At 43.0% G+C, this 60,948-nt stretch overlaps 1 protein-coding gene across 1 annotated transcript; it reads right to left on the reverse strand.

Annotated features, from left to right (window-relative positions):
• Positions 1-29,031: 29,031 nt before the first annotated feature.
• Positions 29,032-58,939, reverse strand: Spata18 (spermatogenesis associated 18). Its single transcript, XM_052199698.1, has 13 exons — positions 58,853-58,939; positions 50,909-51,014; positions 50,657-50,772; positions 49,201-49,307; positions 43,638-43,733; positions 41,852-42,049; positions 40,075-40,393; positions 38,382-38,540; positions 36,106-36,281; positions 32,928-33,051; positions 31,269-31,352; positions 29,344-29,389; positions 29,032-29,039 (listed from the first exon to the last, which is right to left on the reverse strand). The coding sequence occupies exons 1-13, from the start codon at positions 58,937-58,939 to the stop codon at positions 29,032-29,034; spliced, it is 1,626 nt and encodes a 541-aa protein (XP_052055658.1).
• Between the last annotated feature and the right edge of the window lie 2,009 nt (positions 58,940-60,948).

Here is a 60,948-nt window from a genome sequence, read left to right on the forward strand (position 1 = left end):
CAGTTACGCATTGACTTCAAGCCAACCTAAGCTACATGTGACCCTGTCGCAGAAAAACAAAATTAAAGTGTTAAATTCTCAGGGAAGGCCTAATCATTTCTACATTTTAGACTATCAATTTCGATGAGAGTATACTTTGTGTCGTTGTGAAATTGATTTTGAGCTCGTTAGCTCTAATAAAGTTGAATTTTCTATTATCAAATATTGAACTTTTAAATTATCTTTAAAAAAAACACTCCAGTGTATTCCATTCATAGTTCGGATGTTAGAAATTTATCAAAAGTCCATGTATTAAAGGTTTCATCTAGCAGATGCTACTTTTGGGAAGTGTTGTGTGACTTTAGGAAAGGGAATTTGTGAAAGGTTGTTAGGTCTTAGAGACTGCCTTCAAAGTGGACTATAGAACCTCAGTCACTTCCTTTGTTCTTTTCTTTGTTTTTGTTTTTGTTGTTGTTGTTGGTTGACTGGTTGACTGGTTGACTGGTTGACTGGTTGACTGGTTGACTGGTTGACTGGTTGACTGGTTGGTTGGTTGGTTGGTTGATTGGTTGGTTGGTTGATTTGTTGGTTGGTTGGTTGGTTGGTTGGTTGATTTGTTGGTTGGTTGGTTGGTTGGTTGGTTTCCTGGCCACAACATGAGTAATTTGCTCTGCCATATTCTCCTACCATTACCACCCAGCACTTGACCAGACTCAAACCATGTGTCTGCCCCTTCTGAAGATGGAACCTCCAAAAGAGGAGCCAAAATAAACCTTTGACCTCTATAAGTTAATTATCTCAGGTATTTGGTCAAAGAGGCAGAGAGTTGACAAACAAACACACCATATATAGCAAAAAAAGTGAAAATAATATTTCATATATCAAGAAAGACTAGATCACACATTAACTTGTAAACACCAGTCAAGGTGCCAGCAGAACCCCTAAAGAGAGAGCCAGGCTAGTCAAACCTCAGAAACATGACCTATGCACCCCAAATGACAGACACACAGACTTATGATGCCCAATCCATACTTACTTTGGAACCATATTGAAGAAGAGTTGAGGGAAGAAGGATGTAAAATACCAAGAAATTATTCTCTCAAACACTGGATCAAATGTAAGTTTAATCCATGAGTATAAGCTGCATTAGAGCCAACCCACTCCCCACTGATAGGTTTGAGAAGTCCCTGGAAGCACATTCACCAGTTCTATGTCAATAGATACTTTCTTTATTCCTCTGATTAGAGAGAAGCCATTTGTGGACTTTCCAGAACTCAAAATTCTAATAAACAAAGGAGTCCACACATCCTGCTTACTTCTGTAACAGTTTCTCTTGGTGTTTCATGTAAAGTACATCTGGTTGACCTTTCTATCCCCATTGTACAAACCATAAATGAAAGGGTCTTCTGAGTCATAATGTAGGAAGTGACAAGACCAGAAGGAAGGATTTAATGTCTTTAGCTAGTTCTCTGTGCACAAAGCAAGTAAACATTACAGATCCAGATGCTTCCACCAAGAATTGCAAAGCCAACCTGTGGCAAACAATGGGTGCTGCTCTCTAGGGACACTGTCACCCCCACTCCTCCCAAGAGTAAGCCCGGAACTGAGATTGTCATCAGGCCAAGCCTGTCTGCCTCTGTGATCCACTCTCCTCTGCTAAAGCTCCAGGCCCAATTCCCCGTGCCATTTCATGCCAAGGATTCTTCAATGGCTGTTTCCTCCATCCCACAAAGTTTCCTTGTGGCTGCAGTGATGTGATTCAACTAAAATCAACTCTTAAAAAGACGCATAATGACCTGACCGGTGACAATGTTCATTGTTCTTTTTTGCTATTTACTGGAAACTCATATTCGAACCCTTATTGAAGCCAAATGGTTACTGAGCCAGCCACATTATCATCCAAAACAGCATTTGTCATTTCCCAAACTAGTTACAAGGCAAGTTCAGGTTCACAGGAAGCCCCCAAGGTCAGTCAGTGCTTCCAAGGTTCCAAGATACGAGCTGTGTTCCCTTTAAGGTGGAGTGGAAATCTAGACTTGAGATGATGGTTTCTAAACCCACTCCTCTTAGCCTGTGGGCTCCAGCTGCTCCAGTTTCATTAGGGTGACTTCTCAAAGCCTTCAGATCTTATTTCGCATCAGGCTAAGTCTGGTCTTGATTAACGTTGTGGTGAGAGCATATGGTAGTCAGAGAGGTGGAGGCTGGGTAGCAAGCCCCTGCAGGTTCATGCCAGAAAAAAGAGGCCATGAGCTGCCTGTGAGTTCTCCACATTGGACTCCTCATAAAACCCAAGCTCGTGTCCTGCCTGTGTTCATATATTCAAGTTAATTAAATTTTTAATTTATTAAAAATGAGAACAGTCAGCCAAAGGATTTACCAAAGAAAGTATTAAAGTATGAATACTATTCGGAGTCTACTGTAATCTATTTTAATAGGAAAATGAAGGTGGGGAGGGGTGCTGCGACTATTATGTTTTGCCTTTTTTACATTAGCAGAGTGGGACGCCTTCAGTGTTTGACTTCCATTGGACTAGACAAAGTATTTGTGCTCAGAAATACTCCCATTTGATGTCAAAACTGCCTGTGCAGGGAAGAAATGGAGTCTTCCTTCCTATTATCAGAGCCCCAGGCCAGAATAAATCAGAAATTATGCCAGTTACTTGTCTCATGCAGGATGGATATTCTGCAAAAATAGTCTCACTACAGAAAAAAAGAGGTGGTGCATTGAGTTTTGTACCTGGTGCTTGTGAGTTCTTCATGGCAAAAAACAAAAGTAGAGAATCCGTAACCTCATAGTTCTGAGTTCTTCCTATCTTATAACCTTGCAAAGTATTTCAAAACAGGATGATAGCATACAAAGAGATGCTCCTGGTATCTGCCCTGCTCCCAAGCTCCCTGCTGGTTGGCTGAGGGGAATGTTTGCTGTATATTTAAATATACATTATTATTTTTTGCTTGTGTGTATGCATGCATGTGCGTGTGCGTGTGTGTGTGTGTGTGTGTGTGTGTGTGTGTGTGCATGCATGCATGCATATATATCTGTGTTTATGCACCTATTCCTAGAGCTATGTAGGGAAGTCAAAAGGGGGTGTTAGATTCCGCAGGAGCTGAAGTTACACTTAGTTCTGAGCCTCACATATGAGGCTTGGGAACCAAACTCCAGTCCTCCACCAGAGCAACAAGCACTCTTAACTGCTGAGCCATCTCTCCAGCCCCTGTTTGTCTTCTTGTTAACACACAATTATCCAGTTTTATGAGTACAATGTGATGTTTTAATATTACATACATTGTATAATGGTCAACTCTACTAAGTAAGCATATTTGTTACTTCAAATACCTCTCATTCCTTTGTGGTGAAACAGCCACAATACTGTCTTTGGCAGCTTTAAGGCTGCTTCCAAAGAGTCTGCTTTCCTTTCCACTGAAACAAAACCAAGCATAAAGTCCTCGTGCACAATTCTTGTTACTTTTCAAAATAAAATCGTTTCAATGCATCTGTTAGGAAAACCTGTGTGGTCACAACCTGTACTCTCTACTTGTTCTTCCATCAGTAAGGTGAGGTCCTGACCCAAGGTTAAAATCTTGGGGTTCCTAGAATGTCCATGATGGCCAATGATCAGGAATGGCAAGCCAGAAAGATGTAGTGACTCAGAGACATGGGGGTGGAGGGCTGGGGCTGGGCAAAGTTTCTCAGGGACTCAGGGATGCAAGGTGCTCAGGATGCTCCTGGTGAGCACCACAGTTGCTTCTCTCCTCCTGTGGTTTGTGCTCTCCACACATCTCATCAGCACATTCAGTTCTTACAAGCATCCCTTTTTATTCATCAAAGAAAGATCAGTGTTCTAGTTTCCTCTTCATTTGCCATAAGACACCATGGCCGAGGCAACTTATGGAAGGAAGTGCCTCATCCGGGCTCCAGTTCCATGTGGAGTCCACGATCACCATGATATGGAAAAGAGCAAGGCAGGCATAGTGCTACAGCGAAGGGCTTCTGTCCTGATCCACAGACAGGAGAGGAGGAGGGAGGGAGGGAGGAAGGAAGGAGGGAGGGAAGAGGGAAGGAGGGAGGGAGGGAGGGAGGGAAGGAAGAAGGGAGAGAGGGAAGGGAGGGAAGGAGGGAGGAGGGAGGGAGGAGGGGGAGGGAAGAGAGGGAAAAAGGGAGGAAGGAGGGAAGGAGGGAGGGAAGGAGGGAGGGAAGGACAGAGAGAGAGAGAGAGAACTGGGAATGGCAGGGGCTTTTTGGTCCTCAAAGCTTACTCCCAGTGACATACTCCCTCCAACAAGGCCACACCTCCTAATCCTAATCCCTCCCAAACCATTGCAACAGTTGGAGACCATGTATTCAAATATATGAGTCTATAGGGGGGGGGGCCATCCTCATTCAAACCACCACAGTAAGTTTCTGGGAAGTCATTCAGTGTCCTTGACACACTTGTCTATGTCTCCTTCACAAAGGAGTCATAGACAGAGCCAGCATCAGGCATAAATCCAAGATCTGAGGAGCCCAAAGATCAAACCACCTGATACTGGTACCCAAAGGGTAAAGGTTTGTTGGTTCTCATTCAATAATGGAGTTGTATGTGGCTCCAGGAGATACGGATGGAATATGAGACCAAAGAAAGTGGACAGATTGGCTGCCATCTCAGAGGAAGAGGCCAGTGTTCACATCTTTGGTTCTACCAGTATCTGCCACTCTTCTTCATTGACATAGTTTAAATATGGTCAAAGCGTGTCTCCCAAAGGTCCACATACCAGAGCTTGGTCTGAAGCACAGTGACTCTGAGGTCTTATGACCTCTAACATGGGGACCCAGTGGAAGACCTTTGCTCATGACAGTTTGCATTGTCACAAATGGCTTAGTGTTATCTCACAGAAGTCAAACGGGTCTTGGGAGACTGAAAGTATTTCTGGTGAAAAATATAAGCTAGTGTATCCCCTGGAATCCCTTTCTGGAACATGCCATCCACTGCTGTCCCAAGTTCTCTCGTCCATGTGAGGCAATGCACCATAAGGCCCTCACCAAAATCTCCTGGATTCGGGTTTCATACTCTTGTCTTTTTTTTTTTTCAAGAAGGGGTTTCTCTGTGTAGCCCTGGCTGTCCTGGAACTCACTTTGTAGACCAGGCTGACCTGAAACTTAGAAATCTGCCTGCCTCTGCCTGCCAAGTGGTGGGATCAAAGGCGTGCACCACCACCGCCTGTCCCCATGTCATACACTTGCTGAGCCTTAAGAATTATAAATGAACAGACCTCTTTATTAGGTTATTCTAGTATCCTATCCCAAAGCTACAACGTCCACCTCTTTCTTATGGCTCTTTCTCCTCCCCATTTCAAATACATCCCTCCTACAGACTCCTTCTTAAGTCTTTTCTTTCACTCTCTCCCTTTCATTCCACAAGAGGAACTCCCACCTGCTAGTAGGAAACCTCATTAGAGTTAAAAGAGTCTTCCCCACTAGAGGAAAACACCAAAAGAGAGAAGAAATAAGAAAAATGAAAAAGAATTCAGATTGACAATATGTGTCTGCAAGATGATGCCCTAATGGGGGGTCAATGTAGGTTATTTCTGACCTTCTGTCTCTATCCTTTTGGTTCTACTATATCTACCAGGATCCTTGGTACCCCTCAGCCCCTACACAATGGGGACATGGCTCTAGGGATGAGGCCACTCCTCATTCAAGGGCATGCCTAGGAAACAATAATAGAAGCTTCTTTAGCCTGGAGATTCTGGGTCTCAGAATGAATTCACTCACCCAGCTGAGATGGAGAAAGATCCAAAAACAGAAACCTACCAACCATTGTGCAGGATTGACTGAGAACAAAATGCCACTAAATCGCTGACATCCTGGGAGGATTTGTCATCCTCTTGAAGGGATCAAGGCATCTCTTGTCTGAAGCCGGCATCCACTCCACTCAGAAGCTACTCTGGAAGGCATAGGTGGCTTCACGAATCATGGCTGGCCAGACTCTGAGCCTTCCCATTTGGACACACAAGCGTCTCTAATCAGGATACTTTACACATTCAAGGCAAAACCATTCAGAGCAGTCTCCAACTCCTGTCATGCCAGAGTCTGAGGTGGGCAGGGAGCCTGCATGCTTTCAAAGAAAGGACCAATTCCCATCTTGCTTGGGCTGCTCCTGAGAAGTGCTGGTCTAAGTCGGGAGGGAACCATCCCTGGGAACAGGCTATGTCTTCATCTCAGTGCACCCTACTCTCCCAAGTTACTTGGAAACCCATGTTCCCTGGGGAGCACAGGCAGTCTGCTTCTCTTAAAGCTCTGAACGAGGGAAAGTGATGAAGTCATACCCAGCTGTCTTCTCTCAAAAAAGCTCAGAAACTGTTCTGTTTGCCATCGCACTATCCCTGTTCCTCCCTTTGCTGGGCCTCCCGCTGGGCTCTGAGACAACAAAGTTCAAAGGTCTGGAGTCAGGCAGAGCCCTGGGGCTGAAGCTGACACTCCAGGCAAGACTGGGGGACACTGGGAACATCGTGGAACAAGCCCACTGACCCTGGTGTCTTCTGATTGTGGCTACATGTGCACATTTAAAGGGAACAAAGGAAACACAAGACACAAGGCAATTGTTTGGGGTTTCTGACAATAAGAAATGGGCCTCTCACCTATGGGGGATCTTGGAGAAAAGCCACAGAGGGTGTGAGAAGCTCAGATGGACAACTTGTTATAAAGGGTTCAGTCAACAGGCTGGATTCATGTCCTGTCTCCATGTGTGTATTTCACATCTAAAGGCTTCAGGAAAAACTAAGGTATGGCCACACACACACACACACACACACACACATACACACACACATACACACTCACACACCTATAAGTCAATCATATGCCTTTATCTAACACTTTAACACTTGGGAGGCAGAGACAGGTGAGTTTAAGGCAAGCCTAGTTTACATAATGACTTCTGAGAGAGAGAGAGAGAGAGAGAGAGAGAGAGAGAGAGAGAGAGAGAGAGAGAGGAAAGAAGGAAGAAAGGGAAGAGGAAAGGGGAGAGAGTAGGGGGAGGGAGAGGTGGAGACAGAGAGAGAGGGACAGAGAGAAGAGAGACAGAGACAGAGATAGACAGAGACAGGGAAAAGAAAAAAGAATTTGGTTCAGGTAAGCCAGGCTGGTGTACTTATGCACAGTAAAATAAAAATAGAAGTAGTTAGTAATTTTAGGGTGGGGGGAAAACATCAGAATTTTGTTGTACTTCTTCAAGCTTCTATTTTTTTTTATTGTTTTTTACTGTGCATAGGTATACCTAGTGGATACCTGGTATCTCTAGAAGCCAGAAAAAAATCATCAGACCCTCTAGAACACGAATTATAGGAAATTGTAAGCCAGGATGCTGGGAATAGAACCCAGATCCTCTGCAAGATCAGCCAGTGCTCCTAATTGCTAAGCCCTCTCTCCAGTACCTCTATTTTCAAACATTAGAAATCAAAACAGAGAGAGATCTAACAGACAGCACCAGGTATGCAGACATAGCCCAAGGCTAACATTGCTTGGGTCTCAGCCTGGTCAGGCTTTTGCCTGCACCCAGGGCCTGGGCAGCTCTGCGGGCCGTCTGAGTGCCAACCTTGTCAGGGGTCGTTTGCCCTGCAGAGTGATCACCACTTGGAAAAGGTCCACACAGCATCTGCCATCTTTGCTCCCTGACAGAGCAGACAGGCAGCACCAGGTTCACAGAGACAAACAGAGCATTTCTTGGGGAAAGACATACCAGGGCTCCAAGGGCACCCAAGAGGAGGGCAGCACATCAGCAATCTGTGCCAGGGGGAAACCCAGTCATCCAGCGGTGTGGAAATAGCCTTGCAGGCTCACAAGAGGCCCAAGCACCAGCCAGTGACAACATGACCAACTAACGCCAGAGATAACCAGATGGAAAAAGGCAAACATAGGAACCTTACTAACAGAAATCAAGGCAATATTGCAGTATCTGAACCCAATTCTCTAACAACAGCAAGTCCTGGATACCCCGACACACCAGAAAAACAAGATTTGGATTTAAAATCACTGGCCATGATGCTGCTAGAGGAACACAAAAAGGACATAAATAAATCACTTAAAGAAATACAGGGGGACATGAATAAGTTAGAAGCCCTTACAATGGAAACATAAAAATCACTTAAAGAAATTCAGGAGAATATGGGTCAACAGATAAAAGCTAATAAAGAGGAAATGCAAAAATCACTTAAAGAAATGCAGCAGAACTTGGGTCAACAGGCTGAGGTCATGAAAGAGGAAACACAAATATCTTTAAAGAATTACAGGAAAACACAAACAAACAAGTGAAGGAATAGAGCAAAACCATCCAGGATCTAAAAACAGAAGTAGAAACAATTAAGAAATCACAAAGGGAGACAACTTTGGAGATAGAAAACCTTGAGAAGAAATCAGGGGCCATAGATGCAAATATCAACAACAGAATACAAGAGATAGAAGAAAGAATCTCAGATGCCAAAGATACCATATAAACCATGGACTCAACAGTCAAAGAATATGCAAAAAGCTTGTAACCCAAAACATCCAGGAAATCCAGGACACAATGAGAAGACCTAAGGATTATAGGTATAGATGAGAGTGAAGATTTACAACTTAAAGGGCCAGCAAATATCTTCAACAAAATTATGGAAGAAAACGTCCCTAACCTAAAAAGAGAGATGCCCATGAATATACAAGAAGCCTATAGAACTCCAAACAGACTGGACCAGAACAGAAATACCTCCCATCACATAATAATCAAAACCCCAAACATACTAAACAAAGAAAGAATATTAAAGGCAGTAAGAGAAAAAGGCCAAGTAACATAAAGGAAGACCTTTCAGAATTATACTAGACTTCTCATCAGAGACCATGAAAGCTAGAAGACCCTGGGCAGATCTCATGCAGACTCTAAGAGAACACAAATGTAAGGCAAGACTACTATACCCAGTAAAACTCTCAATCACCATAGACAGAGAAACCAAGATATTCCATGACAAAACCAAATTTATACAATATCTTTCCACAAACCCAACCCTACAAAGGATAATAGGTGGAAAACTCCAATACAAGGAGGGAAACTACACCCTGGAAAAAGCAAGATAGTAACCTTCTTTCATCAAACACAAAAGAAGATAACTACTCAAATATATATAAAAAACATCAAAAATGACAGGAAGTAATAATCACTATTTCTTAACATCTCTTAACATCAATGGACTCAATTCCCCAATAAAAAGACAGAGACTAACAGACCAGATACATAAACAGGATCCTACATTATGCTGCATACAGGAAACACACCTCAGTGTCAAAGATAAACACTACCTTAGAGTAAAAGGCTGGAAGACAATTTTACAAGCAAATGGTCTCAGGAAACAAGTCGGAGTGGCCATTCTAATATCAGATAAAATTGACTTTCAACCTAAAGTTATCAAACGAGACACAGAAGGACACTTCTTGCTGGTCAAAGGAAAAATCTACCAAGAACTCTTAATTCTGAATATCTATGCTCCAAATGCAAGGCCACCCTCATTCACAAAAAATAAATAAATAAATAAATAAAAAATAAAAAAAAAAACAAAACCTCAAAGCACACATTGCACCTAACACAATAATTGTGGGTGACTTCAACACTCCACTATCCTCAATGAACCGATCAGGAAAACAGAAACTGAAAAGGGACACCGAAACTAACTGAAGTTTTAGACCAATTGGATTTAACAGATATATATAGAACATTTCATCCTAAAGCAAAAGAATATAACTTTTTCTCAGCACCTCATGCTACCTTCTCCAAAATCAACTTATAATTGGTCACAAGACAGACCTCAACAAATATAAGAAGATGGAATTAATCCTATGCCTCCTATCAGATCACTATGGAGTAAGAGTGGACTTCAATAGCAACAAAAACAGAAAGCCCACATACACATGGAGGCCGAACAATACTCTACTCAATGACACCTTGGCCAAAGAAGAAATAAAGAAAGAAATCAGAGACTTTTTAGAATTTAATGAAAATGAAGACACAACATACCCAAATCTATGGGACACTCATAGCGTGAGTGCCTCCAAAAAGAAACAGAAGAGAGCATACACTAGCAGCTTAAGGGCACACCTGAAAGCTCTGGAACAAAAAGAAGCTATTCACCCATGAGGAGTAGAAGACAGGAAATCATCAAACTCGGGGATGAAATCAATCAAGTGGAAACAAAGAGAATCATACAAAGAATCAGCAAAACCAGGAGCTGGTTTTTTGAGAAAATCAACAAGATAGATAAACCCTTAGCCAAACTAACCAAAGGGCACAGAGACAGTATCCAAATTAACAAAATTAGAAATGAAAAGGGAGATATAACAATAGGAGGAAATTTAAAAAATCATCAGATCCTACTACAAAAGCCTATACTTAACACAACTGGAGAATATGGAGAAAATAGACAATTTCCTAGACCGATACCAAATACCAAAATTAAATCAGGATCAAATAGATCATCTAAACAGTCCCATAACCCCTAAAGAAATAGAAGGGATTATAGACAGTCTTCCAACCAAAGAAAGCACAAGTTTTAGTGGGTAATTCTATCAAACCTGCAAAGAAGACCTAACACTTATACTCTTCAAACTATTCTACAAAATAGAAACAGAAGGAACACTACCCAACTCGTTCTACGAAGCCACAATTACACTGATACCAAAACCACACAAAGATCCAACAAAGAAAGAGAACTTCAGACCAATTTCCCTTATGAACTTTGATGCAAAAATACTCAATAAAATTCTTGCCAACTGAATCAAAGAACACATCAAAATGATCATTCACCATAATCAAGTAGGCTTCATCCCAGGGATGCAGGGATGGTTCAATATACAGAAATCCATCAATGCAATTCACTATATAAACAAACTCAAAGGAAAAAAAAACACATGGTCATTTCATTAGATGCTGAAAAAACATGGTCATTTCATTAGATGCTGAAAAACCATTTGACAAAATTCAGCATCCTTTCATGCTAACAGTCTCGGAAAGAACAGGAATTCAAGGCCCATACCTAAACATAGTAAAAGCAATATACAGCAAACCGGTAGCCAACATCAAACTAAATGGAGAGAAACTTGAAGCAATACCACTAAAATCAGGGACTAGACAAGGCTGCCCCCTCTCTCCATATCTTTTCAATATAGTACTTGAGGTACTACCTAGAGCAGTTAGACAACCGAAGGAGGTCAAAGGGATACAAATTGGAAAGGAAGAAGTCAAACTATCACTCTTTGTAGATGATATGATAGCATACTTAAGTGACTCAAAAAACTCCAACAGAGAACTCCTACAGTTGATAAACAACTTCAGAAAAGTGGCTGGTTATAAAATCAACTCAAGCAAATCAGTAGCCTTCCTATACTCAAAGGATAAACAGGTTGAGAAAGAAATTAGGGAAATGACACCCTTCACAATAGCCACAAACAATATAAAGTATCTTGGTGTGACTCTAACCAAACAAGTGAAAAAAGATCTGTATGACAAGAACTTCAGGTCTCTGAAGAAGTAAATTGAAGAAGACCTCTGAAAATGGAAAAATCTTCCATGCTAGTGGATTGGCGGGATTAATATAGGTAAAATGGCCATCTTGCCAAAAGAAATATACAGATTCAATCCCCATCAAAATCCCAACTCAGTTCTTCATAGAGGTAGAAAGAGCAATTCTCAAATTAATCTGGAATAACAAAAAACCCAGGATGGCTAAAACTATTCTCAAGAGTAAAAGAATTTCTGTGGGAATCAGTATCCCGGAACTCAAGCAATACTACAGAGCAATAGTATCAAAAACTGCATTGTATTGGTTCAGTGACAGGCAGGTGGATCAATGGAACAGGATTGAAGATCCAGAAATGAACCCACACACCTATGGTCACTTGATCTTCGACAAAGGAGCTGAAAACATCCAGTGAAATAAAGATAGCCTTTTCAACAAATGGTGCTGGTTCAACTGGAGGTCAGCATGCAGAAGAATGTGAATTGATCCATTCTTATCTCCTTTGCTCAACTCCTAAGTGGATCAAGGACTTCCACATAAAGCCAGACACACTGAAACTAATAGAAAAGAAACTGGGGAAGACCCTTGAGGACATGGGCACAGGGGGAAATTTCCTGACCAGAATACCAATAGCTTATGCTCTAAGATCAAGAATTGACAAATGGGACCTCATAAAATTACAAAGTTTCTGTAAGGCAAAGGACACCATCAAAAGGACAAATTGGCAACCAACAAATTGGGAAAAGATCTTCACCAACCCTACATCTGACAGAGGGCTAATATCCAATATATACAAAGAACTCAAGAAGTTAGACCCCAGAAAACCAAATAATCCTATTAAAAAATAGGGTACAGAGTTATACAAAGAATTTTCACCTGAAGAACTTCAGATGACTGAGAAGCACCTTAAGAAATGTTCAACATCATCAGTCATCAGGGAAATGCAAATCAAAACAACCCTGAGATTTCACCTCACACCAGTCAGAATGGTTAAGATTAAAAACTCAAGAGACACCAGGTGTTGGCGAGGATGTGGAAAAAGAGGAACTAATACTCCTCCACTGCTGGTGGGATTGCAAATTGGTACAACCAGTCTGGAAATCAGTCTGGTGGTTCCTCAGAAAACTGGGCACGACACTTCTGGAGGACCCTGCTATACCACTCCTGGGCATATACACAGAGGATTCCCTACCATGTGATAAGGATACATGCTCCACTATGTTCATAGCAGCCCTATTTATAATAGCCAGAAGCTGGAAAGAACCCAGATGTCCCTCAATGGAGGAATGGATACAAAAAATGTGGTATATATACACAATGAAGTACTATTCAGCCATTAGAAACAATGAATTCATGAAATTCTTAGACAAATGGATGGGAGCTGGAGAACATCATCCTAAGTGAGGTAACCCAGCCTCAAAAGAACACTCATGGTATGCACTCACAGATAGGTGGATATTAGTCTAGAAGCTTGGAATACCCAAGACACAATCCACATTTCAAATGATGTCCAAGAAGAAGGAAGGAGTGGCCCCTGGTTCTGGAAAGGCTCAGTGCAGCAGTACAGGGGAATACCAGAACAGAGAAGTGGGAAGGGGTGGATGGGTAAACAGGGAGAGGGAAGTCCCAGGGCTTCTGGGCTTTTGGGGAGGGGGGATCCAAGAAAGGGGAAATCATTTGAAATGTAAATAAAGAATATATCGAATTAAAAATAAAATCAAAACAGAAACTTGTTGGGGTGCAGTAGTTGGTATCATGCATGGATCCTACGTTTGTGGAAAGGAAAACGGAAGGCTTCTTTGGTTCCCATAGCTTTTCTGCCAGCGTTGGCATATTCAGAAATTAATTACTATATTTAAATGCATTTAATTCTCTGGGAAAGGGGATTTTAACAGAGAGGTGGCTTAGTGGAGCCTCTCCAAGCAAAATCTCAAGCTACAGAGACTGTGTGAGGTTAATTCTGCTCAAGGCAGCTCTTCAGCATAGTGAGAAAGACACACAGTTCACAACACTCAGTCAAAGAATATGCAGGAGACCTGGTCCAGCAGTTAGCCAGGCCCTACTGTTTGTTTGTATCTGTCTTTCCGACTTCCCAACACAAGATGTTCTCTTTCAATATGAACAAAGATGTTTTATTCAAATAAGAGCCTCTGGCTGCTGAGTTCCTTCAGTTTGGTTCACCATTCCCTTGATAAGCACACTATTTTTAGAACAACCAGTAATGTCAGACTGACAGTTCATCTCCGTGACCAGGGTAGGACCTGAAACGCCTCCAGGAATAAGGTGGTGCTGGGCTGGTAGGATCCGTGCCCACCCACAGCCGTGTCACCAGATTCGGAAACTGAGCTAGGCATTGTTCTTCACACACACACACACACACACACACATATATATATATACACATACACACACATGCACACACCTGCACATACATACACATACACACATACACATGCACACTTTGGTTTCACAGCAACAGAAAGAAGTTACTAATACATGTTATTTCATCTGGGATGAAAAAAAAAGTCACTTCTTGGGTTGTATTTTGTTCCCAGCAGGACTTAATGAAGAGACACAAATCACAATAAGGTGTCTACCAGACAAGCTAAGCTGTTTTGGAGACCACCTGGTAATTCAGAGCTTGGAGAATGCATTCCCATAATCCCCTAAGATGTTGACATAGCTCATCATAGATTTATTCCATTGTTTCTTGATACTGCACTAAAACATTATTACTGAGTTATTGGCATCTAAAGAAACAGCTTAAATTGCCTCATTTGAATTCAAATGCTGATCTGTTATACTTTTCCTAAAGAAGCCAAGAGAGAGAGAGAGAGGAGAGGAGAAAGGAGGAGAAGGAGGAGAAAGGAGGGAAGGAGGAAGGGAGGGAGGGAAGGAGAAAGGGAGGGGAGAGAATGAATCCTATTGAAGAATTTGGCTTAACTGGGAGAGGGAAGCACTCATGTTCTCTTCTTAGATGAGGTTTTCCAAGAACTTAGATGTCGTTTGAATCAATCTTGAAGCCTCCTCCTCTTGCCCAGGTTCACCACAGGCCACTGGGTGCCATGCACTTCCAGAGTACACTGTTCTCAGAATGGTCTGTCTCAAGCAATAACACTACTGAAGCTCTCGCAGTTTGGCTGTAGGTTCTTCTCAACAAGAACCTTCATTCCCAGTACAAATGGGAATGAAGCTGTGTCCCTAAGCAGATTGGTGAGGACCATTTTGCTTTCTCAGTTGCACTAAGACTTCTTTTTTGAAGATAATATTTTTATCAATACTTTGAGAATGTGTACAAGAAAACAATGTGTTTCGATGATACTTACCCCAGCTCGTCCACCTAACTCCTCCCAGATCTAGCCCCCATTTTCTCCACACTACACCCCAAGGTTGTGTCCTGTTTCCTCTTTAACAATCCACCAAGTCTAGTTTGTGTTGCTCATATCCTCATATACCCAGCTGTGGGGCCAATCCCCTGGACTGTAATTAATCTACCATAGCCACACCCCTGAAAATAAAAGGATTTTCCCTCCACTAGGAGCTGTCAACTGTCAATAGCTCTCCATGGTCAGCACTCGTGAGCCCTCCCTATCAACGCTGGATGATGCCTGGCTTCCTCTTGTGCTTATTTATGCAGGAAACTACAGCTGCTCTAAGCCAGCTCTACATCTGTGTGTGTAGATGTGCCTTCCTGCGCTTGTGTGCACCATGTATGTGCAGATGCCTTTAGAGGACAGAGGAGGGCATCAGATCCTCTGCAGCTGGTGCTAAGGCGGTCATTAGTCATAGAGTGAGTGCTGGGAATGCAGCCCTGGTTCTCTGCCAGACAGGAAGGGTCAAAAATGACATCCCAAGCAGTTCACTGCCTTCAACTCAGTAAGAACTCCAGGTTGATGGTGTTCGATTGGCTTTTAAAATACCAAAATAGATATAGATAGATAGATAGATAGATAGATAGATAGATAGATAGATGGATAGATGATAGGTGATGGAAAATAGATAAATGATTGATAAATAGATGATAGATGGATTGATAGATTGATAAATGATTGATTGGTGATAATATATGATTGATAGATGATAGACAAATAGATGATAGGTAATAGATAGATGAGAGGTAGATAATATATGATAGACAGACTGACAGACTGACAGACAGACAGACAAGAATTATTCCCACCCTCACCCCTTGTGCTTAAGAAAATTGTTTCTTGAGCCTTAAGAGGATAAAACACATACATCCTTTATGGGGTGCTGTGACATGGTTGTTTAGTAGATTTTCTGACACTCTATATTTTTATTCTGGCCACTCATTATCAATATAAGATGTTTTCCAAGTTTACAGTGAGTAGTTAAGCTAGTGGTGACGTTGTAGATACTATGTGAGAGAAAGGACCTAAGGAGCTGAAGGGGTTTGCAGCGCCATAGGAGGAACAAGAATATGAGTCACCAAGTGCTCCCAGAGCTTCCAGGGACAAAACCATCAACCAAAGAGTACACATGGAGTTACCCATGGCCCCACACACATCGGCAGCAGAGGATGATCTTGTTGGACACCAAATGGGAGAGACACCCTTGGTCCTGGAAAGACTTGATACAGTAGAGTAGAGAACTACCAAAACAGGGAAGTGGAAGTGGGGGTGGGGTTATTGGGGAAGGAGAGATGGCTTACGGGGATTTTCAGCGGCGGCGGGGAGAACCAGGAAAGGGGACAACAATTGAAGTGTTAATAAAGAATATACCTAATTAAAAAAAAAAAAAATAAGCTCCCTGTAGATACTATCTGAGGGCTACTTTTTTTTTTTTTCTTTGAATGTTAGAGCATGCTCCTCTCATTTCCTAAGCAATATTGCCATCTAGTGTCTGCTCTCAGACATTTCCCAGGAAAATTCTGGATCCCGGGCCTGAGTCTCCCAGGAAGTGCAGTCCCTTGGACTTCTTCCAAATGCGGTGGCAGCTACTTAAGGGAGGGGAAGGTCACACCATGAAGCATTACGACTTTGATTTCCTAAATCAATGACATTCCCTGTTACATTCTCACCACTGGATAATCAATAGAGAAAGGTTGAACTCAAACATTGAAAGGAGCTGTCACTTCCAGCTAACATTGCTTAGAGAATTAGTAACTCAGCCAAGCCTCTCAAACACTGTCTCACTCAAATGAGTGACTCTTTCTTTGGAATCTATCTTTAGCCACTATCATGCTTGGGTGGCTGCAAATTATATTGGGCTTTGAAAGAAAGTGTGTGTGTGGTGGGGGCTTCGTTGTTCATTAGGGAACAAAGCAAGTTCATTGATTACAGTCCTGGGGTCACTGATAGTTTTTCAAAGTAGAAGTCCAAACTGTTCTATTGAATGTCTGAGGGAATTCCAGTCATGGCGGGCCACCCATAGGGTCTGATGTTGAGATGTCACCGTCTCTCATTTGGGATTTTCCTCTAGAGACAATGGAGTAATAAGCCTGGGTCATCCAGGAGCTCCTGGCTCCCTTTGGTATATGACAGTGGCTATCTGGCTGTACTCATGGGGAGCCATGATCCTAGCTATGACCCCAGCTTTCAATCACACATCCTGAGCACAGATCTCTGCGATGTAAAGGAATAAAGAAATATAGTTATCTCAACAACAATACAAAATGTGTCCAACACTAAGAACAAGAAAATATTGACATATATATATGTGAAATAAAAAGAGCACTCTCCCCCAGCCTCCTGTTTTACCGACGATCTACATGTGTGGCCAATGATTTGCCATAAGTTCTAGGTACATATGCAGATAAGGATTAAACATGTTCAATTTTCAGGGGCTTACATATTTCCGGATTGAAACAAGTAGTTGAGGCAGACTGGGAGCGCACATTGCTCCAGCGGCGTGGAGCTTAGGTTCCAGTCCTGAGGCCTCTGGCAGGAGCCCTCAGATCACCACTTCGGGATCCAGTAAGAGCCTGGGCTGCAACACGACATCTCCAGGTCCTGCAAGAGGCCAGAGGGGCACCCCGAAGGCTGGCTGGGAGGAGTCAGTGTGCTCTGGTGAGTCCAGTAGGCCCCAGCAAGGGAGCCTTCAGGTGTCTGCTTAGGGATCTGAACAGCCTGGGCCACAGCACCCTGTCTCCAGGCAGTGCAGAAGGTCAGCTGTACACCAGAGGCCACCTGGGAAGAGGCAGCTTGCACTGGTGAGTCCAGCATTGACAAGACCAACTAACACCAGTGAGAACTAGATGGCAAAAGGCAAACGCAGGAACGTCACTAACAGAAATCAAGGCAATATGGCAGCATCTGAACCCAATTCTCCTTTAACAGCATGCCCTGGATACCCCATCACACCAGTAAAACAAGATTTGGATTTAAAATCACTGGTCATGATGCTGGTACAGGAACACATGAAGGACATACTTAAAGAAATTCAGGAGAAAATGAATCAAAAGTTAGAAACCCTTACAAGGGAAACACAAAAATCATTGAAAGAAATTCAGGAGAATACAAAAGTCAATAAGGAGGAAATGCAAAAATCACTTAAAGAAATACAGGAGAACTTTGGTCAACAGGCTGAGGTCATGAAAGAGGAAACACAAAAATCTCTTAAAGAATTACAGGAAAGCACAAACAAGCAAGTGAAGGAACTGAGCAAAACCATCCAGGATCTAAAATCAGAAGTAGAAACAACTAAGAAAACTCAAAGGGAGACAACTTTGGAGATAGAAAACCGTGGGAAGAAATCAGGGGACATAGATGCAAATATCAACAACAGAATACAAGAAATAGAAGAAAGAATCTCAGATGCTGAAGATAGAAACTACGGACTCAACAGTTAAAGAAAATGCAAAATGCAAAAAGCTTGTAACCCAAAATATCCAGGAAATCCAGGACACAATGAGAAGACCAAACCTAAGGATTATAGGCATAGATGAGAGTGAAGATTTACAACTTAAAGGGCCAGCAAATATCTTCAATAAAATTATGGAAGAAAACTTCCCTAACCTAAAGAGAGAGATGCCCATGAATATACAAGAAGCCTACAGAACTGCAAACAGACTGGACCAGAACAGAAATACCTCCCATCACATAATAATCAAAACACCAAATGTACTAAACAAAGAAAGAATATTAAAGGCAGTAAGAGAAAAAGGCCAAGTAACATATAAAGGAAGACCTATCAGAATCACAGCAGACTTTTCACCTGAGACTATGAAGGCTAGAAGATCCTAGGCAGATCTCATGCAGACTCTAAGAGAACACAAATGCCAGCCAAAACTACTATATCCAGCAAAACTCTCAATCACCATAGATGGAGAAACTAAGATATTCCATGACAAAACCAAGTTTACCCAATATCTATCCACAAACCCAGCCCTACAAAGGATAATAGGAGGAAAACACCAATACAAGGAGGGAAACTTCACCCTGGAAAAAGCAAGATAGTAACCTTTCATCAAACCCAAAAGAAGTTAACCAATGAAATTTTAAAAATAACATAAAAAATGACAGGAAGTAACAATCACTATTCCTTAATATCTCTTAACATCAATGGACTCAATGCCCCAATAAAAAGACATAGACTAACCAACTGGATATGTAAACAGGACCCTACATTTTGCTGCTTACAGGAAACACACCTCAGGGTCAAAGACAAACACTACCTTAGAGTAAAAGGCTGGAAGACAATTTTACAAGCAAATGGTCTCAGGAAACAAGCTGGAGTAGCCATTTTAATATCAGATAAAATTGACTTTCAACCCAAAGTCATCAAAAGAGACTCTGAGGGACACTTCTTGCTGGTCAAAGGAAAAATACAACAAGAAGAACTCTCAATCCTGAACATCTATGCTCCAAATGCAAGGGCACCCTCTTTCATAAAAGAAACTTTTAAAGCTCAAAGCACACATTGCACCTAACACAATAATTGTGGGTGACTTCAACACTGCACTTTCCTCAATGGACCGATCAGGAAAACAGAAACTAAACAGGGACACAATGAAACTAATTGAAGCTTTGGACCAATTAGATTTAACAGATATATATAGAACATTCTATCCTAAAGCAAAAGAATATACCTTTTTCTCAGCACCTCATGGTACCTTCTCCAAAATCGACCATATAATTGGTCACAAGACAGACCTCAACAAATATAAGAAGATCGAACTAATCCCATGCCTCCTATCAGATCACTATGGAGTCAAAGTGGTGTTCAATAACAACAAAAACAACAGAACACCCACATACACGTGGAAACTGAACAATATTCTACTCAATGATACCTTGGTCAAGGAATAAATAAAGAAATTAAAGACTTTTTAGAACATAATGAAAATGAAGACACAACATACCTAAATCTATGGGACACAATGAAAGCAGTGCTAAGAGGAAAACTCATAGCCCTGAGTGCCTCCAAAAAGAAAATGGAGAGAGCATACACTAACAGCTTAATGACACACCTGAAAGCCCTGGAACAAAAAGAAGCTATTTTACCCAGGAGTAGTAGAAGGCAGGAAATCATCAAACTCAGGGCCGATATCAATCAAGTAGAAACAAAGAGAAACATACAAAGAATCAACAAAACCAGGAGCTGGTTCTTTGAGAAAATCAACAATATAGATAAACCCTTAGCCAGACTAACCAAAGGGCACAGAGACAGTATCCAGATTAACAAATGTAGAAATGAAAAGGGAGATATAACAACAGAAACTGAGGAAATTCAAAAAATCATTAGATCCTACTACAAAAGCCTATACTCAACACAACTGGAGAATCTGGAGGAAATGGACACTTTCCTAGACAGATATCCGACACCAACACTAAATCAGGATCAAATAGATCATCTAAACAGTCCCATAACACCTGAAGAAATAAGAAGGGTCATAGAAAGTCTCCCAACCAAAAAAAGCACGGGACTAGATGGCTTCAGTGCAGAATTCTATCAGACCTTCAAAGAATACCTAACACCAACACTCTTCAAACTATTCCACAAAATAGAAACAGAAGGAACTCTACCCAACTCATTCTATGAAGCCACAATTACGCTGATACCAAAACCACACAAAGATCCAACAAAGAAAGAGAACTTCAGGCCAATTTCTCTTATGAATATTGATGCAAAAATACTTAATAAAATTCTTGCCAACTGAATCCAAGAACACATCAAAACAATCAACCACCATGATCAAGTAGGCTTCATCCCAGGGATGCAGGGATGGTTCAATATAAGAAAATCCATCAATGCTATCCACTACATAAGCAAACTCAAAGAAAAAAACCATATGATCATCTCATTAGATGCAGAAAAAAATCTTTGACAAAATTCAGCATCCTATCATGCTAAAAGTCTTGGAAAGAACAGGAATTCAAGGCCCATACCTAAACATAGTAAAAGCAATATACAGCAAACCGGTAGCTAACATCAAACTAAACGGAGAGAAACTTGAAGCAATCCCACTAAAATCAGGGACTAGACAAGGCTGTCCTCTCCCTCCATATCTTTTCAATATAGTACTTGAATTTCTAGCTAGAGCAATTAGACAACATAAGGAGGTCAAGGAGATACAAATTGGAAAGGAATAAGTCAAATTATCACTATTTGAAGATGACATGATAGTCTACACCTCCACCAGAGAACTCCTACAGCTGATAAACAACTTCAGCAAAGTGGCTGGTTATAAAACCAACTCAAACAAATCAGTTGCCTTCCTATACTCAAAGGATAAGCAGGCTGAGAAAGAAGTTAAGGAAATGACACCCTTCACAATAGCCACAAACAATATAAAGTATCTTGGTGTGACCCTAACCAAACAAGTGAAAGATCTATATGACAAGAACTTCAGGTCACTGAAGAAGGAAATCGAAGAAGACCTCAAAAAATGGAAAAATCCATGCTCGTGGATTGGCAGGATTAATATAGTTAAAATGGCCATCTTGCCAAAAGCGATCTACAGATTCAACGCAATCCCCATCAAAATCCCAACTCAGTTCTTCACAGAGTTAGAAAAGGCAATTCTCAAATTCATCTGGAATAACAAAAACCCCAGGATAGCTAAAATTATTCTCAACAACAAAAGAAATTCTGGGGGAATCAGTATCCCTGACCTCAAGCAATACTACAGAGCAATAGTGTTAAAAACTGCATGGTATTGACACAGTGACAGACAAGTGGACCAATGGAATAGAATTGAAGATCCAGAAATGAACCCACACACCTATGGTCACTTGATCTTCGACAAAGGAGCCAAAAACATCCAGGGGAAAAAAGATAGACTTTTCACCAAATGGTGCTGGTTCAATTGGAGGTCAGCATGCAGAAGAATGCGAATTGATCCATTCTTATCTCCATGTACTAAACTTCACTCCAAGTGGACCAAGGACCTCCATGTAAAACCAGACACACTGAAACTAATAGAAAAGAAACTGGGGAAGACCCTAGAGGACATGGGCACGGGGGAACAGTTCCTGAACAGATCACCAATAGCTTATGCTCTATGATCAAGAATTGACAAATGGGACCTCATAAAACTACAAAGTTTCTGTAAGGCAAAGGACACTGTTAAACGGCAACCATCAAATTGGGAAAGGATATTCACCAACCCTACATCTAATAGAGGGCTAATATCCAATATATACAAAGAACTCAAGAAGTTAGACCCCAGGAAACCAAATAACCCTATTAAAAAATGGGGTACAGATCTAAACAGAGAATTTTCACCTGAAGAAATTCAGATGGCCGAGAGGCACCTTAAGTGCTCAACATCATTAGTCATTAGGGAAATGCAAATCAAAACAACCCTGAGATTTCACCTTACACCAGTCAGAATGGATAAGGTCAAAAACTCAGGAGACAGCAGGTGTTGGCAAGGATGTGGAGAAAGAGGAACACTCCTCCACTGCTGGTGGGGCTGTAAGATGGTACAACCACTTTGGAAATCAGTCTGGCGGTTCCTCAGAAAACTGAACATGACACTTCTGGAGGACCCTGTATTCCTCTCCTGGGCATATACCCAAAGGATTCCCCGGCATGCAATAAAGACACATGCTCCATTATGTTCATAGCAGCCTTATTTATAATAGCCAGAAACTGGAAAGAATCCAGATGCCCCTCAAAGGAGGAATGGATACAGAAAATGTGGTATATTTACACAATGGAATACTTACTACTCAGCAATTAGAAACAATGAATTCACAAAATTTTTAGGCAAATGGTTTGATCTGGACAATATCATCCTAAGTGAGGTAACCCAGTCACAAAAGAATACACATGGAATGTAATCTCTGATAAGTGGATATTAATTAGCCCAGAAGCCCTGAATACCCAAGGCACAAATCACATAACAAATAACTCCCATGAAGAAGTATGGAGAAGGTCCTGATCCTGGAAAGGATTGATCTAGCATTGGAGGGGAATATAAGGACAGAGAAAAAAAGGAGGGAGGTGATTGGAGAAGGGATGGAGAGAAGAAGGTTTATGGGACATATGGGGAGGGGGGATCCGGGAAAGGGGAAATCATTTGGAATGTAAACAAAGAATATAGAAAATAAAAATATTTAAAAAAAAAAAAGGAAAGAAACAAGTAGTTGAGTACACTCGCAGTCTTTAGGTTACACAGCATTCACTGTAAGAAAGTTCCAGGCATTATATTAGGCCTATTGTATCCTATTTGAGGGTTAAGAAAGCCTGATCTTAGGCCAGTATTTCCAAACCTGCCTGATCGTGCTGATACAAATGCCCCAGAGACTGTCAGTAGGCTTGGCGGGAAACCCACAGGTGCATCTTCGATGTGCATACCAAGTATTTTTGTCAACAACTTGGGAACTGCTAATATTCTCATTGAATTCAATGAGCTAATAATAACCATTTGTAATACATCTATTTTTTAATTGTTGTTTTTAACAGCCTAAATATTTAAAGTTGAAGTTATTTCAACGTTCGGTTAAATGAACGCAGTATATGAATCAGGGCACGTGTGAATCTCTACGTGAAATGTCATTTGCTGCCTTCAGATCCACTCATGCTTTGCTTAAAGGTTAGATGCTTGCATGTAAGGGGAGTGCATGGGTGCCAGAGAGATGAGAATGAGTGAAACCAGGAAAAGGGAGAAATCCAATTATGCAATATTGTATATTAGAAAACAAAGATAAGGGGCTGGAGAGATGGCTCAGCAGGTAAGAGCACCGACTGCTCTTCCAAAGGTCATGAGTTCAAATCCCAGCATCCACATGGTGGCTCACAACCATCTGTAAAGAGATCTGACACCCTATTCTGGTGTCTGAAGACAGCTACAGTGTACTTACATTTAATAAATAAATATTTTTTAAAAAAGAAAAGAAAACAAAGATAAGCATGTATAAAACTCACACGAGATTCCCAATTTGGAACTTTTATTGGGTAATTAGTTGTATTAGTATATCTTTTACTACTGTAATAAAATACTAGAGGCAGATTATATATACTAAAAAAAAAAAAAAAAAAAAAAAAAAAAAAAAAAAAAGCATTATTGTAGCTTAAGGTCCTGGGTACCTGGGACACAGTGATTGTATTCTTGCCAGAGTCCACAGACAGCACAGAGCTCCACACAGCAGAAAAAACTGAAGTACATGTGTTTACAGGTCTCTCCTGCGGCCACCAGGGCTGAATCATGCCCTGCCTAAAGACACTAACACCGCCCAAAGACCTTAGTGGAACCAAGATCCACAGAGTGCCTCACAGTGGCAGTCAAATATCACTAAGCACAACCCCTTAGCTCTCACTAGGCTTGTGTTTATTAGATGACATCATTCCAATGTGTCAGTCTCTTGTCAAAATTAATATAATGGTTGCCGCTAGTCAGCCCTGTATTTAATTCTGAAACAACAAAAAAACCAACAACAATAAAAAAAAAACCCAATGCATCCTAACAACAAACATGTCCTGAAACTGGGTTTCTAAAATGCCACCCTACAAGAGCTCTGACGGAATCTCTCTATAACAACTGAAAGTCATGGACTACGCTGTGACAACAGGAAAAGCTTGAATGATAACGAAGGGAACTTGCTCTATCCTGCCTCACTCTCATGACCCACAGGGCTGGACCGATGCCGATGTCTACTGGTTTACAGCAGGGTGTTGCAACTTGTGTCCTGACCTAAAAAGACAGCGGTACCATGGGAATGTAAATCTTGGTCCCAGTGCCCCAACAGAAGCAATGGGTGACTAAAGGACCTGATTCGTAGTGTGACACCCAAGATCTTCCCACAATTGCCCAATGACCGTAGCCTTTCTAGTACATTTTACAGCGCGTTTTAACGCATCATTTCATTACTAAAATTCTAAAAGCACTATAAGTCAATTCATAATTAAATCTGCAGTGCACACACTTGTCAGTCGCCCAGTAGAAGGAAACAGATGCCCAGCTTTGATGGAGTTGACAGTGTGGAAAGTGTGTTCATGCTAGCCCCTGCTGCACAGCTTGTCAATTGTGAAGTTGTCCATTTACAGTTTGTTGGAAATGAGAAAGCTGGTTCCCACCTTACTCTCAAGGCCTCTGCTCAGTCCCGGATTAAGGCTCACCTGCCATTCTCAATAGTTTTTATTCAAGTGGTTCCTGGGCTCATAGTGCCCATGATCTAATTCAGTTTGTAAAGGCTAGCTTCTTTAAAGTTTCATAACATTGCTACCCTTAATTATATGTATGAAGCTACTCAAAGCAATACCACTAAGAAATTTTTCCACCAACTCCAGCCATACAGCATGATCTCAGCAGCGCTCAGCCCACCATGGCACAAGTATGGCATGCCTAGAAACAAATTAGAATGCTCAGCAAATGCCCCACTGTAATGTAAACACCCAGTGGGTGGAGCAACTGCGGGGCCAAGGGGCCTGTTCAAAGTGATGACCTATGAGCTGCTTCTTCCTTCTTATAATGGCTTTACTTAGCAATGTCAGGATTACAGATTCCAGCGCTGAGTTCTTGTCTCTGGTATATTTGACCACACTATTCTACCCTTCCTTTCCAGAATGCCCCCCCCCCCCGCCGTGTGTGTGTGCGCTTGAGTGAGAGAGAGAGAGAGAGAGAGAGAGAGAGAGAGAGAGATATGTGCATGTGGATGTGGGTGTGGGTGTGGGTGTGCATGCATGAGTTGAATGTGGAGGCCCGATGTCTTCTTCAATCTGTCTCCACCTTATTTTTCAAGACACTTTCCCCACCCCCATCTCCCCACCCCCGCCGACATGAGCTCACCTGTTTGTCTTAGACAGGCTGACCAGGAGCTTTTGCAATGCCCGTCTCCACCCTCCCAGCACTGGAATGAGATACAGGATGGACTGTCACGCTCAGTCTTACCAGTGCTAGGATCCGAACTCAGATCTTTACATGTGCACAGCAAGGACTTTACTGGAGGAGCTGTCTCCCAGCTGCCCCATCTTGTTTAACTGAGAGATACTTGCCTGGTGTTTTTGAATCCTTCAATTGACAGGTAGCATTTTCCTTGCTATATGACTGGGGCTTACTGTGTATTTTGCTTTCTGTTTGTTGAAACAAGGCTACCCTATGTAGCTCGGGCTGGCCACAACAAACTAGCCCAGGCTGCCTTTAAACTTTTGGCAATCCTCCTGCCACAAGCCCGGCTTTCATCAGCTTCATCTTCTGATGTGTCCATATCTTTTCTTTATGACAAGAAAGTCACCAAGGAATACAGCTAGACGGGGCATCAAAGTCCATGAAGACAGCCCTTTCTCTACATATCTATTGCATAGGGCAAAATCTGAGGAATACATGTGTTCCCTGCAAACAAGCAACTGAACACAGAACCAGTATCAATAGAAACAGAAGAAACGAGAGGGTCCTTGCTCTAAAGCAAAAGACACTGGAGTGAGACTGTAGAGCACAAGGGAACAAAGAAGTCCCTTAGATGAGAAGTGGCACACGTTCCAGTCCTAGCTATTGTGGGAGCCGCTGCAGTGATGTGGGTAATGGAAACAGTTAGGCAGGTTCCACAGGGCGCGTCCTCAACAGGTGAGAGGAGCAGGGAAGAAAAACTACAGGCAGCAGCCATGCTTCCCCGGGGAGCTGAAGCCATCCAGGTCAGCCTGCGGCAGGGTTCAGTCGGTATTCAGTTGAATGTGTGATTGTGGCCCGATTTCATGGATTAGTAAATGTTGGGGGGGGGGGAGCACCACCAAACCCGAGAATCTCGAAGAAAGAACTCTATTGTGATTTTATTATTAGATGCCAGATAATAACACAGAAACTCAAGCTGACTCAGAGTACAGAACAAGAGCTTCCCAGCTTCAGACACCCATGTGCCATGAGAACAGGCCATCCTTCACTGGGTTTAGGGATGCTTTCCAAAAGCTACTTTTAACTCTTTGGCTTTCCCTGTGTGGCTACGGTTCAAATTAGATGCTTGATGAATGGTAAGTGGCCCCATGGGATTTGGAGTTAATAACTGGACTCTTTTTCCATATTGTATGTTATTGCAGCTTTAACATGCACTCCGTTGTTCAGGAATGCTGTAGCTGTCTAAGTCAGGTGAGACTGGTTTCTACTTGAAATGTTATTAAGAATAGCCCAGCATCTCAGAAAGTTGCCTCTAAGAGCCACACGGTGGGTGCTTCCTGAGTAGCAACAGCTTGTGACTTTACATGTGGACACAGGATAAAATCCACCACCTAATGCTTTGATTTTACCTTCAAGGATGGTCCTTGTCCGTTCTTTACTAAAAAGTTTTATTAAAAATTGCTTACAGTCAGTATACTACGTCTATTGTTAAATCCATATGGCCACATAGGTTGCACGAACTTTAGTCCAGGATATCCAGAGTAAATGCTATGCTATATTAAGCAATGGGTCTGTTAAAATTAAGAGGATGCTCACTTTTATCCCTTCTGCTCTTTCTATAGTGAAACTGAGCTCAGAGAGGTTAAGGGACTTGCTTGAGGCTATACACTGAGCTATTGGCCAATGGGCATCAAAGGTTATCAGGGTACAAAGCGTTCCTTTCAGCACATGGCCTGGGATTAAAGAGATCAGGGCAACACACACACACACACACACACACACACACACACACACACACACACACGTACACACAAAGATGAAAAGCTCAAGCCTCAGAATGCACTGCTGCTCACAGTATTCCAGGAGCAGAGACTAACGGAGGCGCTCTGCCCCTGCCCTCCAGCACAGGAATAAGACGCTTAGAGAGGTTGCATTTTTGCATTTGTTTGTTCCACCCAAAAAGCATCAGTTGCTGGTTTGCACTCTGACCTTAGACTCACAAGCCTGTGGTGTGTGTGTAAGGCAGGCCTGAAAGGGAAATAAGAAAAATAAAGAAACCCTAGTTATCTGGAGAGAGGAATCGTCCATTCCTACCTTGACTGTGTGCTCCAAAGTACATCACAGTGAAGTAGTGAAATGAAATAAACTCCATTTAAAAATCGGTAAATGGAGCCCCTCTTTGGGGGTGCAGGTCCTCCAGCCAGAGGGCTTTCATGGGAGGTCTTCGATTACGACTGGATGTGTAAGTGGAGGGATGGTCCGGGCAAGCTCTATGAGTGCATTAAAACTGTGAAGCACTCCCAGTTAGAAGATAAACATCCCACAATGAACACCAGTCTCAACCTGACCTCTGACTGCAGCAGAGCTCTGTGGGGAAACTCTCTCGCATGGCCCCTGTTCTGGTGCGCCTTTTATTGTTCCACACTGATCTATCCGTAGTGTGTTGCCAGTGTGTGCGCTGTTTAGTTTGTGAATTGATTAAGCCTGTATCTTAGTTAATTAAGTTTGCTAATTGATTGTATATCTTACAAGAAAAGATGTAAAGGGGGAAATGGGGGGATTAGTTCTTAGGACCCTTGAAGCCATAGCTTTCAAATCTGAACTGATTAAATGGCACCTGTATACAGAGAGGGGGGGGAGGGGAGAGGGAGGGGGAGGGAGGGAAGGAGGGAGGGAGGGGGAGAGGATATGAAACAGAAAACTCATGAGCTTTCTCAAAGAGAGAAGCAAGCTAATTAATTCTATCCTTTTAAATTAATATTATTGTGGTCTCCATTTACCCTAAGTAAGTGGTACTGGAATAACTATGGCTGTCTTTGAACCCTTAAGAGGGGATCAGGACACCAACTAAAAGCTTCCCAGGAAGCTAAAATCTGAGTTAGCAATGGGAGTGTTAATGACTGACGTGTAAACTAAAATCTCTCGTCCTTTCTTTGGGACTCAGCTGAATAATAACTTCTATTTTTGCTCCTAGAGTTGCTATGAAAGAGCCCCCCGGTGCTTCGGGAGGGAAGTCCACACCTTTGAAATGGACTATGTTCAAATGAATATGATCCTATATACCTATATAATCGTTTTTTATGAAATTAATGGAATTTGCTCCTATAAAATAAGATAGCTGCTATGTACCTAGAGTTACAAAGGCACTGAACCACGGCACTGAATGCTCTGTGCAGAGTGATACACAGAATTGCCTTTTCATTTCATGTTAAGCGAGGTCGGAGGCAGACAAGGCAGGTGGGCGGGTGCTCTGAGGAAGCTGGTGGTTCCAACTGTGGCAGGCGAACGTGGCTGGTGGCTTCAATACCCTAGGGAGAAAAATAGACGGTTTGTTACTGTGGTCACGTTCTGTGCATTCTTCAGAGCTGCCTAACTGAAAAGAAATAACTGATCCTGGGTCATGTCAGTTAAATCTCTCCATGGAGGTCGCACTTCCTCTGACTCACGAGACTAGCCCGAGCACCGTCAATGAGAGGGCCCAGACATGAAATGAACCGGGTGAATTGGAGAGGGAAGATATTCCCCAGGAATAACCATTTTGCTCCAAAATTTAACTCGCCAGAGACGAGTTAAAAAGCAGAAAGCTTGCTCAGCCTTAACTGTCCCACTTACTTGCGAATGTACATCTTATTGGAGAAGGACTTCGACTTCGAGATACCTAGAAAGTAAAAGAGTGATGTAGATTATACAAGATCAGAGGGTGGATTACCCAGACATGGTTAATAATTAAAACTAGCCAATTTGTTGCCCTGAGAGACTGAATGACCTGAGTCTTCTCAGGCTTGTTAAGTTAATCCGTATCTAATTTGGTTTAAATTATATTGCTGATTGGAAGTTGGGTTCAATGGCTTAATATAAGAGAAGCTTTTTAACATAATCAACTAATAACTAAAATTATGACACTAAGTTCAAAGATGCCTTATAAAACTTTGTCACGTGTCCAAACCCTGCCCTACTAAGGAAGACTCTAAGCATCCAAGAAAAAATAATTTTCAAATCTCACACTGAGACTTCAAGTCTGATACCAGCTACAGTCTGTTGCCTCTTTCCTGTCCTGTCCTCTCAAACATATTAGGTAAAGAGATGCTGCCCAAGAAGGACTGTATTCTGTGGGAATCGAGGCCTTATTTAAGCCGGAAAGACAGACCGACCAAAGTATTTACATTTCATCTTGTAGGTGCCTAGCTATGAAGGGAGAGACAGCTGGGCAGAGAGAAAAGGTTGGCCCAGTTTCATCTTTGAGAATGTATTTTATATCCTCATCTACACTTGAAGCTATGTTGTTCTCCCTAAGCAAAGAACGATAAAGAGAAGGGGGTGCAGTCATGTCTCAGGACTCAGTGCAGGGAATACTCCCCTTGAATAAAACTTCTACTGAGAGTCCAGAGTTCAAGCCTCCAGGACCTAGAGCTCCATTTGGTAGCTCTAATATGTAAACTCCCCTCTCCTCTGATACACCATCTCCCCTTGGGATAGGGAGACATCCCGTCAGGATGCTCTGAAGACTCCCTTTTTATTTATGAGGTCACTAAATACATGAGCCCTTTTTTAATCTACCATATACATACTTATTCGTGAATATATGTGACTACATTCTGTAAAATCCCCAAGAGCACAAGAGGACTGTATCTGTTTTGTAGCTTCACTTCCCTAGCATTTCTGATGTAGTTTTCTCCTGCAGTGGCATCGGTGCACCCTCCAAGACCTAACTCTATGAGCCACCTCCTCAGCACCCCCAGGCCTTTGCGTGGTAGACTGTATTACACCATGTCACCCCGTGGATCTCTCTACTTGACCTGCATCAGGACCCTCTTTGAGAATGAGGCCCAACACCCATATAAATGACAACATACACTAGAAGGAATAGTGGATGGGTATTGTGGTCCAGGCCCATCTTTAACAGACACTGGCTGAATGTTATTTAGTGAGTTAAGGAACATTGACATGGCATTGGGATGTTTTTAGGGATACAAATACTGTGAGTTTTCAAAATGATTTTTATGTTATCCTTCACATTGAAATAGAAGATTAATAATCTTCCCAAGGATTAATATACAAAGAAACTAATTTTATCTTTCCTACTTTGAATCTGGGGACAAATTAATACCTTAATTGCCCTATATGAAATATTTCAGTCTGGGATCTTTGTGTAATTCCTCCAAATTCATGTATGGATTTCTAAAGGAACTAGGGACCTATTTTCCAATCTGTGACTCAAATGCCCCATGTCCACACATCCAACTGATATCTAACACGCTGCTCAAGGATGAAAAGAATAAAACTCATAGATTAGTAAAATCTATTACTCCTCGAAATATCAAAATAGGAAAAATTAAAAAAAAAAAACCCAAGCACTTCCGTTTCTTTCTAGAATGCTAAACTTCTTAGCCATAATGGTGTAAAAGCAAACAATGAAATCACATAGGTCATATCAAGGCAACAGGTTCCCTTTCTACTTATGGATTTGCAATCACCCCTTTCATAGGAAAGTATCATCGTACGAGGTTGTCTGCAGGAATGGCTACGCAGGAATGTACCGTGCTTATTCCAAAACGACTACGAGGACAAATGGGGCTTAAGCTCCTGCTACGGCATCGCATTACTGGTCGCACAGAGCTCCACTGCAAAAAAGAGAAAAGACAGAGAGAGACTCACGAGTCTGTGCGAGCAGATACGGCTTACCACAGGCTTTAATGACAGGACAGCACTTCCCCCCACCACCAGTGTGAGCAGTGCACCTGTTCTTTCCTGCAACACCCAGTATTTGCCAAGAACTGCTACAGTAAAATCCCATTATAATGAACTCAAGGCTACTTCCATTCTGGTGCTCACTAAGTGTTTCTCTGAGTAAGCTGTATAGAAATCATGCTTGGCTTTGGGCTTGGGTGGTACGTTCAGTTTAGATCTCTACCACCTCGATGCTGCACTGAGGCCATATATATTACAGAAGAAAGAAATCTCACTGAACGCAGTAAGAGGTCTCTGTTGACCAGCTATTGAGTCCATATGAAGAAGATTCTACTCCAAATTCATGTGCTGTTTTAACTGTGAATCAATAAAAAGGTCGTGTAGGTGACACACTTGACGAAAGAAGACATCAATAGACAATAACTAGCTGACTTGAGCATAAAAAGTGTGACTGAGTCCCCTCCCTTCCAAACTGCACTCCATTAGTAAAAAATTACTAACAGAGAGTTTCAAGGACAGGAATCCTGTCTTTTGAAAATATTTACTGTAGAGCACACATCAGATAGACAAGACCCAATTTTGATAGGTTCAGCTTTTGAAGCACAAAAATTTTTTAAAGAGATAGTTTTCACTACAATGGGATTTTAACTTGTAAAACAGTCACCAGTATCCTACGTTTGTTTTTAATAAAGTCCCTATCCTCTACTGTGTTCAGCCTCAAAGCAACTCCCTCTCACCCAGTTCAGAGAACAGGAACAGAATCCACTACCCTGGCTTTGTCCTGGCCAAAGGGGCTCCTCTCAGAATACATGTGACTCTGTCTAGGAAAGGCTGAGGTAAATACTATGTCCTGGTGTGTGCATATCCAAAGTTTTGTGGCCATGAATTTCAATACACCAACCTCCCCCCCCATGCTCACACATGTGTGCACAGGCATATGTAAACACGTACACATCCACATTCATACACACCACATACACTCACAGGCACACCACACACGCGCACGCACACACACTCACATCACAACACAGCACAACACAGACTCCATTTGGGAGGCTGTTCAATTTTTCAAGATGATCAAACCATTTGTAAGCAAGAGCTATAGGAAGCACCCTTCCAAAGCCAAATGGCTTTCTTCCCACCTTCTCTGTCCCATTTCTCTTCATCCTTCCCTTCCCTACACATCATACCAAGGAGAAAAAAAGACAGACTAAATGTATAATTTCCCCCAAGTGGAGAATTGGGATGTCAATCTATCTCTAAGATGGAGGAGCTAAATGAGCCACACTAGCTCCATCTTCAACAGCAGCAATGATGTCACTGCCGGGAGAATTGCAAAGAATTGTGGGACAATCCAAAAACAAGCAGCTATTTCTCCTTCTCCTTTGTATGAAATCTTATCAAACAACTCTATCGGCTTCTTTTATAGAATCTTTGGGTTTATAAATGTTCTCGAACTTGTGAAGCAAACACTCAGGATGAACTGTCACTATGCAAGGCCACCGTACAAAAGCCCCTCTCTTGGTGACAGCTTCTCCCTTCATAATGACACAGTCGTTCTCCATGAGAGCAGGCCACACGTGATAAAAGACCAAGGGAGCAGTAAAGTCCGAGTCATAGCTGCGGCGGTACCTGTGGGAACACAAAGAGACCGAAGAGAGTAAGAAACGGTTTTCCATACTAGGGATCCAGCCCAGAGCAGAGCGCATGCTAGGCGGCTATCCTGACGCTGGGCTATGGCCACCAGAGGGAAGTTAAGTGTTTTGTATAACTAGGGGAAACCCAACTGAAACGTCCATTTTTTACTACGCCTCGATCTACACAGTGATCAGATACTCATTCCTTAGTTCAGGAGTTGGCAATGCGCTCAGGCTGTTCTATTTCTCATGCTGGGCGATATTTCTCAGAACAAAGGAAATCCAAAGAAATGTTTAAATAGATAAATGGAAATGTGACTAGGCAGCCATATGCAGAAGAGGGATGACTAGCAGATCAATGAGTATCTGAATGAAGATGTTGTGATATTCCCATCTCGATTTTTGTATGTGTGTGGACATTTTGCTGCATACATGATGTCTGGGCTCTATGTCCCCGCAGTTTCTGGGGAGATCAGATCTCCGGAAGCTAGAAGAGCAGCCTGTGCTTTTAACCACCAGGTCATCTCAATAGCCCTCTCCCCAAATCTGATGGCACAAATCAACCTATTTGTCAGTGATTTGGTTAAAATATAGAAAACTTACTCAAAGGCAGGCAGGAAGAAAATAAAAAAAAAAAACCACAGGTGAAAATACCCAATAAAACAGCTCGATAGACTGGAGCAATAATCCAAGTGTAAGAAGATAATATGCAGTATGAATACACAAGGGTGTGGTGGAGGATGAAAGGTATGTTAAGTGTGCAAACAACAGAGGAAATGTAAGGTTTAGTCAAGGCACAAACTATAAACAATAATCGCAAGCTTAGTTTTGCTTGAAATGAGCCAAGGTTGTGTTCCAAGGCTAGTAAAAAAAAAAAAAAAAAAAAAGAACTTCTATAACTTAGCTAATTTCATAGCTAGGGATGAAAGAGAGTCCCTCTCCACTGCCCACTTCAACAGAGGTGCCTATATCCAATTCTTTGACCCTTCCATTAAAAAGAAAACTCAGCAGAGTGTGGTGCTCAGGCCAAGGATCAGAACAATTTGTCAAGGAGTCTCCAGCCCTTTTCACTATGGTGAAAAAACTATGGTGTCATGAAGCCAAGAAAGGGATTTCAGTCATTAAATGCTTTGGTGTATTCTGTGACTCCCTAACCCTCACTGTCCCCTTTTATCTGAAGGGGATTGCTTGTCAGGACCCAACAGACACCATGCTCCATAGATGTTTACATGACTTACATAAAATCATTTCATAGGCTGGATGCATGGTATACTCATGTAATTCTAAAACTGGAGAAGCTGAAGCAGAAGGATTCGGCTTAAAGTCAATCCAATCTAAGTAATGAGTTCCAGGATAGTTTGATCTACATAGTAAGACTGTTTATACATTTTACATACATATACATTTATATATATATACACACACACACACACATACATAATGTTGTTACATTTTCCATAACCTATGGACTTCCTCCTATATACTTTAACTCACATCTAGATTACTTACAATACCTGATACAATATAAAACAATTATTATTCTGTACTAAGGAATGACAAAGAAAAAGTTTATACATATTCATATTTTTCCCTGATATTTTTAACCCCTGGTTAGTTGAATCAACGGATAGGGACCTTTAGACACAGAAAGACAACAATAGAATCAAATTCAATTGTAGTTAGGAACTCTAACTTCAACTGCCAAGCCATCAGGCACACAAGACAGTAGGTTTCCTCTAGTTAAAGGCCTGTGGTGGAGAGGCCCAACAGTGGTCTACAAAACATGCAGATGGCACAAATCAAAACGGGTGAGCGTCTGGGTGATACCACCCATATGCTAAAGAAGAAAGAAGTCAAGATAGGAAGTATTAAGGATTTCTGTAAAGAATAGGACTCAACTTCAGGGCAACGTTCAAATCTTCAGTTCTTCCAGAGTGAGAACAAAGACCCGAAAGAAACTAGAACATATCAAGGGAATATGATATGTTCTACCAGCCAGAAAGCCCATTCCTGTTATGAGAGAAAGATGTATGGTCTCTCTCATCAACAAGCTAGCAAGGATGTTGGGCAGCTGCCTACCCTGAACGATGGAGTAAACAAAGACCCAGAGTTCGTATTTTCTAAGCACTCACTAAATGCCTGACATCATCCTAAGTCTCCATCTGAATCATCTTAGCTAGCCCTCTACAGTCTGGGGAAAGAGGCATTAGTATCCCCCACCCCACCGCCTTGAAAGAGAAGAAAACTGAAGGACAGAAAAATAAAGGACTATGTCCAAGATCACATAGCAAGCAGGTGGAGCCAGGATTTCAAGCTAGGCAGCCTGAGGCCAGAGCTGTGCGCCTTGACCGCCAGCTTGGCCTCCCTCTTGTGTAGCTGCTAATCTCCAGCTACAGCTAAGATCTTGCCAAAACTCAATGAATGCTTCAGATTATCTCAACTTTGGAATTATTAGAGGAATGTTCACCATGGGAAATTTGGTAGCCTCTAATGGTTCCAGACAATAGTTTCCCTTTGCACACACATCAGTGTGCATGAGTGTGCCTGGTGTTTGTGAACCGCAGCCTCCTGAGCCCTGAGCTAGAACCACTGCAGTAAATAGCAGAGTGTGGTGCAGATGTGTGCATTTCTAGCAAATGCCTGGACTGTACACACCACACTTTGAGAGACCTGGTCTAAATTATGCAATAAGAACTGCTCTCTCTGATCATCAACCTTTGACCTCCTTGGGAGCATCCAGCTGCACACATGTGTACACACATTATATACCACACAGAGAAAATAAAATAAAATTTTAAAACTGTGCTGAATTCACAGAATACATTTTTTTTAAAAAATAATCAACGCTCCAGCCAGGCTCCAGGCATCTCCACAGAGCTAATATGTTCAGTGAAGAATGAGCCCAAGATAAGGGTCCAGATGGTGATACAGAGAAACTCATGGCAGGGGAGTGGCCATTGATTTCTCTACCCCAGGTTCCTTCCCCTTCATCTTCCTAGGGAGCAGAGGCAACAAGCATCTTTTTAGCACCTGCCCCTGTGCCTCTTACTTGCAATCGTTAAAGACTTCTCCATCCGCCCCAAATGCAATGTCGAGGGGTGGGTCTAAGGACTGCATTGCAAAAGCAATGCAGCAAATCTCCTGGATGAATTCAGTGAGGAGGCAGAAGTCCACCTCAGGAGGGAATGAGATCTTGGGGTTGACGTTCATGGCACGGATCACATCCTGGAAAACAAAAAGATGGCATCAGTTGGCTGCACATTTGTGACGAGAAGCCCTGACATCCAGAAGACCCCATCATCAACCGGAATGGGAGGGGCGGTGGCAAAGAGTGAGTGAGTCAAGCCAGCAAAGGGGGCAGTGTGTTACTGCTGCTAATGATGTCAGTGTGTTACCGCAGGGTGTTGATGCTCCCTAGTAGGGAAAGAGGAGAGAAACACGCAGAAACGACAAGCTAACAGCTAATAGCTCTTCTGAAGGAAGAGGCTCATGGTGTTTATTAGTTCATGGGGGAGGGGCACATGTCCATATGTGCACATATGCATGTAGGCACAGGTGGGGTCCAGAGGTTGATGACGGATGTCTTGCTGGATCGCTCAAACTTACTTTTTTTAAGCCAGGGTGTCTCCTTGAACCTGACCAGCCGATGAGACCCCAAAGAGCTACCTATCTCTGACTCCTCATGCTGTGATTACGGATGTATGCCACTTTGCCCAGATTTTGTGTGTGCCTGGAATCTGAACTTGGGACCTCATGCGTTGATGGCAGGTATTTTACAAGCTGAGCTATTGCCTCTCCTTGTTTTTCTTTTGTGAGTAAATGTATGAGACACCAGCCAAAAACTCTGGCTAGTCCCTCCCTACACCGTAACATAAGCAAAATAGCTTGTTTGTTATTAAGTGTTTACTAGGCATCAAGACTTGTATTAGACAAATGGCCTGCCTCCTTCCGTTGACCCTGCCCAGTAACTCTGTGGGACAAAGATCTCTATGCTTCCTTTCAGAGATTAGAAAGCCAGAGCACTGAGGGTTTAAATGCTTGTGGAAGGTAACAAAGTAATCATGTGGCAAAATCAAGATCAAAGCGGCACTCAGAGCTCTTTCTCTTAATAACTAAGATGTTTCGGGACTGGAGAGATGGTTTGGTAATTAGGAGCACTGACTACTCTTCTCAAGGACCCAGGTTCAATTGCCAGTACCTACATGACAGCTCATAACTGCTTCAACTCCAGAACCCAGGGACTCTGACGTCCTCATACAGATATACGTGCAGGCAAAATGCCAATGTACGTAAGATAAAAATAAATAATGTTTAAAAAGAACTAAGATATTTCAACTCCCAATCTCAAAGACCCACCTAAAGGATAAGAGTATAAAGCTCAGAACATTTTTCTGAGAGATGTCTAAGTAAGAAACTAAGGGAGTGACCCAGTGGATAAAGCATCTGCTGCAGGCATGAGGACCCGTGTTCTAATCCCAACACACACATAAATTCAGGGTGGCCACGGCAACCTAACTGTCCTGGTACTAAAGAGGCAGAGACTGGAGAGTCCCCGGGAAACCTCGCTAGCTAAAGTACCCAAGTCATCAAACTCAAATCCAACCAGAGACACTTGCCTTAGTAGTTAAAATGGAGTGGATATGTATCCTATAGACTCATGTGTTTGAACGGGTCTATGGGAGCCAGGGAGTGGAATGTGATGGTTTGTATATGCTTGGCCCATGGAGTAACACTATTAGGAGGTATGATCTTGTTGAAGTAGGTGTGTCACTATGAATGGGGGCTTTAAGACCTTCATCTTAGCTGTCTGGAAGTTGGTCTTCCTCTAGCAGTATTCTGACAAAGATGTTGAACTCTCAGCTCTGCCTGCACTGTGCCTGCCTAGGTGTTGCCTTGCTTTTTTCTTGATGATAAGGAACTGAACTTCTAAACCTTTAAGCCAGACCAATTTGGCTTAATTAAATGTTGTCCTTATAAGCATTGTCTTGATCTGGTCACAGCAGTAAAACCCTAACTAAGAAAAAAAAATGGAGTGTAATCAAAGGAGACACCCAGTGTCAACATCTGGCCTCTACAGATGTGTACACACCCTCACAGACACATGCAACACACAAACACATACCACACTTGCAGATACAAGAAAAAACAAAACAAGTAAAAAACACAGCCAGTAGGGACCGTGCTTCAGGGTAAATGGAAGGAACATTTTTTTCTCTTCCACCACGTACAAGTAATATCAAATATATAGATGAATTCCTGATTTATCAGAATTCGGTATGTCCTCATCAGCTGCATGTCACTACTCACAGGAGATGGAAGACTTACATTGACACTGCTTTGAGAGTCATACAGGTCCAGATGACAAACGATATATTCGGAGACGGCAGTCTCAAAGTCACTATTTCCCACGTTCGACGGCGTTAGCATCTTCCTCACCCGGACCTTGAAGTGCCTGAATGCCATTTTTGCTACATGAAATGCCTCCTGTACAGGAGAACACAGCAAATTAATCTGGTGAGGACAGAAGATGAGAAAGTCCCCAGAAAGGACCCAGGAAGAGTTCAAAATGCCTCATCATACCAGCATCCAGATAACAAACGTGGCTTTGACCTGTGAGATAATATGACTGTCAATTTGTAAAAGTATGTAGAAACATACATGACAATCCACTAATTTTAAGGCAAGTGAGCCTTGTGTTAGAAACTCTGAGGGCCATAAGCAGGACAATGCAGACCCATGGGTGTTAGTCCTATGTAAGTCCACGGATGTAAGTCCTACATAAGTCCATGAGTGTAAGTCCTATGTAAGTCCACAGGTATAAGTCCTTTGTAAGTCCATGGATGTAAGTCCTATGTAAGTCCATGGATGTAAGTCCTATGTAAGTCCACAGATGTAAGTCCTATGTAAGTCCACGGATGTAAGTCCTATGTAAGTCCACGGATGTAAGTCCTATGTAAGTCCACGGATGTAAGTCCTATACCCTACAGCAGTGCAGTGGGACAGGCCAAGACATTAAGAGAAAACAATTCATCCCAGATTCCTGTTACAAACTCAGTAAGCCTTTATCCCATACCTGTTATGCAGTGTTTACTAGTAGGACTTGGTTTCTCAAGAAAAACATGGTCTTTAAACTCATACAGCTTTAACCACAAGTGACTCTTAGTTACATAAACCAGGCTCTGATGAAGGGCAGAATGGCAAAGGCTTTAGGCTTCACTGGCTACCATCTCTGTCACTTAATATATTTTACCACATTCCTTTAAAAGTATAAAACCATTCTTCATTCTTAGTTCTTAGGCACAGGCCAGATGTTTTAGGATTAAGCCAGATGTGGCCCATACTTGGCTGATGTTTGTCATAAATGAATAGAGCCAGGATTTCTAATACGTCTGCTCTCATATTAACACAATGTTTTGTTTTGGTTTGTTTCATGTTTATTCTTATAATGGGATATTAAGATGCCATCCTCCCATAAGACAAATGTATTCACTCTGGAAGCCAAGGATTATATTTTAAGTATCTTTTAAATTTGTGAAACTCGAATAGCTGACATTTGCCAGCTTTAGTTAACTCATAAATAACTTAAGTTGAGGAGTGAGTTAACTTATCCTCTAGTTTTCTAAAAATGGCAGAAGGCCGATAAGTAATCATCATTCAAAGCAGTAGCCCTACTGTCTGCTCATATAGACATATACTATAAAAGGCCCGGCCGGTATCCATCAGTTTAACATGGACACGTTTGAGATAGTCTTGTGTGATGAACAGGGCAATAGATGTCTGAGCAACATAAACGTTAATATATGTGATATGTATACGATATTTTTAACAATCATAAGAAACCAAATAGCTTCCAAAAATATATAGTGGAAGGATGGGAGGGAAAGAAGGGAGATATGGAACTGACAGGGTGATGGGAATCCTCTGTCCACAGTGAATTCAGAATGCACCAGCCTTTTAAGGTTGCACCATTCACTTTGTGATCTCCCACCACCTCAAGGACTGCAGATGTCGCATTTACCACTGTGGCGATGAAAATGATGCGCTGCACCGTCTCAGCCCTGTCAATGCACCGCCTCAGCAAGCACTGCGCATCTAGGCGGGCCTGGGAATAGGCGTCGCTGAATCGGGACAGGAGAGCGGCTTTGCGTGCCACGCTGGACATTTTGGCACGGTTTGGGGACGGGCTTCTGATCTTGGCCACTGTAGTGCAGGGGCTGTTGGACCTGCTATGGCTCTGGCTGTGGCTGCGGCTGCGACTGCGACTGTGGCTGTGACTGCGGCTGCGGCCGCGGCGACGGCCGCGGGTACCAGGGCTAGGAGACCGGCTCCTGCCAGACCTGTGGTTGTGGAATAACAAAAATCAAGACCGATTCACTCTTCCCTTGTTCCTGGACTTCCTGAACAAGTATTCTTCTCCGCACATATTTCACAACCGCCACCCTAGCACCATACAACCTCACACATACACAAGTAGGAGAGGGGTCTGCAAGGATCATCCCACTGGGACAGGGGAAGTCTCCAAAGGCTTCAAAGGCCCCCAGAAATCAAAAACAATACACCATATGTAGCCAGTGAATTAGAATCCACAAAGCCCTTTCATTGGGAGCACCTCAATTTATATTTTTAGTCACCCCGTGTGTCCAGCTTTGACTGCTGGTCATTTCTCAAAGGGGAAACCAAAAGCCCTCAAGGACCATCTAGGGGCAACTTGTGCTGCGAGGGCCAAAGTTAGCACTCAAGTCAGATGCTAGAGTTTCTTGAATTAACACAGCAGCGTCTAAGAACTTCCCAGGACCTTGTGATTGAACCAAGACTGCTATCAAGAGCAAAATAAACCGTTAGACTCTCAGAGCAACAGCCCCAATGCAATTGAGACCCCAAAGGAAAGTCTTAGGGGAAAGAACTATGCAAGTAGCAGGAAAAAGCAGTCAGCCAATCAGCAGACAGAGTGGAGAAAGCCGCCTCCCTTCCTGGTTTTTGCCAATTCCCTGGGGCAAATACTTCCAGAGTTGCCCCTGGCTCTCCAATACTAGTCACTATCAGTCAACACAGAGGCGAGCCTCGGAAGGATTCAAGAAGCATCTAGGTAAATGAGCCAGTGCTTCCCTAACCTCAATTAGGGGATGCTGGAGGGGTGAGGAGACTAGAGCGAGACAGGAAATGCAGAGTTAAAGGTGCCTGCTGTCACCTGACACGGATATACTCATCTGGCCCGGCTGTCGTGTTGAATGGGAGGGATTTCATGAAAACAACGGAAAAAGGCCATTGACAGAGTGAGAAAGAAGAGAGGACAAGCCAGCCATATGACTCACACCTGGAATCACGCCAATCAAGATGTTGAGGCAGGAGGATTGCAAATCAGAAAATTCTGACTATATAGTGAACTACAGGCTACAAAATGAGATTCTTCTCAAGGGAAAAAAAAATCAAGCAATAACTAAAAAAACAGACAAAAAAACAAAAAAAATGACTGTAGCGAAATAAACTCTAGTCGCCCGACACAGGACTCCTGGGCTTCTGGGGAAAAGATCCGCATCTTCTGGAACATGAACTAGCCATGGAAGAGCCGGCTCACACACGAGCCTGCTTTCAAAGCCAAGACATCCCATCCCGGTCATAGCTCTCAGCCATTTTTCCTGGATAGAGAGATGCAATCCCAAACTGGACGCCGCCCAGGCCACTGGGGTTTCATTCCACCCCCTCCTGTACTCTCTGGCCGTGCAGACTTTTACTACTAACTCAGAAAGGGGAAAAAAATCGAAAGCATTGAAAGGAACCACGAGAGTTTGTCAGACCTTCCCTGGAGACCGTTTTTTTCAGCAGACAAGACAGCTATCTCGTCCTTCAGATTTTGCAGGTGTTTCTCATAGTTGGACACCATGTCTTGGGGCCGTTGGTCTGCGGCCCGTTTGCCGGAAGCTCGGCGCGCTTCATTGCGACGATTCTCCGAGCTTTTGTGGCGGGCGTCCTCCTGGGCTTGCAGAGTTTTGAGCCTAGCGACGGAAAACAGATAGATGTGAGAGGGAAAGGAAATAAAAAAGGGGGAAGGGAATACTTTTTAAGAGGTGGGGGAGGGGAACAGAAAAGGAAGAAAGGGATGGGAAAGAGAAGGAAGCGAACAATTGTCTCCAGTCAGCATGTCATTGTCACATAGGAAAACTCTCTAGAAAAGGTCTGTGAACATATACAATAAGCAAAGAACAAACTTGCAGAGTCAGGGATCCTACCCACTTCTACGGCTTCCTGGGGGTTGGGGGGAAGCTTCCTGAAAAAAGGTTATTCATGTGGGTCCCCTGAGAACAGAAGAGTGTTTCACAAAGAAACTTATCTCTATTGAACAAAACTCCAAAATCCATTGACCTTCAAAACTTAGGCCAACGCTGGTGTAATCCTTTCCCCCCACCAGCTCGTTTCTTGAACAGTGTGAAGGAAGACTAGCTGGAGTGACACTTAATGGAGCATGAAGTTACAAATGTTAGAAACAAAACTGGCATCCTCATTAAGATCCAAAGAGGTGTGACCACTGTAAAACAGAAGCAAAAGCCCTGAGGCCCTGCAGTGACAAAACAGAGAACTGAGAGAGAAAGGAGAGAAGAGGAGGGGCTGGTTAGGGTGGAGAGAAGGCAGAAGCACTGAGGGATTTAAAGGTGCATGAGAAACAGCAGAAGACAGCTGGATAATGCCACTTACAAATTCAAGATGGTGTGTCAGCCAGGATGAAGGAGGTCAGAATGGGGGGGGGGGGGGAGAAGTGGGACCCACAACAGCATCCTGATAAGCCTCCAGAGTTTTCTAGAACAAATAGACACTAGAACATGTATGGAGACTAAACTAAGGTAAAATATGTGTGAGAAGCATCAAAAGGTATGTATATGTGCCTGTGTATGTGTGCATGTGTGTGTGCATGTGCATCTGTGTGTGTGTGTGTGTGTGTGTACATATAAATATACTTCTTACTTGCTTCTTTGGAGGTGAAAGGGAGCAAAGTTAAGATTCAGGAAATCAAAATTAAGAAAAGATAAAGGGCCTGTGTTCATCGTTCCTCTACAAAAAAATAATCAATAGGAACTTTAGGAACTAGTCTAGAGTCTAAATTAAGATTTAACAAAAGCTTATTCCAATGTTGCATGCAATGTTAAAAGTTAGTATCCAAGAAAGTATTCAACATGGAAAAAAATGCTAAAACAATTGAAACTGGTGAACCCATTTGAAACTGACTTCTGCATTACTTTTGTCTCAGTGTTCAAACAAAATAATGTAAAAAGGTAGAGTCTGAAACCCTAGAGCCTCTACACTGCTCTTTAGTGTTTTGATATATTGTTTGGAAGAAATAGCAAGTGGAATCCGTAAGTGCCACGAAAGTGGCAGGGGGTTCTTAGGTTCCTGGATACTATGCTACGCTTTAGAAATTCCTTGTAGTCAATAAGACATTCTTGTATTGAGAAAAGGAAAGTAAATATTCATAAAAGTCCTAGTTTGCAGGGAAAGGCAATTCTCATAGTGTAATAAATGACTGAAAGGCTAAACTCGGTGTCTCAGTAGCAGCTGCAAGAATTCGATAGGTTTGTTTTTTTTTCTTACTGCTTTTTTAGCTGATTTATCTCCTCCTCGGCAGCCAGGAGGGATATGGTTGATCCGTTCTTGCCTCCTTCAAGAGTCTTTCCACTTTCAGCCAAACTGTAAGAAAAACCAGTAACTAAAACCAGATCTTTCCCAATTGGCAGTTTCCAACTCGAAGCACAGGTTTTTCTAGGGAACTTCTGACTTGTGTTATAAATTCTCCTTAAGCAACATCGTATTCTCAGCACTCAGACCACTGCAGACAGTATGATGGACTCGGACAGAAACATGCTATCGCCCCTTTCTTAGTCAAACACAGAGAGCTTACAGAGCTAGTCCCTAAAAGCCTGTGGTGAAGGGTAGGTAAATGCAACTCTTCCCACTCAACCCATTTATGTCATCTACCCTTCCCATGCAGTTCCCAGGTAGCTTCTCTATGTAAGATCTCCATTTCACACTCTACACCAGTTCCTGTTCCTACTGTTTTTCACTGTGGGGCTGCATTTATCTTTCTAGTACTTTTTCAACATAAAAATAGTCACTCATCCATTATGGTGATTGATTGTGGTATCCAACTTGACCATATTAAGTAACACTTTGGTGAAGTACGTGTTTGGAGGTATGTTTATGGGGATATTTTCAGAGAAGATTAACTAGAAAGGGGGGAGAATGAACTTTAACAGAGTCAGGAGCCCATGGGCTAACTTAGGTGGGGAAAGAGAGACCCTCTGAAGGCCAGCACTCTCCTCTCTCTGCTTCCTGATCTGTGAAGACATGAGGAAGCAGCCTCCAAATGCCTCCCACGCCTTATCCTTCCATCATGCCTTCCCGTCTGTGATAGACTGTAGCCCCCTAAACCGTGAGCCCATATAGACATTTTCCACTTTTCAGGTGTTCTGGTTAGTTTTATGTCACCTTGCCAAAAGCCAGAGTCCTTTGGGAAAACAGAAGTTCCATTGAGAAAATACCCCCACCAAGATTACTCTTTGAGAGCCCAGCTCAGTGTAGGCAGCGCCGCCTTAAGGCAGGTAGATGACATAGAGAGCAGGCCGAGCAAGCTATGAGGAGCAAGCCACTAAGAAGCACTCCTGCATGGCCTCTGTATCAGCTCCTGCCATTAGGTACCGTGAGTTCCTGTCCTGACCTCCCTAAATGATGTACTTCAAGCTGTAAGATGAAATAAGCACGTTCCTTCCCACATTGCTTTTGACCATGTGTTATCACATCCATAGAAACATCACATATTTAGTCACAGCACTGATTAAAGTAACTAACTCCAAAAATTGGTCCTAAAAAGTGGGGTCAGTGCTGTGACTATACCGCCATACTCATATAGTCATGGAACTGTTTAGTGAAAATAATAAGGAAGAGTGTGAAACTGCCGGATGGAGAAAGTCCTATAAGGCTATCAGGCTTATATGGGCCTCTGGGAGTTCAGAGGACCAGAATGGAGATATGAAAAGTGTGGAGTGTGGACTCATGGATGAGATCTGCTCGCAAGGTTTCAAACTAACAGGGCATTATGGGAAACTGGGCTAGAAACCAATTCATGTCATTCTGGAAAAAAAAAAATGTGGCTGCTTTTTGTCCATGCCCTGAGGCTGAATTTAACAGTGCATAGTTTGTTTGGTAGAAGAAATTTTAGGACAGTGTCCTGTTGAGGTCGTGGCATGGCCACTGCTCACTGTGATCCCCCAGGTTTACAGTGAGAGTGGGCAATGGAGCATGAAGACTGGATAGTGCAGTCTTCGTCGACCTGGTTGTAAGGCTGCACCCAGAAGTGTGCCGTTTAGTGCAGGGAGAGGGGGCAGGGCAGAGGGTGAATTAGAAGCCAGATAAAGTTGAAGACCGGGCAGATGGAGATTAAATACATTACCACCATTAAAGAGAAACTTTGGGTGCTGCACAGGGACCATACAAAAGGTGCCGAGAGGACAACATCCCAGCCAACAAAAATCCTGGGTATGCTAATACAAATTCACTTGAAAGGAGAATGCCCAAGAGGACAAGTTCTTCAAGACAAGGCCCTACAGAAAAATGGCTGAATGCTTAATGTGTGCCCAGAGCTCAAGTGTGGTAGGCTTGATGTCTGGTTAGAAACGCTACTGGGAGCCTGTGGAGTGCTATTGCTTGGAAGATTCTGGAGCATCACCTTCAATGGGACATGAAGACTCTGCCCTTTCTCTCTTCACTGCTCAGCCACTATGAAGTTAGGAATTGTACTTCACTGCGAACTTCTGGTCATGATATCCTGCCTCATCAACATCCCAAGGTGAAGGGGCCCAGAGACCGTGGACTGAACTCTAAAACCATAAGCCAAAATGACTTTTCTCCTTTGAAGGTATTTATCTCGGGTATTTTGTCACACCCATGGAAAGCTGACAAGCACAGATCTTCACTTAGAGAATGAAGCAGACTGGGAAATACTGGGATCAAGAATCGCCACCAACCCCACATATCCCAGGCAATGGGTCACTAGCTAAGTGTGAGCCCACCTGACACGACCCCTGAGGTCAGTGTCTCCTCTTCCACTGAGTGTCATTCACAGTTACCTCAGACTACTAAATACGTTACACATCTTTACCCTCAGCACCGTTAGGTCCCCGTGACACAAATCTTTGTGAAAGATGAAAGATGAAATGAATGAATGGATAAACAGAATGTCTAAAGTCTAAAAGGGCGACTTGATATGACTGTGGCAGGTTGAAGGGAAATTAGCTTGTTCTAAGAAAATTTGAATCTGTTACAGATCTTAAAGATAAATATGGGAAAAAAAATGACTTTGTTTTAATCAGGAGAGAACTGAAGAAAATGAGCAGTAGCCAAGAAAATGGACCAAGAAGAAAAGTGCAGACATGGAGAGGAAATGTGTCCCCTCCTCATATAGAGCATGGGGTACACTCACACCTACACACTCATGGGCACGTGTACCAATTTAATGTGTTTGGATGGCATGGGACATAGTAAAGACAGGCAGAGATACATTCTTCACCTAGGAACTGTTTTAGTCAAGTTAATGTATTTTATTTAAATAGTTTATGGTGGATTGATTTTTTTTAGCAAATTTCTGAGATAAAGGATACTCAGATTCCATCATTTGGGAGATCTGAAATAAAGAACAGAATAAGAACCAAAGAAGTGTTTAAACAAAACTAGGCAAGATAGGAACGCGGCAGCATGCATCTCCATGAGTGTAAATGCTTCTGGAAGGAAAAACTGAGTCCCTCAGAAGTGATCAAGAAAGTGGGCGTGTGAGATGAAAGGGTCCTAGGTGTGGTGGCACTCTCCTTACCAAAAGAGCCAGTCACCAGTGTGATTTGAATGAGAGTAGCACCCATAGGCTCACATATTGAATATTTAGACATTAAAAAAATGGCGTCATTTGGAAGGATTAGGACCAGTGACTTTGTTAGAGGAGGTGTATCACTGGGGCTTGACTTTGAAGTTTCAAAAGCCCAAGCCAATCCCAGAGTCTCTGTCACTTCCTGCTGCCTGTGAATCCAGGTGTAGAACTCCCAGCTACTTTTCCAGCACCACGTCTGCTTGTGTGTTGCCTTGTTCTCTGCCATGATGACAATGGACTAAACCTCTGAAACTGTAAGCCAGCCCCAATTAAATACTTTCCTTTATAAGACTTGCCGCAGACATGGTGTCTCTTCACAGCTATAGAATGCTGTCACAGCTATAGAAACTGGCTAAGACAACTCATTAAGAGTGGCGTGAGAGCCATTCAACTCACAAAAGGGAAATAGGAAATACCAGACCCATCTTCACTGGCAGACATCAAAACTCAACCAATTCCCAAACCTTTCCTTTATAATTAGAGAAAACAGAGAACCCTCATCATCTGAAGCAGCTTCCAGCTAATGTTCCAGGAAATGGAACCAGACAAACCCCCATTCAGAAGCCACCAGCATAAGACACTAGTGCCCACAGGGGGACCGAGTCCACAGGGACCACAGGGCAATACAAGAAGTGACTCACCTTCAGGATGCCCAAGTACAGAGCGGGGAGAAAGTCCCATAAGAGGCAAGCCATCCCAGAAGGGAAATGGTCCTTGGAACTTAGTAGACGCTTTATACAAAGAGGACTGTGATAAACAAAATAAGCCTAGAAATGGCTGATGGAGGGATTAGCTAACACAGGTTGAAACGCATCAGAGCCCTTCAGAGGAGCTCATCTTTTGTGTGTGTGCATTTGGCTGCTGCACAGATGTGTGTAAAGGTTTAAGCACACAAAAGCATGTCTGGAGTCAAGTGTGTCAAATGTTCACAGAATGAGCTAACATAACTTCCACCTTTACATTTCTATTTCTACATATTTGAGAAGAAAATGTGTACTTTTTTTCCCACTTAGAAAGAAAAAAATGGGAATTTCATCAGAAAAAAAGATGGAGAAACACACACAATTCCACCCGACTTCCTTGCTGTCCTGTCCTGGGTAGGAATGAAATGGATGCTGAGGGTTGCAGTTTTGGGTTTTTTTGTTGTTATTGTAATTGAGCGTGTTGAATGGTGCCTCATATAAATTGCTTGCCTTCTTCGAGTTCAGACCCAAAGTGTGAAATTTCATTTCTTTGCAATGATTCCAGAAGCTTATCCTGACACTGTTTTTTCTGCTGCCTGACATTGCTTAGTGTGTGTGTGTGTGTGTGTGTGTGTGTGTGTGTGTGTGTGTGTGTGTGTGTAAAATAGCTAGTTATTCCAAGATATAAATGTTCCCTTAAAAGAGGGCTACAGATAGATACTGTGATGGTCAAGGTTGTTTATCATCTTGGCAGCATCTAGGAGATAAGTCACCTGCATGGGGGCCTTTATGTCTTATCTCTGTCTCTCAGGAGGCAGTGGTAGGGAGGTCTCTGATTTTAAGGCCAGCCCTGGTGTACATCTTGCTCCCCCCCAAAAAAAGACCAAAAACAAACAAACAAACAGATGTAAGGCATGCCCTGTGAGGAATCATCTAGATTAGGGTAAACTGAAGCAGGAAGACGTAACCGCCAGAGTAAACGAACGGGAGAAGGAGCTCCGTGTTCATCTGTCTACTGCTTAACTGTGGGTGCAGCTGCTCCCTGATTCAGCCTCCAGGCCTCCTCTGCTGGGATGGACTGCATTCCTCAAACGGAGCCAAAATAAACCCTTTCTCCCTTACACGACCTGAATGGTTTCCTGTCAGATACTGTGTCTCAGCACAGAGAACAGTAACTGCTAAGGTGTCTCTGTCTCACTCATGGTTCTCCACTGCTCACTGGGCCTCGTCTTTTTCCCTCCTTAACCCTCTTCCTTCTGCATACTCTCTGACAACTAACAGATTGGTATCTAATGATCTTTATTTCAAGTAGGTGCTGTCAAGGAAACAATACAGACATGTGAAGAAGCCACACTGTGTGTGTATATACGTATCCATATACATATATGCGAACACGTGCGCATGCACACACACGCATGCATGCGTATATGCAGGTGCACATGCACTCATTTGCAAACACCCACATTTTTTCATAATCCATTATTCTCTTTCCACGTTTAAAAAGTAATTAATTTTAGAGCAATTCCTTTTGAGAAAAGATAACTTGCGTTCCTCTTACTCGTCTTGAACCTGGTTTGGTTGACTCTCTAAGATCGATTCACTGTCTGATTGCTGTTGGTCCGGGTCCAAAGAAGTGTCTCTGGTTTTACTTCTAAGCTGGAAATCCTGGAAAGAACAGAGAAAGTAATGTAGACATTGAAAATGACATGAGCAGATGACAAGAACATTGTGCTAAGCTAAAGAAGCCGTACGCGGAAGAGCATGGCTCCGTTTGTGTGAACTTCCGCAGCAGGAACCCTCAGTCCAGAGTGACAGAAACCAGAACAGTGGCTGCTCTGAAGGTGGCACAAGGCAGGCTAGGAACAGGGGTGGGGGTGGCAGCGGGGTGCCGATGGTGTGTGGATCAGTACAGGAATGAGCAGTGTGCTTGTTCCTCGTTCAGAACGCATCTGCTGTGGGCTTCACTGAATATAAATTACAACTTGATTTTAAATGAGGACTGTAAAACACCATTCTATACCATCTCTAGGACCAGAATAAAAAGTTTGAAGCACAGTCCTAACCTCAGCACCCAGAATAACACCCACAGGAAGTAAAACTCTGACCAGCCTAAGTCCTCAAAAATATTAATGACAACTGGCATCTCTAGGCAGAGAGGAATCTTAACAATGTGTCAGGGTCTCTGCAAAGAGAGAGAACTGTTTTGTCTCTGTATACCTACCACATTTTTAAAATTGGGATCCCAATTTTACCATTAAATTGGGAAAATTATTGTCGCCTTTGGCCAGTAAGTATATGTAAACATAAAAATTTACAACTTTTCCAAGGTCTGCAGAGAGTATGGGTTTCTCTCCAGTTTGGTTCAGTCCTTCAGCTACTGTTAAGTGGTTAGAACAGCCCACTTTAACTACTTCCATTTTTCAAAGAACTCTATATAAACCCATTTAAACATTTGGAAGCAAAACTACTGGCTACCATAGTATACACTATAGCTACACTGTCTCTCTCTCAGAGTACACAGGTTGGAAGCTTGAGCTGGTGTGGCCAGGTAATAGGTAGAACCTGTTGGGAGAAGCAATTAGAACACAGAAGGCCAGATGTTCTCACAGGACTCTGGCTGGTTCTCAAGAGACTTGTTGAAGGAGCAAGCCTGGCTCCTCCCACATTTCCGGCTTCCTGTCTTGCCATGTGATCACTCCCTCCCAGACATACTGCCACCAGTGTAAAGCTGCCTCCTGTGGGATGTCCCCTGGAGTCTGCACCATGCTGCTTGGTCTTTCAGACTCCAAAAATGTACATCAGTCATCCTGAGGGAGTTCAGCATGACAACAGGGAACATAATAAGACAGATGCCTTAATTATGGTGTGTACTGTGGGAAGTTTAGATGATGCCTAAAAGCTAACACTGACCATTGCAAGTTACCAGTCCCAGGCCCAGTGAGGACACTTTGCTTAGCTGTCCCATCTTGAACGTTTCCGTTTCATTGTGCTGTGTGATCCTAGGGCATCCCTACCTGTATAGGACGGATCTCAGTCTCAATAACTTTCCCCATGTTTACAGAACTGAAGGATGTCTGCAGCAGAGGCAAAAGGCGACTCTTGATCGTTTCCACGCCTTCATTATGTCCCCCTAAGAGAGTGAACAGTGAAGATCAGCAGGGGTTGGTTGATGGGAAGGGATCTGGGCCAGAGGACACACATGCAAGAAGCATAGAGCAAACAGAAAGAGAAGAAGGGTGGGGTGGGGGAGGCTGGGCAGCTCGCACCTTCTTGGGCTGTCACTGTGAGGATCCCAAAGAGTTGTGCCTGCACTTTGGCAACTTGTTCGATGAGTTCGATGCAATAATTTAGATTTTGATCACAGGAGTTTGTCTGTAATGTCAAAACAAAAGATATCAGTACAGTCTAGTTTCTGGAAGCTACTACAGATAGACAGGAGCCTGTGTGATCCAGTGGCTACTAGGATCTGACAGGCTCTGGTAGAGACTGCTGGGCACCACCAAAATAAAGTGCCCTGGACACATGGCTAGGATTGAATTGTGTGACCCACGCAACTCTATAACTGAGTTCAATTCATGGTCTGGGAAGTGGTATGTACCATGACCAGGCCTGGCAGAGAAAATCACCTGAGAAATCCTGTTTCTGGATTTCCAAATTTACCAGCTAAATGCAGAGGAAGCATCAGAAACTTCTAAGGGGAAAGGGGAGTGTGGAGCTGTAAGACCCTCTCTATACTGGCTGGTTTTGCGTGTCAACTTGACACAGGTTGGAGTTATCTATCGCAGAGAAAGAAGCTTCAGTTGAGAAAATGCCTCCATGAGATCACTTGACACAAGCTGGAGTTATCACAGAGAAAGAATCCTCCCTTGAGGAAATGCCTCCTTGAGATCCAGCTGTTAGGCATTTTCTCAATTAGTGATCAAGGGGAGAGGGCCCATCATGGGTGGTGCCATCCTTGAGCTGGTGCTCTTGGGTTCTATAAGAAAGCAAGCTGAGCAAGCCAGGAGAAGCAAGCCAGTAAGGAACATCCCTCCATGGCCTCTGCATCAGACCTGCTTGAGTTCCAGTCCTGACTTCCTTTTGTGATGAACAGCAATGTGGAAGTGTAAGCTGAATAAACTCTTTCCTCCCCAACTTGTTTCTTGGTCCTAATGTTATATGCATGAATAGAAACCCTGATTAAGACCCCCTCCCCCAAAGTTTTTGACATGACAAAACACTGGCGCTGAACTGATAAATGTCTATGAAGGGTATTTTGTGGATGTGTGAGTCATTGAGGTTTGGGGAATTGTTTTCATAACAATGATTCTACTCAGTAGAATCCTGAAAGATAGAAAAAAATAAATTCCCTTATGAACTGAAGATGCCATTTACATCTCAATACAATTGCTGCCTTGTTTGCCTGCTTTAACAATTAATTCATCGTGTACTTAAAGTTTAGTTTCTATCATTATATGTGCAGAGTCAACAACTCCTCCATTAACAGCAAGAAGAGACTGTACTAGGCCAGGGATACAATGGGGAGTAAGGCAAAAGGATGTCCATGTCTACTAGCTGAAAAGCAGTAGGAGGGAGTGAGAGGGCCATCAAGTCCACTGAAGAGCCGCCATCTTGAAAAGCTGGAGAAGAGTTCTGAAGCCTGTGAATACATTAAGTCAACTAGATGGTTTGTGGGGACCAGGTGGCCATATTGGATAAGGTATCCTTTCAGCATGGAACACTAGAAGACCATGTGGGCCTCTTAGTTTATTTTCAGCTTGGATCATTATTTAATGTTCATAGCTAAACCTCAAATCTATTCCAACACTGAAAAATGGACAGAACCACAAGCAAGCAATAAATCCTGTGGGTTCAAACTACATAGATTTATGTTGGGACTATGCACAAGTTACCCAGCCTTGCCAAATGGGCCTATTTTCCAGCCCAAACAGTAGAGATGGTAATACCCTGCAGAGTGTCAGGAGAAAGAATCTAAACAAACCATACCCAGCCCTTCAAAAGGCAGAAGGTGGCTGTGAGATGGTATGTAGTATTGAAAAGGGTTAGGGCTTAGGAATCAGGCAACCCTGGGTTCAAGTCCCATTCTCCACTAATGAGATAAGTTCTTTTAAGAAAGAACATTTAAATGATATGCTCAGGTTTAGAAAGCAATTGACTTTTTGAGCTAACTTCAAGCACAGATCCTAAGTTAGAAGAGTGTCTGTGGTATCCCGCTACATGCTTTCATGTTGTGCCCGGTATCCAAAGAGGCATTTGTATATACAACACAAATATTCAAACAGCATATCCCAAGACATGTTACAACATGCCCAGCTCCCCACACAAAGCATTGCATAAGATGCTTGAGTTACACATTATCCAGTCAGCCCCACTATCTGATAAACAGAAAAAAGATAGGAATTAAATGCACTCTGTTCAGAGCACAGAGTCTACAAATTCATTCATTCACTCATAAGTCCAAGACTCCTAGTCTACCTAGAACCTTGGCAGGCCCTGTGCCAAAGTTGTTTTTAAAATTAGACATGTTGACTTGGATGAGCTCAGCAGTTGGTGAAGTAGGTGGAGAACGAGATGTAAATGGGCTCTAAATAATCATCCCAGACTGTATCAAGTGTTCTGTGTAGACAGAAACCAGGAGCTGAATAAAACCAGCTCTGAGGATGGGGAAAGGAAAGAGAAATTAGGAGGGGAAAAGAAGGAGAAAGTGGAGGGCATCTCAAGAGAAGGAGAAACACACAATAGTAAGGTACATCTTGAGAACATGTCTCCTTTGTTCAAAGACTCAACAGAAAGCCTGAACTGGTCACAAGAAGGGTTCTGGGCTTGATCCACTTTATGAAAACACCAACAGGGCAATAGAGGGCAGGTGATCACCTGACAAGGTCTCAAGTGCTCCTTGATTTGCAAACTCATTGTAGGGACAGATCTTGCAGAGTTCACATCAGAGGGACTCTGGAGGAGATGTAGAATGTACAGGACAGTGACTAGGTGCGGGGGTGGAGTAGGAGAGTAAGTCTGAAGGGGAGGTCAGGCTGATGGATGTTGAAGGATGAAACTCCATTGTTAATCATATCTACATCAGCTAAGATTCCATTGATGCCAGCATTACCTAAGGGCAATGAGTTTGGGCTTTGGCAGTTCAGGGACCCTCAGATGGAAATAGAAATGTCTTATGAGAGTCTCTAGCTGAGCCTCTATTCTCTCTCAGCACATATACCTTACAGAAGGATCCTCAAAACAACCATATACCTTGGCAACCTTTACCACCAGAGACTCAACAACACAAGAAAGCAAAGTTAGGTCATTTGAAGGGAAGCTGACGCAACTAGGCTCTACCCTGCTCCCCACAAGCTCAGCGTGAGTCATGCTTCGTACTACAACTCCGTGAGAAACAAGTAGAAAAGGCATCTGTAACTCTGAGAGGCAGGATTGAGGGTGTGGCTTTGGATAGGAAAGAGTGGAAGCCCATAGAAGTGAGGTCACAGGGAAGAGACAAGATGGGAAGAGCTTGCTCAGGTCAAGAAGGAGGACCATCTTGCTGAGTCAGAAGTAGGCTGAGGAAGACAGGACAGTAAGAGCAAAACTGATGGTGACCAAAAAAAGAAAAGAAAAGAAACGATGAAGAGCCAAGACAGAGAAGCAGAGGGTGGTTCTGAAAAAGGAAGAGCAGGTCTCCACTCTGCTGCTCCATGAACTGCCCTCTCTGCCACTCCTTGGCTGCTTGACTATCAGACTGGAACCATAGAACTATGGTCATAGGACATTTCTCTTATGAGCGTCCCTATACAAGATAGCGTTCCATAGCATCGTTCAGTTTTGGTAAGTCTACACTACGATGCTCACGGTCAGCCAAGGGCGCTTTTCTCAAAAGATACTCCCATCATTAAGTGATGCATAACCACCGTGTCTCTGGAAAAGGACAATGACCGGGAACTATGTGTCATTTAAGAGCAATACAAGTTCTCTTCCTGCCCCTGAAGCTCTTCTAAGCAGCACATAGGACACTAGCTATGCTCTCTCAAGGTGAACTGAACCAGAAATGAAGAGCTTCCCTAGGACTGCTCAAGAGAAACATCTTCCCACTGGGACCTTGAGATTGGAAGCCCTACTCATTCCTGCAGCTTGACCTGACAGTAAAAAGATCACAGATAACGTTCTCTACAAGTTTATTGCTTAGACTGCCTCCCGAAGAATGTGTCAGTCTACTGACTGGGGAGTGGTTACAATGGGCAGGGAGTCTGTTTGAATACACCATAGCAATATTGACAGATCTCAACTATAAATACTATTCTATACCAAACAGAAGGCACACCTCAGTGAGATCTCCTTTTGTGTGGTGATGTTTAATACTGTGTGCTTAGCTATCATCTTTAACGTAAGAGAAGAATAATACAAAGAGAGCTCCTCTTATATCACCACCTTCCCCATCAGTCTCACTCATAAATTAAATATCCCGGTCTTCCCTGGGGCTAGGGCCCCATTGATAGAATGCTTGCCTGCCATGCAAAAAGCCCTGGTTCTCTCACTAGCAGCACATAAACTGGGCATAATGGCTCCCATCCATAATCCCAGTGCATGAGAGGAGAAAGCAGGAAAATCGAAATTCAAGTTCATTTCTGGCTACATAATTAAGTTTGAGGCCAGCCTGAGCTACATGCCTTTTTGTTAAGAACAAAAACAAAAACAAAAACAAAACACATTTTCTGAATTATAATGTACTTGTATTATTAGTCTACTTTTAAAAATATCATTTATAGCAAGCTATAATGGTGTATGTCCGTAAACTCAGCACGTTCAAGAGGCTGAGGCAGAGTGATTGCAAGTTAGAGGCTAACCCGGGATATAACGAGGCCCTGTCTCAAAAACAAAACAAAACAAAACAAAAAACAACAAAAAAAAAACTTGCCATCTATGCTATCTTGAGGATACACTATAAATAGTGTATTTACCATTTGCTACTATAATTATAGAACACACTTCTTCAGAGTCAAGTTTAGTCCACAGGACTTTGAGGGAAAATGGAAGTACCTCAGAGGGAGGAGGGATTTAGGCCAGGACTGACTTACTGAAGGTACTCTAACATAAGGTGAATTTCAGATGACATCTTCAAGCAGTAATTGTCTTTAGAATTCAACTCTGCACATAGGGTGATTCATGCCTTTTGCAGAAGTGGCCAACAAAATGTACAGAGGTTGTACCATAAATTTCAGGTAGTTAAATTGCATGCTCTCACATGAACTGTAAGGGGCATTCTTGGTGTCTTTCATCTTGTCTGCTTAATATGTCAAGGATGATTCATTCATACATTCTGTTGCCTCAAGTATCACCTAGCTCCAAACCCTTTTTCTAGAGATTCCCATTTGACCATCATAAGACAACTAGAATGGCCTGGATAAAACCTAATCCTAAGTGACCCTCTTTCTGCATTCAGAGTCTCTCTCTGGCTCTCAAGCAAAGGCTGAACTCCCAAACACACCCCTCACAGCTCTCTGACCTCTGCCCCCAACCCTCTGCCTACGCAGCCTCATCATCAGGTTGTGATCCTCCCAGCCCCCACCAATCCTAAATCTTGCACATGGAGTTTCCTCTACCCTTCCTTCTCTTCTGCAGATTAAGGCTCATCATTAAGATTCAGTTCCATTAGGGAGAGAAGACTTCACAGTTAGAAGCACTGGCTGCTCTTGTGAGGACCCCGGTTCAGTTCTCGGCATTTACAGGACAGCTCACAGCCATCTCCTAACTCTGGCTTCAGGGGAAGACAGGACCTGGTGCCCTCTTCTGGTCTCTGCAAGCACTGCACAAGTGACACACAAGCAAAACACCCATGCACGTAAAATAAATATTTTTAATTAAATATATTCCTCCCAATACTAATCCCCACACTTAGTACAGATAGGCACACCATATGGTCTGAAAAGAAAATGCTGAATATGTAGAGATGCCATGCAAAAGTTAGTGTCAAACTCACTGACTTGTTGGCCAATAAGTATTTGTTGGGTGAATTATTAAGCTCTTGATAATTGCCTCTGTTCCTAGCTGAACAATGATGATAAGCAAACAATATGTATCAAAACCTAGATGTCCTTGAACTTAAAAAGAAGTCAATCTTTAAAGGCACTTGGGATGAGGTTTACACTAAGTTTAGCATCACCAGAATGGCAAAGAGAAGCAGGACCGATTGCTGTTGGTTTTAGTTTTTGTTTTGTTTAGGAGATGGTTGAAATGTTTTATGACACATTATTACATTTATAATATAAATGTGTCCTGCTGCCCATGTGGCCATCAGGAGGCAATGTGTGGGAGTCAGTCTTCTTCTATCATATTGGTTCTGAGGATGAAATTCGGGTCAAGCAAGGCTTGTCAGCACAGAACATTACCTAATGAGCCATCTCGTGTGCCCTAAAAAAGGATTTTGTTTACATTGATGAGGAGGAGGAAGAGTTTCTTGAATGACCCAGAGGACTACTAGATACTTCGAGACTGAAAATAAGCCAAGAAACATTTTTAAGGCTTTAGGGAATAAATTGATATTCATAAAGAACACCAGCTGTCCATTTGGAAACTGTGGCAGTGACTATCTGTGGGTAGTATATAGCTCTTGGATACTCTGGACAACTTTAAGCAAGAAAGAATCAACCTCTGGTAGAGATCTCATCACTTCTCAGTACACAATCCAAACCATAGCAATTGGTTTTGTTTGAAATGTTTATATTTTCAAATCAGGTGTTGCTGCTGTTGTTGTTGCTGTTGTTGCTTTCCTACTGGGTAGCTGGCACTGAGGAAGGAGAAGCCATGGATAAAGAGAAACTAAGGCACAGTACATAACGCACAGCAACCAGTGGTGAATGCAGTGGTGGGAAGCCCCAAATCACGGCGGAGATGAAGAGGACCAGAGAAGGAAACCTCACGAGGCAAGTGAAAGGAAAGCTAGGTCAGGTGTTAGCCCGAATCATTAGCTGGAAAAACTTAAAAGTGTGCATTGTGTTTAGAATTAATCTGAGCCATTTATTCGTTTTCTTTTAACGTTTTCCCACTGGGGGGTGGCTTTAATTGTGTTCATGATTCTAAAGGATTATGCATGACTTTTTTTTTAAAGTTAATTCTAACTAAGCCAATAGGAGTACACTCTGCAAAGTTAACCTTCCAAGCCAACACAGTTTACAGCTTTGTAATAAATGTAGTCTCCTAAAACTAACGTTTTAACAACTAGAGTTCGCTGCAGTGAACATACATCTTAAGGTTTAAGTCAAAATTCCCTGGTACTAATAAAAGCTCTTTGGGGATGACAGGGCTGTGCTTAGCAACGGACCCAAATCAAAACTACACATAACAAGATATGGGATACGTTTAGATGTAAATTCAGAAACAAGATGATCTAGATTTTCTAAAAATGAGATCTAGAAAGTAAGTTTACATATTGTTTAATCCAATCCCAACAATGGGACAGAAAAGGTGCTGAGACCCAGAGTGGCTACAAACGTTATTTGACTAGTTGTAGCCACGCACAGATGGAGAACCTAACCGTCTCTCTGCTGACTGCTCCACGCCTGGGTAAATCTCAGAGCCTCCTATTGAAAACACTTCCATCAAAATGACCTAAGTTCACCAAGAAGCTGTTGAAACACAGTTGAAATGGCATTAATGAAGTTTGGAGTGTGCTTCTGAGTGTCCCGAGATGCTGGTGACTCAGTAATATCTTACAAAAGTTTGGACACCCCCTGGAAGCTGCCCTGGTAACCTAGTTGCCTTGCGCAAACAAAAAGTGCAACCTTTACAAGAGTCCCTTTTCCTATAATAATAACACCCAGGTGGTCATTTAGAAAAGTTCACTCTGATAAGATCCTGGGAATCCCTAAGACGAGAGAGCCTGCGGGAACGCAAGGAGCGGGGAGGGTGCAGTGGAAGGTAATTCCAAAGCAAGCCCAGAGAATGGGAGTGGTTGGCAGCTGCTCCCCTTCCGTTGCTAGGGCCGCGGGTGTCCATGGTTACCGAACACTGGTTAGCGCTCTACCGCGGGAGTCACCCCACCCCTGGCGAAGAGTTCCGACAGACGTGGGACTTTCTTCTTTGACCTGAGTAGGAGTTTGACATCCCAGTTAGGATCTCAAGAGCGGTGGCTTTGCGGAGCAACATCCAAGATGCCATCCCCGGTCAAGGCTGTGCAGAGAAACTAAGCAGAGTGAGCCCTGGGATCTCCCACCCTGACTCACTTGGTAGTCAGCCACCCAGTAGGTGACTTTATCCTGCAGCGCTTGAAAAGATTCGCTTTTGGCCAGCCTCTTCACACCGTCTGCCATCGCGCGCTTTTTCGCGCTGCGCTTCCGACTCGGGAGATCTAGTAGTAGAGGGGACGAGGGGGTGGGTGGCCTAGGCTGGACGACTGGGTGATGTAGCTTAAAGATGGTTATCTTCCACTCAGGCTCAGAACGCCGCTGGAGTGTCCATCCTCGCCCTCGGGTCGGACCGGGCAGGTCCCCCCTGCCCGGCGCGCTGCTCTGGCTCCCCAGCAGCCGCCTGCCAGCCAGGCCATAAATACCCCGGCGATTATTAAACAAACCTTGACGTGGCGGCCGGCTGCCAGCGACCGGCGGCTAGCGTCGGAGCAACGCCCCGCCCCCCACTCCCTGCGCCCAGCCTGGGGACCCACCGTAACCGCGACCTCCTCCCAACCCCCGCGCGGTGGCGCTGCTGGCCCGGGGCGAAGGCACCGAAGTCATCGGAATTCCGGCTTCTGCCACCCGCTGGGGGACATCCAGACCCTGGGGTGGCGGTCGGGGGGGGGGGGCGGGGGCTGCTGTGGGACCCTGTGTTGGGCTTAGACCAGTTGGGAGAAGAAGGCTGGAAAACCGCAGGACACTTAACCTGGGGCTGCACCCGGCTCTGGATGACAGTGCGTGCCTAGGAAAGCAAGTTAACTTCGTGAAAGTTTTGAGTAGACTTCCTTGGCCCATTCCTCCACCCACCATGCCTTTAATTTTCCACTTGTCTTTGTGAAAATGGTACTCCAATGTCCGTTTTTACTACTTTTATTTTGGGCTTTGTGTCCTCCTCAGTGGGTCTGTCAGTTGGTTTGTACTGTATAGAAAGACACACAGCTACACAGCGGGATCCTCACCCTGACTTCCTCAGCATGGACAGGTGAAAGCTTGTGTTGTGTGGGACGTGGGGGGTGGGCGGGTGCCAAGACACTCTGGCCTTACTGTTCTGTGTCAGGGATCTGTATTGCTGGTCAAAGGAAACCGAGTTTCTGTTCCACTTGCACGAAATTGCTTTTAAAACGGAATTTCCGCAATGCTAAGATTTTCTAGTCATTGAAGTGTTTATCATGCAAGCTCAAGGACCCGAGTTTGGATCCTCTGGTCCAAAACAGGGCACGGTTTTTTGTTTATTGTTTTTTGGTTTGGTTTGGTTTGGTTTGGTTTTGGGGGGGTGGGTTTTTTTGGGGGTTTTGTTTTGTTTAAAAAAAAAAAAAAGAAGCTGGGCACTGAGACAGGAGACTTCCTGGGATGGCTGGCCAATTAGTCTAGATAATTCCTGAGCTCCCGGTTCAGGTAGAGATCCTGTATCAAAATAAATAAATAAATAAATAAATAAATAAATAAATAAATAAGGTGAAGAGATTGAAACAATATCTGGCCTCCACACATAAACACAGAGAGAGGGGGCAGGGGAGAGGTAGGAGAGGAAGAGGGAAAGGGAGGTTATGCTTTCTTCCACTTAAACAGAAAAACAACAAATACTCACCAGAGAAGAATCAGCCAGCTCAGATGGCAGCAGAAGGTAGGTTCCTCCACTAGGAAGCATTGATGCCAAGGTTCCTGGGCAAGCTAGAATTATTTTCCTGTGCAATTGCTCCATGCCCAGTTTGCCTAAAGTACACAGAAAAAAATGCAGAATAGTCTTTCACAATTTTATCACCTTAGTAACTAAATAAACATTTATAACTCATTTAAATACAGAATAGAAGAGAAAAACAAGGTAAATATTTTGTATTGACCCAAATATACCCCCAATCCCAACCAAGGTTTCTGCTAAAATTACTCAAACACAGAAGGGATCTCTGTCTTCAACTGTCTTCAGCACTGCTGGCTCAATACAGTCGTAACTACTCGCTGTGATAAAGGCCATTGAAGGGGGACTAAGCGTGCACCAAGACACTGCGGAGGAGTGATGTATGATCAGTGTCTACAGATACCCTTCAGCATCTCAGAAAAAAGGCATGCTACAGCATAAAGGCAGTAACTAGAATGGGTGATATGGAAATAGATCCTTTTCACACATTTAATAGCGTTTAGTGGGGTTCCAT

Source organism: Apodemus sylvaticus, chromosome 11 (genome assembly GCF_947179515.1).
Source record: "Apodemus sylvaticus chromosome 11, mApoSyl1.1, whole genome shotgun sequence".
Taxonomy (NCBI): domain Eukaryota; kingdom Metazoa; phylum Chordata; class Mammalia; order Rodentia; family Muridae; genus Apodemus; species Apodemus sylvaticus.

Excerpts from the sequence above, each read along its gene's own strand:
- Spata18 (XM_052199698.1), bottom strand. The coding sequence starts at position 58,939 with ATGGCAGACGGTGTGAAGAGGCTGGCCAAAAGCGAATCTTTTCAAGCG. Across the intron at positions 43,734-49,200 it reads CCAAACCAGGTTCAAGACGA|TTTGGCTGAAAGTGGAAAGA; the intron begins GTAAGAGGAACG and ends TTTTTCTTACAG. Across the intron at positions 31,353-32,927 it reads TCACCAAGAGAGGGGCTTTT|TGGAGCTCTGTGCGACCAGT; the intron begins GTACGGTGGCCT and ends TCTTTTTTGCAG.